General features: G+C 41.8%; 2 pseudogenes; both read right to left on the bottom strand.

Moving 5' to 3' along the window:
• Nucleotides 1–41,532: 41,532 nt before the first annotated feature.
• LOC117695131 (protein MEMO1 pseudogene) lies at nucleotides 41,533–59,383 on the bottom strand (annotated as a pseudogene).
• Nucleotides 59,384–68,193: 8,810 nt separating this feature from the next.
• On the bottom strand, nucleotides 68,194–68,315 carry LOC117695645 (small nucleolar RNA SNORA17; annotated as a pseudogene).
• Between the last annotated feature and the right edge of the window lie 3,774 nt (nucleotides 68,316–72,089).

The following is a 72,089-nucleotide window of genomic DNA, read 5'->3' as shown; positions in this document are numbered from 1 at the left end:
ACATAACCAGAGGAAGGTGTAGAAAGAGAGGAAAGACTAGAAAGGCAGCATGTCATTATAAACCTATGCCACACCTCGCTTTTTTTCTCTTTACTTTTTTTCCCATACAACGTCTTAGGTAGTTTGGCTAGTCTGGTACTCACTATAAAGCTCAAGCTGTTCTTAAACTCCACATGCATGCAGAGGTCACAGGGCAACTTGCACAAGTCTGGTCTTTCCTTCTATTATGTGGATTCCAGGGACTGAACTTGGACTTAGCACGGCAACCCCTTTACCTACTGAGCTATCTTGCCACGTCTGAATACACTTGAAAACTGTGTTGAAAACATATGCCTTCGCCCCGCCCCACCCCCATACACGCCTGGCTATGGGCACCTCACTTTGAAGGACTTTCAATCTCTTCAGTTCTTGGGAACATACCACATGACACTTCTTGTCATCCTTGACCTCCTCGGCCAGAGTTAGAGTCCAAAAGGAGGGGCCACTGCCCAAGTCAGAGGTCAGCCTTTTCCCTTAGCACATGAATGAGCAGCCCCAGGGGGCCTAAAGCAAAGCCTGCCAGCCAGGCAGCCAGCAGCCTGAGACAACACCTTCCTAATGTGCTTAGTATTAAAATGCCCATTTTGGCTTTGACTTTGAGTCAGGCCTCCAGGGAGCAGTGAAAGATGAGCCATTAACATGTGGCCCATGGAGATGCCTTATATGAAGAGATGACTACAACTCATTCAATTAATGTGCTTTCAGCACTTTCCCCACATTCCAGCAGTGTCCAGCAGAGTGTGTCTCCATCTCAGCTCCACCAGTGCAGTTACCCAGCAGTGCAGTTCAGCAAACTCTAGGTCTGTTTCTCCACCTACTAAAGAAACAGGAACTCTTGAAGGAGCAGTTCCCATTGTTTATTGTTTACTTACTTTTTGAGACATAATCTTGTGTATCCCAGGTGGGACTAGAATCCTATGTAGCAGGCGATGACCCTGACCTTCTAATCCTCCTGCCTGTCTCCGGAAGTTCTGTGCTGGGAATCGAACCTGGGGCTTTAAGTACACCCAACTAGGCCATATCTCCAGCCCAAGCACTTCTGAACCTTAATATCCTATGATATTCAAGCTTAGCCTAACTCTAACCAGTGCAAGGGGCATCTCTTTTTTGCAAGACAATGAGTGGAAGTAGTTTGAAAGATCTTTTTGTTCTTGGCTGAAATGGCATGAAATAAATTATACAATGATACCGGTTCCAAACCCTCTAAAGGAGAGCTGTGTCCTTGATGTTTTACAGGATAAGTTTGTATGTAGAAGTGTAGGGGTAACCTTTTCTCAGGCCGAACTGTGTTGATGGGGGACTGCAGTAAACCGGGGTGGGGGGGTGGGGGGGTGGGGGGTGGGACATACTGGATTGTCATTAACCAGATAATGAGCCCCATCTGCTTTTAATCAGCCCCTTCCTGTTCTCCCAGACCTCTAAACTTTTAATATTAATGGAAACAGATTTGAATTCTGGAAAGAGCTATTCTGGAAAATAATTGGATATTTACTAGGTGAAAAGTGAAATTCCACAGGCATTTCATAGGGTTTGGTATTTGACAGGTGCCATTTTTCTTTCCAGCATGTTGCATACCTCTGTTTTATAAACCAATGCGGATAGTGGCATAATAAATTACAGGTTTACATGGTGGCAAGGCCTGGGAATATGTTGGGGGAGGTTGGTAGACAGGAAGAAAGGACTTCAATAGGAAACACACCCGAAATGCTTGAATTGGTAGGGCAAAATTATTGAAAGGTGAGGAATATTTGTTGAAAGAAATATAGCCATGCTCATAAACAGGAGAGAGAGAGAGAGAGAGAGAGAGAGAGAGAGAGAGAGAGAGAGAGAGAGAGAGAGAGAGGCTTAGATATAGAAGTCTGACTCCATACAGGAAGCTAATGGTGCCCTTGGTTTCACAAAGGACTTTGTAGTTAGAGAAAGCAGGAAGACAGGGAGACTTCACAGAAACACAACACTGAGTTCTTCAGCATTAAGGGCAAGCATAGGAGGCTTCGAGTTGGTCCACTGCGACGCTGTCCCAGTGGGTTTACTTAGGGTTGTTGGTTTGCTTACCTTTAAGAGCTTTCATCAGAATCCCATGGGTTTCTCCCTAATTGCCTAGTCCTAGGGTGGACAGAACATATTTTCTGAGGATTACTCTCAATGTCACTGAAGCAGACTGAGCTTTTCTTTTTTTTTTCCTCTCTCTCTCTCTTTACACCAAAGAAAGTGCACAAATGAAATAATTTATGGAGAAATACAAGCAAGGAACACTTGTATTTCAAAGTAGGAATTTTCAGCTGCTGTCCTTTACTTGTAGTTCCAGAGATCTCATCCAGAGATCATCAACCCTGCAAGCATCTGGGTTGCTTTCTGGCTCCAGTAGTTCTCTATCTAGTTTCCTACCAATTCAGGGTGGACACATTGTCATCTTTTCATTTCTAGCCAAAGAATGGGAAAATTCAGCCTTGCAGTCCTCTTCTTCCCGCAGTGCTTCTAGTTTGACACAGAAGGATGATCCTGAGGACCACATTAGGTGGCAGGTTGGCTATATTAGGGTCACGTTGGTCACATGTAAAGCTGGGCAGTCAGGTCTGGACTGTTCAGAGCAAACTGGACCACTGCTGGGTCAACAAATGAGCCTTTCACTTTCTGATGAAAATGGTAGTCAGACAGAATTACCTTGCAAGACATTACACACACACACCACACCCCCCCTTTAGGGAAGAAGCAAAAGCACTATTAAGGGAATACAGTCATAGAAAATGCTTTCTTCATATGTGACATTCAGCCTTTCCATTGCTTTTTCTTTTGTACTAGAATATATTCATTGTACATGGTATTGTCTCACATAAAGGTATCTTTATGCAAATATAAATGGTAGGTGAAGCAAATTCCTTTATCCTCCTATCCCTTCTCTGTCTCCCTGCTTCTCTCATTAGTCCCATTTGTTTCCCTAGACAGTTTCATGCCCACGCACAGACTGTCTATATGCACGTGATTCTATGGATAAAGTCTAGGATCTTTAAGGAGTTCCTTGGAGGAACAAAATGAAATTAAATAGGCTAGCTAGGGCAAATCCATAAACATAGGCTACACTTAAGCTGAAAACCATGTCTTTCAGACCAACACTTCTGCAGGTGAAGAAACTGAGCCTAATGAGGGGGAGGGAGAAGAACTTGTGCAAATCGTATGGGTCACCAATGGAGTCAGCAAGTAGTCTCCAAACTGACTTAGTCCTAGGAAAAGAATGTTAAATCAGTAAAACTAAGCCATCTGCCTTACACAGTGGATAAAGGCAGGGCCAGGGCCATCCCAATATGGCGTTCTAATTCAACATTCTACTGATTCCCCAGAACAGAAACTCCAAACAAGGAGAGACCTCTCTGTGCTGATGGAGGTCAGATCAATCATCCAGTCTTCTTGGTTATAGCCAAAAGCTGGTTATTGGGCCAGGGAGGACTGTTACACCTTTCTCTCCCAATTATTGCTTCTACTCTACTAAACTTAAATCAGATATCACAGACATTCATTTCACAGAGCAAGCTCACAAAAGGTGTGTGCCTGGAGTGAATTAGGTAAAGGGAGAGAGGGAAAGGAAGGAGATAGGCTTCTTTAACTCCACGGTAAAAGCTAGACCCAATCATATGAAGTACCTGAGGCTAGACCTCCTGGCATGGCCCCATCCTCAGCACACTATCCAGAGAGACATGCTGTTAAGCAGATAACCAGTAAAGGCATGCCTCCCTGGCCCGTATCTTTCTTGCTGTATATAAAGCCACCTGAACAATCACTGATTATTTTGCAGTTTGAACAAATTGCAGTTTGAATAATGCCTTGACCCACAGACTAGGTATTCACTTTGTGAAAACTACAGAATGATTTGAGTTTGTTGAGGTTAATTAATGTATTACATAACAAACCACTGTAAAGTAAAAGCATTGCATTGGTTAACTTTTCTGCTGCAGTGATAAAATACTATGTCAAAAGAAAGGTAAGAAAGGGTTGGTTTTAGCTTATGGTTCCAGAGGGATAGAGTCCTTCATGTTGGAGAAAGTAAGGCTTGGCAAAAGGGACAGGAAGCTGACTGATCACATATTTCATCCACACACAGGAAGTGGGGCAAGGTTATGAACCATTAAAGTACCAAGCTTCCCAACCTGAGTTCAGTTCTGGGGAACCACACATTAGAGAGTGAGAACTCACAGTAAGTTGTTCTCTAACATGCTCCCATGTGCACGCGTGCGCGCACACACACACACACACACACACACACACACACACACATAAATAAATAAAAATAAAAACTTTAAAATTATAAGTAATGGAATGCTTAATGTGTAGCAGGCACTCTGCCACGTACAGGGGACACAAAGATGGCTAAAACATGACTTGTTCCCACCAAAGCTCACAGTCGAGTGGCCAGGTAAACACATAACTGCAGAGCAGTGCAATGAGAGAAAAATGGCTTCTGTTTCTTAAGCCCTGGCCAAGTGCCAGACACCAGACTAAGGACTATCGTACATTATCTCCTTTCATCCTTGTAACACCATTAAAAGTTAGATGTGATTATCCCATGCCCCCTTTATAAGCAGGAAAGTTTTGGCTTAAATGTCACAGTGGGCATCCCATAAACAAAGTGCAATAACAGTATAGTCAGTGATGCTAGTTGTACAGGTAGCAGAAAGAAGGACAGTTCAAGCTACATCTAAAAGGAATTGATGCATGTTGTGTCCCACAGAATCCCATTTGGTGGTATACTTTTTATCTGGGAGCTTTGCTCTGTCTTCTAATTTGGCTGTTTTGAAGCAAGTTCTCAAGTAGTTGGGAATGACCTTGAAATTCTTCTAATCCTTCTGCCTGCACCTCCCAAGTGCAGGGATTTCATGTGTGCACCACAATGCTCAGCCCTGGTTGGAATGGTTTTCAAAGATTTCACATGCTTTTACCCAGTAATTCCACATTCAGGACATTACTGAGAGGGAATACCCCCCAAACAGGAGGAAAAGTCTCTCTATAAATAGGTGGGGTTTTCTCTATTATTAAATAGCATTGGAAAATAACACATTTCACAAGAGAATAGTTTACTAGGAGCTCTCTGATCAGCAGACCATGCTATCAGAGAAAAATTTAAAGTGGTAATGAAGAAAATGATCTAATAGCATCAAAAATAATGGTAAGATGTCAATGTGATAGAAACAAGGTGGCTCTTGCATTTTCATTGTTAATGCAGTTAGGAATAACGTGAGTATGTATAGGTACGGCTGAAAGGGGAGTATCCATTCAAGATACTGGTTGGGATGGGGTGGCTCAAGAGATGGCCTAGCTGTTAAAGGCACTTGCCATCAAGGCTGATGAACTCAGCTCAATCCCCTAAATCCCACCGTGTGCCAGGAGAGAACGGATTCCCCTGCGTGTTGTTCTCTGACCACTACACCCCCACCATGACACTTATGCCTTCACATGAATGCCCACACACAGAGAGACACAAAAAATGAATAAATAAATGTAATTCTAAAAGTTAAAGTTATGGCCAGGTGTGCTGATGAACATGTTTAATCCAGCACTCAGGAGGCAGAAGCAGGTGGATTGCTTCGAGTTTGAAGCCATTGGGTGCTCAGGCCAGAAAGAGCTACAAATTGAGACTCTGCCTCAAACAAACAAACAAACAAACAAACAAAGTCTGGGATCTGGTGGAAATGTTTGTTGTTTTATGCAGTCTTTAATATTGAAGGGACAGGAATAAGGTAATTTCTGGTTTCGATAGGTAGGTAAGAGGCCCCTGGAAAATAAGAACCTTTACAAACTTGCAGAGCTGATTCTTGGTGAGCTGCAGGCAGGCAGAGGTTATAAGCTTGTCTCAGAAGAAGACATCTGCAAACTAGCAGAACTAAACTAGCTAGCCAAATGAACTCTGACTCAGCATTGAATCCAGAAGATGTGTATATATATATATATATATATATATATATATATATATATATATATGTATATATATATATCCCAGTACTGTAAATGGCAAATAACTTTTCTTCTTTCTAAGTTTAGCTCAGAAGTTGTGCATTTGGAGAAACCCTGACTTACCAAGACAATGGGGGACCTCCAGCCGTTCCTTTTCTCACTATTTGGTTCTATCATCTCCCCTTTCAAGGCTCTCAGTTGCATTTGAGAACCGCTTCATCAACCTGTGTGATCCCTATCTTCCACCCAACCAGAGTCCCCAAGCCCATTTAGTTCATCCAAAGAGAAGCCTCCGAACTCAAGGCCCACACGTAGTTCTCAAGCCCTCTCCTTTGTAGAGAGTTGTTTTCCCCACACAATAAAGCTTTGTCTGCTGCCCCACTATCTTTGCTCCTCAAGACTGTGAGACCTGGGAGTCACTGGCTCAGAGTAACTTGGGTGGTCATTGAGTTTCTGAAGCCCTGATTCTTCTCTGGGTTAAGGCCACCCAAGGTAAGGTTCAGTTGCACTCAAACCCCCCACAGTATTATTACAGGACAATAAAGGGAGATTTAAAAAAAAATACCTCAAGCATTTCCCTGATTTCAATGTGACTTTTATTCATTCCAAATAGTCATTTTCATTGGAAAAAATCTGAGAGATTCTTTTTTTTTTTTTTTTTTACAATGGATTGACTATGGAAAATAGTATGTGGTTCTTTCTGTCTTAGCCAACTCAGAATCAAGTCTCTCAGTAATTAAAGTAAGTTGAGAATTTGTTTTCTTTGTACATGTTTCAGTGGTCTCGATTTCACTGTGATACGCACCAGAAATCACATTTCTGTCAAATGCTTGCCTATGTTTATGGGGCTATGGATCTGTGCTAAGAGAACTAACAAGCCGCATCCATTCCATTTTCAAAAGGCCTTTCTCCTGGGACCAGATTTGGGTTTGGAGTGTATTCAAAAGATTTATGTGATGACATTAACAGAAATCCAAGCCTTGGGTTTGATAATGGGTTTCTGCTGATAGACCAGTGTGGCCAGAAGAGGGAGCAATGTTTTTCATGTCTTCATCATTTTTGTCTTTCATGGTATTTTGATTTGTTTTAGTGAGCCACTTGACATTCAGGCTGAGAACGGAACTCAGGTCCTAGAAGTCAGATGTCCTGCAAGAGCAGCAGGTACATTTCACCTAAGCTATGTCTTCAGCCCCCTGTTTTGTTTTAGTTTTAAATAGGCTCTCAATGAGTAATCTAGGTTGTTTCAGAACTCATGATTCTCTGGCTTCTGCTTCCTGAGAATCAGAATTACTGGCCTGTGCCACCACACCTGCCTTGCCTTCCTTCCACTGTTTGCATCCTACAGCTAACAAAGATACAAATATTAACATTGTTGCCTTGCTGTGGTACAGGTCAGTCTTCAATTGGGATTCCCTTTACCAGTGATTCAGTCTCAAATCTGTGATAAGCAATACAGAAGTCCTATTTCTGTTCAGTGTTATTGTTCATCCAACACATCGGGTAAACCATTATAATTCAGGGTGAAATAGTGGCCCAGAGTCATTTAAAGAGTCCTCTAGTCTTGGCATTCTCTTTTGCTATCTGTATGACATTGGCACAGTTATGTCATTATTTTGTTCCTTGAAGTCTTTTCATTTGTAAAAGAAAACACTGATGTTGTTTTGAGAATTATCTGCATTATTGCACACATTAATCTGACATACAAACAGCTTAATAAATAGCAAACCCAGGAACCAATGCACATAAGACAAACCTTGTAACTAACATGAGGTAGGTTATCATTTGTTTACTCGCAGGTTACCTGAAGACTGCAAAAGTGTGCAACTTTTTCCTCGTGTTGTCCTGGCCCTTATCATAATGTCTAAGACATAATATTTACTTAAGAAACATCAGTGGAATGACTTTAAGGAGTGCATAACCATTTTGGGAACTGTGAGAAACTATGAGATCTAGTCTCTGCTCTCCAGAAATTTAGGGACGTATTCCAAATGTATAGCTCCACAAATACTGGCAACTGCTTGTGGAGTGGGAGCAGATGCTCACAGTCAAATGGCAGGTGTGTAGGAACAGTCATTCAACCAACAAAAGGAAAACCCAGCCTCTCTCTACTATTTTGTTTGCTAGCTGATATACCTATGGCATATCAGTTATTGCCCCCCCTTTTGCCTCCCCATCCCCACAAATATATTTATATTAAGCAGTGGCCAGAGGAAAAGAATGAATTGTTGAACAGCAATTTCTTCCAAATTGAACTATTCCACCTTTAAGAATCAAGTAAACAGAACTTACAAAGCTCAGGACATAAACAACTCATATCATTTAGGAAATTCCCCAAACTTACAAGCTTTCTAAGGCCGCTCCAAAATTATAAAAGTGGGAACCACTCCTAGGGAAACTGCTAGCTAAACTGCCTGCCTAGAATTTTTGGGGGGAGTTTTTAAGTGATGCAGCTATCTACTGAGTCTTCCATACTCCTGTATGTAAATCTTGACAAACTCATTGGTTCTTCAAGGTGGACTTTGGTCTGCTGCATAGTTCTATTGAGCTTTCAGTAACTGTTCTGGCCTGGCATGATGGTGCATGTCCATAATGCCAGAACTTGGGAGGCAGAGGCAGGAGGATCACAACAAGTTCAAAGGCAGCCTGATCTGCAGTCCATGTTCCAGGCCAACTATAGCTACATTGAGAGACTTTGCCAAACAGACAAACAAACGAAGAAACAACCCCAGCTACCTTCCGCTGGGACAGTGGAAAGTTTGAATTATTAGCCAGAGTAATGTTGGAGCAAGGCCTTACTGTTTGTGAGCCTGCCACAATTTTTCCTCTAAAAACAGAGGAAACTTTTGTATTTCATGGGAGACTGTTCATAGAGCAATGGACACAGTGGATTTTTTCAAAAACAGTAACCAAGTAACTAAAAGGTATGTTTTACATTGTCTCTTCATTAGAAAAACAATCACTGGGTACCTAGGTAGATTTTCTGGCTGCTAGAACAGCAACTCTCAGGGCCCTCATTAAGACTGACTCCCAAGACAATGATTTTCATAGATATAATTAACAAATATGCTTGAGATCAAGTACAATTGTCTTCACTGGTCTAACTAGAGACTACTTGTAGCTTTTCTCTGTGTTATAAATGGACTCAGATTTAAAAAAATTATTAGTTCTTTTGATATGATTTGGTTAAAAAATATTGCTTTTCCTATATTTGGTTCTTCCATTCATCAGCCCATTTTAATTACCTTGGAGCCCCAAGTTCTGGTTGACATTGACACTGGAAGCCATTGTCTCCAGTTGACTTCCATCCTCCCAGTCCTGTGAGGGCTTCCAGCCTAGCAGTCAAGACCAAATCTTTGAAATGCTTGCAATTTCATATTATGTTGTTTCATTGGGTTTCATTTACTTTTTCCCCCAAAGATGTACTTATTTTATTTTTGTGTATCTGCAGGTGACCGTACACACGTATGAGCACCACATGTGTGCCTGCTAGTCATGAAGATCTGAAGAGGGTGTTATGGCATGAGAGTGGAGGCAGAGGTTAACCTGCTGGAGTTGCTTCTCTCCCTCCACCATGTGGGTTCCAGACATCAAATCCTAATGGTCAGACTCGCACACTGAGCACCATTTCCACTAACCCATGCCCCCAGTCTTCCCAGTATTTTTTTTATTTGTTTGTTTGTTTTGTTTATGTTATCAGAACAAGATAACTGGAGCTAGGTTCATTAGTTATTTCACATATTGCTAGGACAAAATGCCTGACCAAAGTTATCTAAGTAACTTAAGGAGTAATTTTGGCTTACAGTTTGGGGGGGAAGTTCATCATGGGAAAGGAAGGTACATGGCATGAGGCTGCTGATAAGATTTTTTTCCTCACCTAGGAAGCAGAAAGTGATAAATGCTAGCTAGTAATTCAGTTCAATTTCTCTGTTTTTATTCAATTCAGGACTCCAGACCATGGAATAATGCCACCCACAGCTAACATGGACTTTTTTTCCACATCAATTAACCTAATGTGGATAATTCTGCACAGGCATGGCCAGAAGCCCATCCCTAGGTGATTTAAATGATGCCAAGTTAACAATGAATGTGAAAAATGATACTAGATAACTTCAAGAAGAAAAAAAGTTTGTTTAAGTGGATCTGGTAATGCATATCTTTAATCCCAGCGTTTGAGAGTAAAAGGTAGACAGATTTCTGTGAGTTCAAGGCCAGACTAGTCTACACGAGGAAAAAAAAAAGACACCATCTTCAACAAATGGTGCTGGTCAAACTGGACAAATGCACATAGAAGAATGCAACTTAATCTATCCTTACCATCTTGCACAAAGCTCAAATCCAAGTGGATGAAAGACTTCAACATAAAACCAGATACACTGAAACTAATAGAAGAGAAAATGGGAAAGAGCCCTGACCTCACTGGCACAGGGGATAACTATCTGAACAGAACACCAATAGTTCAGGCACCAAAATCAAAAATTATAATTATAAATGGGATCTCACAAAGCTGAAAAGCTTCTGTAAGGCAAAGGACACTGTCGATATGACAAAATGGCAGCATAGTGAATTGGAAAAGACTTTCCCCAACTTATCATCAAATAGAAAACTAATATAACAAAAATACATAAAGAACTTTAAAAACCTAGATATTAATAAAACAAATAACCAAATTTACAAATGGGGGACAGATCTAAACAGAGAATTTGCAACAGCAGAATCCCAAATGGCTGAAAAAAACTGAAGAAATGTTCAACACCCTTAGTTATCAGGGAAATGCAAATCAAAACCCTGAGATTCCACCTCACACCAGTCAGAATGACTTAGATCAAACCTCTGGTGACAGCAGATGCTGGCGAGGATGTGGAAAAAGAGAAACACCCCTCCATTGCTGGTGGGATTTCAAGCTGGCACAAGCACTCTGGAAATCAATCTGGTTGGGAAGATGGGTATTACTCTACCTCAAGATCCCGCTATACCACTCTTGAGCAAATATAAAAAAGATGCTCCGCCTTCCGGTCTTGGCCAGAGCACTGAGCAGACCTTGGGTGGCAGCTCTGCCCCCAACCTCCAAGAACCCAGAGGAAGCAGGGATCCCAGGTGCTCGAACTCAGGCAGTATCTTAGGTAAGCAGACAGCAGGGCCTGCCCTCAACAGGGAGTAACTGGGAACCAAAAGGACCCAGGAAATCACTCCCTGCCTGGAACACTGGTTCCTTCCTGTCTGGGCCAGAGCACTGAGCAGATCTTGGGTGGCAGCTCTGCCCCCAACCTCCAAGAACCCAGAGGAAGCAGGGATCCCAGGTGCTCGAACTCAGGCAGTATCTTAGGTAAGCAGACAGCAGGGCCTGCCCTAAACAGGGAGTAACTGGGAACCAAAAGGACCCAGGAAATCATTCCCGGCCTGGAACACTGGTTCCTTCCTGTCTGGGCCAGAGCACTGAGCAGATCTTGGGTGGCAGCTCTGCCCCCAACCTCCAAGAACCCAGAGGAAGCAGGGATCCCAGGTACTCAAACTCAGGCAGTATCTTAGGTAAGCAGACAGCAGGGCCTGCCCTCAACAGGGAGTAACTGGGAACCAAAAGGACCCAGGAAGTCACTCCTGGCCTGGAACACTGGTTCCTTCCGGTCTGGGCCAGAGCACTGAGCAGATCTTGGGTGGCAGCTCTGTCCCCAACCTCCAAGAACCCAGAGGAAGCAGGGATCCCAGGCGCTCTAACTTGGACAGTGTCTTAGAAACTAGTTCTCAGATCTGAGGCCTAGATCAGACCTCTGCCAGGTCTGCTGTTGTGTGGACCCCGGATTCCACCTGAGACATACTGGAAGGTCCACTCAATCCAGATCCACAGAGGAACAAATGAACTCAGAGCTTCAGACAACGTTTCCTGAGATATTCTAGAGGAGACACTGCACCCAGAACAGCAGACACCTAGCTGGACTACTACCTTGGAGGCACCATATCCTGAGGCATCCTAGAGGTACCACTATAATCAGTGCAGCTGGAAAAGATCACAGAGACATCTGGACCCCTAGGAGATCAGACACAAGCTAGATAACTAGAAAGACAGGCTTCAGTCAGAGACAGCAAGTACAGGCAGCACTAGAGTTAACCAGATGGCAAAAGGCAAGAGCAAGAATGTAAGCAACAGAAACCAAAGTTACATGGCATCATCAGAACCCAGCTCCCCCATCAGAGCAAGCCCTGAACACCCCATCACACCAGAAAAGCAGGAATCAGAATTAAAATCACTTCTCATGATGATGATAGAGGGCTTTAAGAAAGACATAAATAACACTCTCAAAGAACTTAAGGAGAGCACTGGTAGACAGATAGAAACCCTTAAAGAGGAAACACAAAAATCCCTTAAGGAATTTCAAGAAAATGCAACCAAACGGGAAAAGGAATTAAACAGAACCATGCAGGATCTAAAAATGGAAGTAGAAACAATAAAGAAATCACAAAGGGACAATACCCTGGAGATAGAAAACCTAAAAAAACGATCAGGAGTCATAGACACAAGTATCACCAACAGAATACAAGAGATGGAAGAGAGAATCTCATGTGCAGAAGATACCATGGAAAACATTGACACAACTGTCAAAGAAAATGCAAAATACAAAAAGCTACTAACCCAAAATATACAAGAAATCCAAGACACAATGAGAAGGCCAAACCTAAGGATAATAGGTATAGATGAGGGGGAAGACTCCCAAATAAAAGGACCAGTAAATATCCTCAACAAAATTATAGAGGAAAACTTCCCTAACCTAAAGAAAGAGATGTCCATAAATATACAAGAAGCTTACAGAACTCCAAATAGTTTAGACCAGAAAAGAAATACTTCCCGCCATATAATAGTCAAAACATCAAATGTACAAAACAAAGAAAAAATACTAAAAGCAGTAAGGGAAAAAGGCAAAGTAACATATAAAGGCAGACCTATAAGAATTACACCAGACTTCTCACCAGAGACCATAAAAGCCAGAAGATCCTGGACCGATATCATACAGACCCTAAGAGAACACAAATGCCAGCCCAGACTACTATACCCAGCAAAACTCTCAATCATTATTGATGGAGAAACCAAAATATTCCATGACAAATCCAAATTTACACAGTATCTCAACACAAATCCAGCACTTCAAAGAATAATTGGTGGAAAACTCCAACACAAGGAGGGAAACTACAACCTAGAAAAAGCAAGAAAGTAATCTCCCAAAAACCCCAAAAGAAGATAGTTACACAAACATATCTCCACGGATGTTAGCCCAAAAGCTTGAATTAGCGAAGACTCAACCCACAGACCACATGAAGCTCATGAAGAAGGAAGACCAAGAGGGGATGCCTCAGTTCTACTTAGAACGAGAAATAAAAATGCTCAAGGGAGCAAATAGGGAAACAAAACATGGAACAGAAACTGAAGGAGGGGCCATCAGGAGACCTTTCCACCTGGGTATTCACCCCATGTACAGCCACCTAATCTAAACACTATTGTGGATGGCTGGAAGTGCATAATGTGAGGAACATGATATAGCTGTCTCCTTAGAGGTCAGCCAAAGACTAAAACACTCAGAGGAGTGTTCACAATTAACCACTGATATGATCAGGGGTTTCCCAATGGAGAACTTAGTGAGAGGACTGAAGGAGCAGAAAGGGTTATTGACCCCAGGTGGAAAGCAACAATACCAAACAACCAGAGCCCCCCAGGGTCTAAACCACCAGCCTGGGAACACATAGGGAGGGACCCAAGACTCCAGAGGTATATGTAGGGGAGGATGGCCCTGTCAGACATAAGTGGGAGAGGAGTTTCTTGGTCCCATAAAAAAAATGAATGAAAAATGAATGAATGAACACACAGTGGGGGGGATGTGAGGGCGGGGAGGGGATAGTGAGGGGGGTAGGTGTGGTCACTGCCACATAGAAGCATGAGGAGGGGGATGGGATAAGTTTCTGGGTGGTGGGAGGAAGTAGGCTAAGGGGATAAAATCTGAAACGTAAATAATACAACCAATTTTAAGAAGCGGGAAAAAAAAAGTCTTCAGAACCAACATCTTTAAAAAAAAATGTCAGCGCCCTGGGGGTGGAAATTTTTTTTTTTCTTGATACTAAAACTTGTTCTGAGAATTGTATATTGCAGAATACACAGCCTTGGTGTATCTACTCATCAAGCATACTGAGCAGACCTGCCCAAACCTCTGATGTCCTGGAATTCCATCTGGATTCAGTGAAGACACAGCATCAGAGGCTTATCAACTTACTCTCCCCCCCACCCCTCTTCTAAAATCTCAACGCCCTTAATCAGCTTGAAGAAGTTAAAGAAGAGTCAGCGCCCCTATTCCCTGAGCTTGGGGACTAATGTGGTTAATAATGGTCTGTCTTTCTAGGGACAAGTAGTGGTTTTGTTGGAACAGGGGGGATTAGCTAGGACTTACTGCATAGCCATAACCTACTGGTAGAAATCTGTATACTTATTATCAAGATGAAGTTATAAATTCTTAAATGGTACAAAATTTACTTTGATCTCAAATTTAAGGTTTTCATTGGTACGAGCCTCTTATTAATATAAAAATGAGATGAATATTGATACACTCATGGGCATTGTGCCTGTATAACACATTTAGGAATACAATGCCTAGACCCAGCCCTTTTTTAACTTTTTTAAACTGATTTGGGATGGTTAACCTATGAGTTAAGGGACTATAGCGAATTCATATTTTTGAGTTTATTGTTAGGGTGCTTTCCATATTTTACTTAGAAATAGCTGAGAGGAGTTAACAGAAAACAGTCCAGGTTACCTTACATGGATAGTTGGTTTTCAAAACATCAGAAGTCCATAGAACTGATGCTACAAATATTTATATATTAATGTTCATATTGATTAGAGACCTGTCTGCTCCTGACAGCTTCCTGTCGTGGATTCTAAGAAGAAATTGAGCATCCTTGGAGTTACTCCAGTTGTGTGGTAACAGCCACTAGGAAAGAGTTGCCTCTCTCCATCTACAGACAAATTACTGTCCAGAAAAGGACACACATGCAGAATAGTCAACTGATTATATCTGCCTAGACAGAGTAATCAGTCCTTAATAATCCTGCATCACCAAGGTCTGTCAGATGATTCTGGGCCAGAAGGCTGAAGATTTGATGCTCCAACGTTCGGTATTATAGGGGCTTTTCAGGTGTTCAGAGGTCTCTATAAATTGGCTAAGTTTTAGAAGCTATGCTTTGTGCTTCTCACAATTATAGTTAACTCAGTCATTCTGGATTTCTGACGGGGTTGAAAACTTATAGCTATTTACCGTAAGAGAAAAGATTTGAGTGGATGGTAGTCAGCTGACATTCATCCTAAAGCCAGGTTCAGAACTAAATGTTTTAGTTAGGATAGATGGCAGAGGTGCTGGTTAGTCAACAAAATGATGGACTGGGTAGTAGGACTATCTTGTACCTCACTGGTACAAATTGGCATAATTATGCTCTAATTGTATTTTGAGAGAAAAGTTTCATTTTAACAGGAAGGGTGATGTGTAGGAGGAGCTAAGGTAGGAGGAGTACTGAGAGCAAGAAAAGGAGTAAGAAGAGGAGGAGAAGAAGGATAGGAGAAGCTAGGTGATGAAAGAGAGAAAGAGGGGGGAGACAGGGAGGCAGATATTCATGTATCTCCACCAGTCAAAGATAGTTGTTATATCTAGGTCGGTCAGTGGGTTACACCTCTGATTGAACAATTCCAAACTTATAACGCTTATGATTAACATTATTAAAAAAAAATGTATAAATGCAAAAAGGAAAAGGGGACATGTGATAGGGGTTTTCTAAGGGGGGTGGGGGGAATGGGGAAAGGGGATGGCATCTAAAGTGTAAATAAAATATCTAATAAAAAAAAAAGAAAAAAAAAGATGCTCCATCCTATCACAAGGACACTTGCTCAACTATGTTCATTGCAGCTTTATTCATAATAGCCAGAAACTGTAAAAAAATGAAAACCAAACAAAACCGTAGATGTCCCTTAACAGATGAACAGATAAAGGAAATGTGGCCCTTTCTATAAGTTGGAAACTATACCCAACATTGCTTGGGTGTTCAAGAACTTGAAATTAGATAGTCCAAGGAGCTGGGGTAAAACCAAATGCTACTGTTGTAAAACAAAACAAAACAAATAAAAACAAACAAACAACACAGCAGTAAATGAGTTTTAATTTGACTCTGAACCCCATCGGAAGAGGAGGCAGAGTCTTAAGAGTCAGAGAGGATGGGGGGACATCAAGAAAACAAGTCCCTCTAAATCAACATGATTGACACACATATGAATTCAGACTGAGGCAGCATGCAGAGGGCCTGCATGGGTCTGCACCAAATAGGGTCCTAGAGCGGAAAGGAGAAGTGGACACACACTCCATCCCTAACACAGAAGCTATCTGCAGTTGATAGTCACTTGTGTATATATTATGACTTCTAGTTTAGTGTTTTTATGGGATTCCTGGTTGTACGAATGAGTGAGTTTCTGTTTCTTGTGCTTTTTCTTGAGCTCTTTTCCTTCTACTTGTTTATTTTTTCCTATTCTGATGTGTTAACTTTTGTTCTATCTTATTATATTCTTATTTTATTATTATGTCTTAGAAGCTAGTTTGTTTTCTAATGAGATACAGGAAAGCATGGCAAAGAGGAGAGGAATGGGGAAGAGTAAAGGAAGGGAAACAGTAACTAGGATATATTGCATGAAAAAAAATCGATTTTTAATAAAAGAAAAAATTCATACCCTCAATATTGTGTGTATCTCCACTCTTAGCAAAGTGAGAGCAAACTTTGTAACACAGAGACAAGATTATCAGTGAACTCAGTAAGAACATATTGTTTGTTTCACTCTCTACTCTAGTTTGTTATGCTGTTCGCTGTAGTTAAAGGGGGTAAATTGGGTTTTAGAAAAGCAACAACAACAACAAAAACAACAGCAAAAATCCTATTTTAATCCATCCCAGGTGCAATTCCTCCAGTGACCTCCTGGAGGCTCCACCTCTCCAAGTGCCAAGCACCACTGCTTAGCCACAGCCAAGAACAAGTGTGAACACTTGGGAAACAAACTACACTCAAATCAAAGATAAAACTGTGAGTTAAATGTGTATGTGTGTGTGTGTGTGTGTGTGTGTGTGTGTGTGTGTGTGTGTGTGTGAATGTGTGCGCATACATGCACAACTGTGTGTAAGGACAGCTGAGAGAAACCTTTTTACAGTAGGTGCTGCTTCCTTGGCACCTTCTTGATTTCTACTCTCATCTCCCACCTTCAAGCCATTATACCTAGAATGTTCTACTTTCTACCATCTATATCCACCTCCATATTGAAAGCCCTATGCAGCCCTCAAAGCAAGCTTAGTTTAGTTTCTACACACTGCACCTAGTATTCTTTAGCCCTCTTGTGCACATACTGTAAATGTCTTCTGACCTTGTATTTCTATAGTCCAGATTTCTTCCTGCTAGCAAGACTGCCATATACAGTTGTATTGCTAGTGCCTTAAATTAAGGTGTTTGGCCAGGAGGGGCAATAGGACCTCCAACTTGTCCTGCAAACCTATGCTTGGAGAAAGCACCTTTTCATTTCTTTTTCTTTTTTTATTGGATATTATATTTACATTTCAGGTTTTGTCCCCTTACCCCATTCCCCCTCCTGCCCAGGAACCCCTTATCCCATCCCCCTCCTCCTGCTTCTATGAGAATGTGCCCCCACCCACCTTCCCACTCCCACCTCCTCACCCTCAAATTCCCCCACACTCGGTGTCCCGCCTTCACTGGACCAAGGACTTCCTTTCCCACCTATGCTGACAAGGCCATCCTCCCCTACATGTACAGCTGGAGCCATGGATCCCTCCCTATGTGTTCCCAGGCTGGTGGTTTAGACCCTGGGAGCTCTGCTTGGTTGGTATTGTTGCTCTCCTCATGGAGCCACAAACCCTTTCAGCTCCTTCAGTCTTTTCTCTCACTCCTCCATTGGGAACCCCTGATCAGATCAGTGGTTAGCTGTGAGCTTCTGCCTCTGAATATGTCAGACTCGGGCAGACCTCTAAGGAGACAGCTATATCAGGCTCCTGTCAGGATGAGAGCACCTTTTCTAATTTGCATGAATGAGCAATGCAGGTGGTTGGTTCCGCTATGTAGCTGAGCATGACTTGGAACTTTACCCATTGCTACTTCCATTTACTGAGGACTAGGATTATACATGTGCACCACCAACGGATTAGTTACCTTTGTCATCACCATGGCAAAATACCCGACAAAAACAACTTAAGGGTTTACTTTGCCCGGTAGTCCTGGGTGATGGAGACTTTCTTTTCTCCAAAGGCTTTATCTCTTTATCTTTAGTCCCTGTCTGGAATTCCTTCCAGTCAGCTCCTGCCTTTAACCGAATGACTCCTAGTCATTTTTCAGTTTTTAGATTGGGTATCACATTCTCTCCTATTCTAAAGGACCTCCAAGTTCAGACTAGATACACACACACACACACACACATACATACACACACACACACACACACACACACACACACACACACACACACACTGTCTCTTCACAGACTACTGTGGCAGGAAGCATATCTATTTTACTCATGGTTCTCTCTCTCTCTCTCTCTCTCTCTCTCTCTCTCTCTCTCTCTCTCTCTCTCTCTCCCTCCCTCCCTCCCTCCCTCCCTCCCTCTCTCCTTCTACCAGCACCTGATCCAAGTAGCCCATTAGCTGTTAGAAATGTTTAACATGGAGACTCAGTTAGTACCAGGGCTCAATTATTTAACAAACAAACAAACAAACAAACAAACAAACAAACCGGAAGCCAGGCCCAGAGTTAGATGCCTGTAATCTCAGCACTTGGGAGGCAGAGGCAGGAGGATCAGCACTTTGAGGCCATTCTCAGGCACACAGTGACCTGAAGACCAGCCTGAGTTACAGGAGACCCTGCCTTAAAAATAACAATAGTAAATGAATGAGTCAATCAGTATTCAAGGAGCATAATCGATGGATTAATTCTGACATGCAGACAGAAAGGGAGAGTGGATATATAAGGAAGAAAAAAATCCATGCCTTGTTTGAATGTAGGCAAGGCATCTAGGAAGTTCCCCCTCCTGTTTCAACATTTCTTCAACTGTTGTTTACTTACTGGCTATGGTTTTCTTCTTGATTTAGTGGTTACTGTTTGTTCCCCATGGTTTAAAATGTCTTCAGCCAAAGCAGCATTTGTGAAGCCCCCAAACAGATGTGCTGTAATCTGAGCTCACCCTCAATGCCAGTACTTCTCATCTTGCTTCCTGCTGTCAGAAAGCTGAAGTTCTGCATCTGCCTGAGGGTGACGGCTCCTATGAAATTTCTTCTTTTCCTACTTCGTCAGCGCCCTGAGGGCAGGAACTGTCTTCTTTCATTTTTTGCAGCCCAAGTCCCTGGCAAAATGTTAACCATCGCATAATAACCAGGGTATACTTTTTGAATGAATGGGTGTGATTAAAGAAAGGTTCCATCTTGAGAGCCGAAACTCTGGTTTGTGGCTCAGGAACAGGCCAAGACTAAACAACATTTAATGCGATATAGATGATACAAATGCTAGGCTTTTGTTCCCTGTCCCTACTGTATTCTTTCCCTTTTAATGTGTTCCATTTCCAAAATTTATTTAATTAGAATCTGAACTGTATAGAAAGCCATCAGTATAGATACAAAGGACTTGACAAGTCTTCATTTTGTAAAGGACACAGTCAAGAAATGGACAGGGCAGTTCACAGGATGGAAGAAAAGGCCTGCAAGCCATAAATTTGATAAGGACCCAGCATCTGGCTTATGTAAAGAACACTTACAATGCAACCACAAAAGGCAAAGAACCCAATTAATACAGGGCAAGGCATCTGATTGGATCTCCCTGACTCACAAAAGTTCTGCCATTCCAAATCCAACACTGGTAAGCGTGCTGGGCAGAGGGAGATAGACGCTGGCATCTAAGGGGGTAGTAGGGAATAGATACCCCCACCTAAACGAAAGGGAAATTTTAAAAAGAGCTCAGTGGGGTGTCACATGCCTGTAATGCCAACCCTGAGACAGGTAGGGGCAGTAGAAGCAAGAGCTTGAGGCCAGTCTAACCCACGTGAGACAAAACAAAAAATTAAACAAAAACCCCAAGTTGTCTTGATTGTTAAGAACACTAGTTGCTCCTGCGGAGGATCTGGATTCCGTCCCTAGCACCTGCATAGCCGCTCACAAACATCGGTAACTCTAGTTCCAGGATAGCTGATGCCCTCTTGTGGCCTTGATGGGCATTGCACAGATAGGGTGACAGATGTAGAAGCAGGTAAAACACCCATACACACGAAAAATAAAAGTAGACGAAAGTTAAAAATACAAAACAAAGCCCCGGGTGGGGAGATAGCTGCTCAACAGTTAAGAATGTTAGTTGTTCTTCCAGAGGATCTGGATACAGTTCTCAGCACTCAGAAGTCCAGTTCCTAAGCATCTTCTGCCCTCTTCTGGCACCTTTGGAAACGGCATGCATGTGATGCCCAGACATACATGCACGCCAAACACTCATACACACAAAATAAAAATAAAGGTTGAAAAAGAAGAAGAAAAAACCCAACCAAACGACAGTGTACTTTTAATTTTTCTCTGCTCTAATTTCTGTTTCTTAGTAGCAGAAATTCCATTTATTTTATTGGATTTTTAAATTTACATTTCAAACCCTTTCTTGGTTCTCCCACTCTGAAACCCCCTATCCAAATATACTTTCAGTGATCATTTCTATAGTTCATTATTAGAGAAATTCTATTTTCTATAGGACAGCTTATTGTATGTATTCCTGAAGTTATCTATCTCCTTTGGCTACTTTTATTTTGATATTTGGATATTGATTGCACGTTTTTTTTGCATTCTAAATTCATCTGATAGTGCAATCTCTCTACGCATGTTTTTGCATTTAGTTTTTATGCTGCAATTTTTAAACTATTTCTTCTCTTTTATATCACTGTAATATATTAAAATGTGATATGCCAGACCTAGTGATGCAGACCTATGACGCCAGCTCATGGGAGTACCTGGGTAATTTAGTGAGACGTATCTCAAAATAACACGTAAAAAGATGGCTGGAAATAGTAAGTCTTCAAATTGTATGGAATTTGCTGCACTATAAACTTCAAGTTATAGGTCTCTATTTATTTTACTCTCAATGTAATGCAATAATTAAGGCAATGTTTTCTTTTTCCCAATATTCTGTTTTCTCTGTTTTACTGTACATTTGGTTATTACATAGTCAAAACGTTTCTGGATCACAAGCATGTTTAGTGAAAGGTAAAAAGATTTATACTACCTGCACATTCCTCAGCATTTAAAACACAAATATCAGTTCCATGAGATGACTCAGCAGGTAAAGGTACCTACTGCCAGTCTGATCGCTTGAGTTCTAGCCTCTCTCACCTGGTGAGAGAGAACTGACTCTCTTGAGTTTTCCTCTGACTCCACATATGTACACACACATACATACACATGTGTATGCACACATGCCTACATGTACATACACACATACATATATATGCACACATGTCCATACACACACATATGTACACACATGCATACACAAATGTACTCATAAATACATACACATATGTGCACACATACATACAATGGCATATTTTAGAAACAAATATCATACAGATTTGGTAACTTTTCCTTATATTTGGCTTAACATACATTGTTTACTTTCAGAAGAATTTTCCTAAAACCTTGTCAAATCTTGTACAACTTTTCTCAGTGGCTTTCACTTGTGCTCCATTAAATTTATATGCAAACCCAGGTGTCTTTATAACAGCTCCTCCATCCAGCATTACTTCTTCCTGGTAAATAGCATCATTTATTCATGTCTTTCTTTACTTGTCCCACTGTTGCTTCACAATTTTCTTTCAATATATCTCGATTCTCTCAAATTAAGTGAATAACCACATACTTACTATTTTGTCACGATCGTGAACCCCTCTTTTCATTATATTGTCTAGCATTGTGTCACTCTTACTGGGAATTCAACAGACTTTTGTCATTTTATCTTATATTATGCTACTTTGCCAAACATATTTATTATTTTTAATGAATTTTGTGTTGATGTTTTAGACATCTTCCTTATATAATCCTGTCACATCAGAATGTTATTTTTATTTCTTCCCTTCACATATTTATAACTCATTTCTTTTTATTCAATCTCATTTTATTGCAAAGTTAATTAAGACTGATGGAAGCGACAGCCTTGTCATATTTATGTTTTCAATAGAGCATCCCTTGTGCTTCTGATTCCGGATCTTAGGCATGTATAATGCTCCTGTTAAGGAAGAAAACCTCTTGTGGTTGTTTCCTTTTGTTTCATCAATGGAAGTTGGAAATTTTAAGAAGTGTCTCCTCAGCAACTTTTGAAATATCAAACGTCAGCATAAATGTTCCCAGAGAGAAGTTCCATGGTAACCTTATCTAATGAAACGCTCGCCTCCACTCCCACTCTACCATATGATACTGTATTATTTTCTTTACGGTGCTTGCTGCCATGTGTAATGATCCTAGTTAGTTATGGGGCCAGCTTGCTTCTCTTTCTCGTCAAGATGGAAGCTCCAAGAGTAGTCTCTTTGTATTGCTCAAAGCTGCATTGCTGCATGGCTCAAGGCTGCCCTATGTCCTCAGTGTAAATTTCTTGAAGGCATAAATGGGTATGGCTTTTGTACTTTTCCCGTGAACATAGTAGCTTCTGCTTTTAGTGTGTTCCTGTGAGCGCACATGCGCACAGGTATATGCTTGCACTCTTGCATGGGAAGGTGACAGTGTACCACAGCATGCTTGTAGAGGTCAGAGGACAGTCTCAGGAGTCAACCCTCAAGTCCCCCCTTGTTAGAGTCAGACTTCCATAGTTGTTTGCTACTGAGCATGCCATGCCACCTGGCCTGCAAGCTTCTGGGAATTGTCTTGTCTCCTTGTCTTGTGCTAGGAGCACTCGGATTATTTACACTTGCTGCAGTGTCCAGCTTTATGTGACTTCTGAGGATCCCAAACTCAGGTGCTTGCTTGGCAAGTGCTTTATCCTCAGAGCCATCTCCCCATCCCCCTAACATAATATCTGATATTAAGCTGTGCTGTGGTCATAGCATTCTTAGATCTGTAGGAAAGCTTTCTGACAGCAGTTTGTATTATTTACAAATATTTGGTTGTTTGTTGTTTAAAATGGAGGGGTGATGTGTCTCACTATGTAGCCCGGGCAGGCCTCAACCTTGCAGCAATCCTCTGCTTCCGGAATCCTGGGATTGTATAACAGAGTACACCATTATACCCAGCTTTGCCTATATTCCTGTTTCTAAATTGCACACACACACACACACACACACACACACACACACTCACACACTTATTTAATGTGTGTGCAGGGGTACAGGGGAGCTTGGTCTCAGGCCTCATCGTACATATGTGCAGGTCAGAAAAAAAAATTTTCAGGAGTCAGTTCTTTCTTTCCGTTGTGTGGGTACTAGCGTTGAACACCAGGTTTGGCAGCCAGCCATATTGCTTAGCCATATTGCCAGCCCTGTATCCTTTGAGTTACAGTATGTTTTCTTACAATTTCTGTGTTTATATTTGCACAAGTCTGTGTATTCTATATTGCTTCCTTATATTTAAGTTAAAACCACATTTGCCTTGAAACAAAGATATCGTTACCCTTTTGCTGTGTTTTCAAACAGATTGTTAAAGGATTGTTTCTTGGAAAATACCTTCCATGACTAGATCTAATTTTAATGACTAGATTTCATTTTTCTGTGGTTTACTCTTTTAGTCATCCTCCCCCCCCACCCCGATCTCCCATTGTTATAATTGCTATTGTATCTCTCTGTGTGTAGGCTTCCATTCATTTTATAGTTTCTGACTCATCACTTTCTTTTATTGTGGGGGAAGAGGTAACAGGAAATTGAAGTAAGCGAGGGTAGGCAAGCAGGAGTTAGACCACGGAGCTATATCCTCCACCTTTCACTGTCACTACTAGCATGTTACTGAGAATAAATCACTCAATTCAGTCAACAAATAATTATTGACCCATTCCCCCTAGATGCTGGTAGCACAAAATTAAATAAGACAGGATTGATTTGTGTTCTTCTGGACTCCCATTTCTGACTGTTGAGTGGACTTGTTCATCTTTGCCTTCTCCTTAGCCTCATTCTCAGTCCTACTCTGTGTCTTGCAAGACTGGCATCCGTGGACACCAGGCCAAGGACTTGCCTGTCTAATGGCTCCAGGCAGAGTCCCATCTTTTGGAAGAACAACAGGAAACGAGCGATGTGTCGGTACATGATGTTGGCATGCTTCTTCTCTACCTTCTAGCTTCCAGGCTTTGTATCGGGTAGTAATGTCACACTTCTACCTCTGCCCTGAGCTCTGATCAGTAAACCCTTCTTTCCTAGCTTCAGTTCTGGCTAGGTTACTCTGACTCATTCTTGCTCTTTGCCCCTTTAGAGTCAGGCAGGATTGCCTTGCTGCTCCTATGCTAGCAGTCTTTGTTGATCCCCTCAACTCTGGAGACCGACCATTGCAAATAGTCCCTTTATCAAGCCCTCTTCCATAAAGCCTTTCTGGGTGTACCATCTGTTTCCTGCTGGAAGAATGGCTAATACAAGGATACAGACAAATAAATACATAATTAAAAGATAACACAATAAATGTTTTAATACAGAAAGACAGAGGGTGCTACAGAAACAGAGACAGGCAAAATAGCTTCAAGTGTTTTGGGTTTCTCTCTTCTCATTGTTAAAATCTTTTGTCACTAATTTATTGTGCCGTGTGTTGCTTCCTTTTTGTAAATCATTTGGCAGGGGATGTTAGAGCTGCATTTTTTTTCAAAGAGACAATATTGGTTTGTTAACCAAATGGGTTTTTTAATATATACTTTCCAGCTTGCTTATATTTATTTGATAGTTCTATTTCTATAGTTTAGGGGAGCTTTATTCTCTTTTAAAGGTAATGATTTGGTTTGTTGTGTTTCACTCTCTACTTGTCAATGCAACCATATATGGAGATGAGTTCTCTTTCAAGAGCAGTATAATACAGCATTCCATGTATTATACAATGCTATATTTGTATTTCATTTTTAAAATATTCCATCAGGACTAGGATATACTTCAATCATTAAAGTGCTTGCTTAGAAAGCATGAGGCCTTGGGTTTGATACTCACATATAAACCCCAGCACTTGAGAAGCAGAGGTACAAGGATCAAAGTGTAAGATCATCCTTATCTACATGATGAGTTGGAGGCCAGTCTGGGATACAGAAAAGCCTGTCTCCAAATCAATAAAATAACTTCATCACTTTGTTCTCTATTTCTTCCTTGACCTGAGAGTAACCTATGAAAGATTTTAAAGTTTTACATAATTTTTTATTAATTAATCCATTTGCATATGTAATCTATGTAGATAGATAGATGTGTGTGTGTGCATGTATGTATATTTTACAGTACTTGAAATTGCACTTTAGACCTGCGCAGGCTAGGCAAATACTCTACCACTGATAAACATTTCCAGCCCTGTACGTGTCCACTTGGGCCCTTGGGAAACATGTCTAGCATTCTTTCATTATAGTTTGAAAACATGCTATGCAGACTTCTCTGTATTTACAAGTGTATTTTTACATTTTTTTGTGTGCTGCCAATTTCTGTGGAACTTAACAAAATAAAACAAAACGCCCAACATGTCTTGCATTGACCGAACAGGAAGTTTTCTCCAGTAGTCATGCGGTCTAGCCCCACGAGGCTCCTTTACAAAGTCATTTCAGCCTCGGCTTCTTTAACAGGCGCCACCACTTGAAGGGAGTTCCTGGAAACATAACTTTCTTTCTAAACCAATACCAGAACTTATCTGACTCAAACTTCACACCTCATTTTGCTCTTTTTGAGGGGTTACCACAATCTAGAGTGTTGCTTGTTTATTTTCCCATGCTGAGGCACCACATTTGCTGTATCTTTTCTGTGATGCCTTTGAATGACTCTTTGGAGTTCTTGTTTTGAGATAGGGTCTCATGTAGCCCAGGTTGCCTTGAACTCCCTGTGTAGTTAAGAATGTACTTGACTTCCTGCTCCTCTTGCCTCCATCTCCCTGGTGATGGTATTATAGGCAAAAGTAGGTTTGTCTGGTTTATGGGATGCTGGGGATGGAAGCAAGGCTTTGCACATGCTAGGCAATCTACGTTACCAACTGACCCATGTCTCAAGTCTTCCAACTGATTCCACCTTTTGAAATAAATGAGTGAATCCTTCCTATTCCAGATAACTTTACTTATTCTTTTCACTCTGTCTCAGCTAATGTATGTTTTTAGTTAAATCTGCCCCTGGCCTTTTGCACTTACAAACACTGCTGTATTTTATTTATGGTTGGTTTTATTTGATATTTGCCCCTCTGTGGCTAATGGAGCAGTCTGGCTACTCAAAAAGAACTCTTCATCTTGCACAGTGTGACACTGGGGCAGGCTGCTGAACCAGACACTTAATTTCCTAGTCCTCTTAAAATCAAGAGATCAGAGGCTATTTAAGCCACATCTAGGCTAGATGCTTTAAGAAGTAGCAAGGGTTTCTCTGATTTTCCTTCCCCCTTCTGATGGTCAGCAGGAGAGAACTTGGGTATTGTGAGAATGGTGGGAACCCAGAATGGAAAGAATGTGACTCGTAATCATTCCAGGGGAGCAAGCTACTTACCAGCCAGGAGTGCTCACTATGAAGTTGGTGATAAATTAACACCACTGAAATTTTGTTGTTTTTGTTGTTGTTGTTGTTCTTCTTCTTCTTTTTCTTCTTGTGATAGTAGCTAACTCTGCTTTATCCATATCCTATTTGAACTATCCAAGCTCAAATATTAAGATATCTGATTAAATTTGATTTGGCTCTTCCAGTACTTGTATCACTTTCACTTTTAAATGTATGTGATTACTTTACAGATTGGATCACACTTACTTGTATTACTGGGTTTTGGTAACTTACTATGCTTTCAGGCCTGCCTCATCTATTATTTTTGATTAGGAGTACTTTCCCCCTTTCATTTGTAAAGAGAATAATAGGGCCTAAGCCAGGTTTTAACTTTTACTTTAAATCAGCTTGTCCTTTTAAAACAAAATCACTTGTGGTTAATACAGTGTTGTATTATTTAAAAAAAATGTTTGTTTTTTATTCACATAAGTATTTGTTTGCCTGCAACTCTGTGTACCCAGTAAATGTCTGGCATCTGTTGAAGCCAGAAGAGGAGATCGGATTCCCCTGGAATTGGAGTTATAGATAGTTGTGAACTACCATTTGAGTGCTGGGAATAGAATCGGGATCTCTGGAAGAGCAGCCAGTGCTTTTGACTGCTGAGCCATCTCTCCAGTCCACAATGTATTTTTTAGCAGCCATGTCACTTTATTTCTTTTAGGAGACAATTTAACATGTACACACACACACACACACACACACACACACACACACACACACACACACACATATATATATATATATATATATATATATATATATATATATATATATATATACTGTCCAAACCACAACTGTGTTTCTATCTTCTTTTTACTTTTCTGGTTTTGGCTAGGTCTCATATGGGCCATGCTGGTCTTGAACTCAGTATGTAACAGAAAATGACTATGAACTTCTGATTCTCTGATTCTGCGTCTACCTCTTAAATATGATTGTAAGCAATCACCATCATGCCCAGCCTTTCTGCCTTCCTTTATTTTTCTCTACCCCCCTCTCCCTCCTTTCCTTCCGCCATTGTTCGACTGTTTTTATTTGTTTTTGAACAAGATCTCACTATGTAGCCCAGCCTGGGCTCAAAAATCACAATTCTTTTGCTTCAGCCTCCTGAGTATTGAGATTATAGGTATGCCTTACCATGCTTGACACTTATACCTCAGTTTTATTACCTAGTAAGTTTGCACAGAATATTACAAGATTACCAAGAGAGTAAAATGAAATTAAAATGTGACACTTTGTTGACAATTTGCTTCAGTTTTGCTAGAACCTAAAATATATTGCTTTCAAAAAGACACCTCAATTTGATTGGCTCCATGTGGCAATAGTTCCAAATGACTTCTCTAGCACATGAAAGGAAAGCTTTGGAAGCATCCTTTAAAATTTTTAAAATATTTTGCTTGGATCCCTCAATAATGCCCTTCCTTTTCAATTGCATTTATGAGGTAGGGAACAGAATTTGGAATGAGTTTGTCTGGCTGTTAAACCCTATACACTTTTTAGTGGATGTGGACCAATAGCAGAAGGTGAGGTGATCACATCCTCCTCAGCGTTTGCCTGCTGTGATCACTCATGAAGCTGTCCCACAAAGGGCCATTTATAGAACTTGAAAACTCATGAAAGGTGTGGCAGGTAGGTTAGGGATGTTAAGGTTTTATTGAATTCCAAGATTTCCCCCTTCAATTAACTTGGTAATCCCCAAATATAATAGCATCCAGAATGATTAAGAGATTTGGAAACGGTGACATGATGCAAGTCACAAGAGAGACAACGTTATAATGGTGCTGAGCCCTCACAGAATTGCCCTAAGCCCGAATGCAGCTGGTACAATGAACAACAATGCTTTGTTGTTCTCAGAGACTCGGAGATCGGCTCTGGCAGAACATCTTTCACTTCTCGGAGAAAATACAGCTTTCCACCAGCAATGCAATTGCGGGCTTAGGCAGAATGTTTTGCTGGGGACAAAGGATGAGTATTCAGTGTTGTGGCTTCACAGTTAGAGCCGGAATTGTGTGTTTCCAAGAGGAGAGTTTCAAGGAGGCCCTCTCAGAGGGAAGTGTCAGCCCCTCTCTGAAACTCAAGCTGCAGCATAGGAGCCCCAAATGGATGCATAAAATGGGCGGGGCCAGGACTGCTATTCTAGGAGAACAATTGCTTGGCAGGTATACTCTTTGAAAGACTCCAGAAATCCAGAAATCCCTCCAACACACATATTTCCCCCACTCACTATTGATGGCAGCCATGATTTCACCTGAGCATCCTTGTACAAAGTGCTATTAGACTGTACCACAACACTGGCTCTTACAAAGCTGCCAGTTCTCCCAGATGAATGGATTTCTCAGTTCCTTTTCCTTTTCCTTGTCTTTCTTGTCTGGCCGCAGAAACCTTGGGTTGTTTTGGAAAGAAGGGGAGGCTGGGAATGCAGAGAGAGTTGGTGTCTGCTCTGTTCACATTTCTCCAACCATTTGGGAGCCATTTCCCTTGCTGTTGACAGCAAGCTTTGTTCCTTCAAGCAACAAATGCTCCACTTAAGATTTTACAGGGTGATGGAGCCTTGGCTCTCCACAGGAGCTCCAGAGACCTTTACAGGATTATTCTTGGTGGCAAAATTAAACTGAGGCCCCCAGTAGACCCCGAGTCCAGGAGTATCTGCCGCCATGATGCTGGCTGGTGGCCCTCTGGTTGGGACCAAGATCTATAACTACTTCTTGTGAAATTAGATAGCCTACTTATGCCCCTCCCCCATCAGTGCTGCCTTTCCACCATCTGTTTTTCCTCCCAAGAGGGTAATGAGAGGCCCATTTGGCCTCCATGATCAGGCTTTCTGAGGACAGGAATGACCCAGCAAGTAAAGGTACATGTTCCAACTTCAAGAGGAAGGATAGAGCTCAGAAGAGTAAAACCAGTGACTTAAGCACATTGTGTCATGGAGTTGAGGAAAAAGAGATACCTGCCTTATAGCTGCCGGGAGGGAGAAGAGAAATGAGGACACCTCTGGGAAAAGATTGACACTCCCCAGTCCTAACTCCTGAGTAACAAAGGCAGCTGGCCTATGTGTTCCTTGTAGTTCATAAGGCTGAAGACTTCTCAGACGGCCTCTAACTCTAGCAGGGAGGATCCAAGGCCAAAGCATGAAACAGGCCAAGTTGAAGTTTCTCCTCCTTACCTCTAACTTTAGTTCCCATTGTCAGACCCCATGTCTTCTTTCCCGTCCCTTCTTTTTAATATCCTGAGTTAGGTCTCTCCTCTACGGTGTGAGAGACCTAGGCTTTCTTCAAACTTTAAGAGTGGAATGAAGTGACTAGAGAGATAACTTAGTCAATAAAATGGTTGCCATGTAAGTGTGAGTACCTGAATTTGGCTCCCAGAACACACAGATAAGTATGATGCTGGAGGACAGGGAGCCAGGCAACACAGCTAAATTGCTGAGATCTGGGCCAGTGAGAGACTCTGTCTCAAGACAAGGTGGATGGCACCTGAGGAATAACAGCGAATAACACTGTGCTTTATCTCTGGCTACACACACACACATTATACATACATACACATTACACATTGCACATTACACATGAACATGAACATACACAAGCATGCATACATTCAAGACAGACTGACAAACAGGCACACGCACATGCACACACACACACAATTTACTGGGTGCTTCAAGTGGCATCATATCCAGAAGAATTACCTGAGAGGATGGTAGAGGCAAAGGAGAGTGCCTCAGCCCCAGGCCCAGGTCTCTAAAGGAGGACTCTGGGACAGGAGAGATGGGTTTCTGTGTCTCTGGAGGATCTCTGGAAGGCTGATGTTGGGAACCTCAAAGAATAACCCAAGAATTGCTATCTCTAGAAAAAGAAAACTCAAAATCCGCTCTACGACTATGTGCCCTGGACTCTCTGCCACCTCCCCCCACCCCATAATGCAATGCTCCAGCCTTTTGGCAAGAACAGCCACCCTTTCTTTCTGTCTATTCCCTTCAAGTGTGTACTTCAGGTTGTGTTTGAATGAACTCCAAACAGTCTGTCCTGCCTTAGATCAGAATTCAGACAAGCAGGAAAACTCTTAAAGCCTCACCTGTTTGTGGTTACTTTCCACCAATCACAGCTCAGTACCATAAATACAATTACAGAGAATTAGAGGATCTAAATGAAGGGGGTTGGGGAGAATCTCCTAATCCCACTTTCCCAGGCCCCCAGATCCAACAGCGCTGAGCAAAGGATAGAGCTTTTAATGGAGACCATGAGGCTCCCAAACAAATGTCAAGTTTAACATTAATATATTTAGAAAACTCACTCAAGATTATTCTTTTTATGTCTATTTCCAAACTACCAACTAGTGAGCCTCCCAGGATCATTTTCCGTCTGTCAGATCTCACCATGAAAACTGTCCCTCATAGACCTCAGGCAGGCGCAAACATCCTCCTATTGGTTGTATTTGAATACATAGCTTAATGTATTCAAAGGCCAATTAAAATCAGGAGTCCGCCTGAAAAAACATGTGGCTTGAAGTTGATCATTTCATCCTCTACCAGGGACCGCCCCCCTTTTCAGGGACTTCCCTTCTCCTGCTGCAGTCCCAAACCAGAATTCTCTGGTCCAGTTTTCAGACACTGATGTGACTCAATTGCCTTCCTGTTTAATGAAGAGAATAAGCCATTATTTACAGTTGTCTTTCAGGAGCTCCCTGAAGAAGCAAAAAATCATTGTATTTCTCAGAAATGGAATTAAATTGGGCTTCTGAGATGTCCTGTAGCTGGAACAGAACAGAAAAGTGAGGAAGTATTTTGTTCCAACATGTGTTTAAATTGGAAATGCTTACATGTGTCAGCCAAACAAAGGAAGGCATGTTTCAAATACACTCCTAAAGCCTGCTGGGGGTACAGAGTCTTTCTTGGATGTAGGGAATCTTGTCAGATTTGTGTCCCCAGAGCTGACTAGAACAGGGAAGCCTGCTCCACATGAACTACTTACCAAGTTTTTTTTTTTTTTTTTTTTTTTTTTTTTTTTTTTTTTTTTTTTTTTTTTTTTTTTTTGTCTTTTAGGGGACTAGCTTTGGAATGAGTGTCTCTGATTTTTGTGGATACAGAAGGCTTTAAAATTGGGGTCTCTGCCGAGATCTGTGCTGTGAAGAGACATCAGTGTGAGGTAGGGAGAGGGCTCAGGGGACAGAAATAGAAAGAGTGAGGTGTGAGAAACACATGAGCTTGGAAGGGAAACCCTCAGACCAGAGCTGTTTCTCTCCAAATCCATAACAAGAAATTGTTTGTACATTTTCTTTTCTTTCTGTCTATAACTTCTTAATTAGAAATGTGAACCTAAATCCCTTTGCTGTGGACTGAGAGCTAGAGAACCCTCCTACATCAGGATAGCGAGAACACTTTCGCTCCCATCTTAGCATTTGTCTTTCATTTGAGCAAAACAGGAATGGAATTCCTCTTAGCCTGACTCCTCTGTGTGTGTGTGTGTGTGTGTGTGTGTGTGTGTGTGTGTGTGTGTGTGGTGGGGTGGGGGGGTGTAGATAAAGGAGCTTGGTACTCAAGAAACGTTTCACAGCCTGCCCGTTCCTTCTGATTATGTGACCTTAAGTCAGCCACGTCACATCTTAATTTTTTGTTGGAACATTTACCACGTAAGATCTAGCTATAAAAGTGATACTGTCAAAGCAGGCTGAGAAAGAACAATGAAACATATAGACAAATCCAAACTTTTGAACATCAGTAAGATATGAGTTGCAAGGATAAGGTGAATTCAATCACTAAAGGGATTTACAGGTCATTGTTACTGTTTTAAAGATTTATTTTGTGTGTGAGTGTATGCCTGTGTCTTTATCCATGAGTGTATGTCACATGTGTGGGGGTGCCCATGAATGTCAGAAGGGGTCAGATACCCTGGAACTGGAGTTATAGGCAATTGTAAACAGCCTGATGTGTTCCCTAGAAGCAGGAAGTACTCCTAACTGCTGAACCATCTCTCCAGTCCCTCGGGTTGCTATTTATCACTAGATTTAAAATCAAAGAAGAATTTCAAGAGAAAGGGACAGATCTTCCTTTTTCAAGTAAAAGACCTTTAAGTAAAAAGGCCAGTTGCAAGTAGCCTGACATACCTTGTAATGGGAGTCTGAAATAAACTCTCATCCTGCCAGACAAAATAGGTTTCTTCAATTAACAATTTTCAAGGTGGCAAGCATTCTGTATTTTGAGAACATGGGCTTAATATGTCACCTGTATTATTTGGATATGACTTAGACTGTGAGCTAAGAGTCAGAGAGGTGCTGGACAGGGGAGTGGTGATGATTCCTATGTGACTACAGTCGCACCGCCTTGGACCCTGATGTCACGGTGGATGGACAGGTTGATATATATGATCACTCTAAGTGTAATCTTCCTCATTTGAGACAAAGGTGGTGGCAAAATTCTCACAGAGTGGTGGTAATCATTGAATAAATAAGCTATAAATAAGTTTCCTAATAGTTCTTCTCAATTTTGCTATTCCCTGGCTAATATCAACCACCTCTGTTTGCTGTGGTATGTGGTTAGAAGCATCTGCTTCATCTACATTGTCAAGCAGTTACTGACGGATTCTGAGCCTCACTTGCTCCTCACCCTGTCCCTACCCTCTTCTTCTCCCTACATTTTCCTCTTCCTCATCGTTGTGTGATCTTTGTGTTTTCTCCCTTTCTCCTTGTTCTGCCCTGTACTTCCCTATTCATCATTCTCGAGCTGTCACACAAACACCCTTTGGACCTGTTTTGATAGGCTTACTAGTTTTCTCTGAGAACACGACTTTGAGGTGACAAACAGTAATAGAAGCCCATGCATGGTGTTTTGCATATTTAAATCTCCCAACTCTAAAAGGTGGCTACTACCATTAACAGTATCCCCATTTTATGGATGAAAATGTGAAATACAAATGTGGATCGTTTTCAGCTGAGTATAATATAGGCATTACCACCCTAATCAAAGCAGTTGTCACTAAACAAGACCCTCAACAAGATTAGGACCATTGACATTCCCTCATAGAAGAAAAAGGTTTGTGTGTGGGGGGGGAGGTGGTCATTAAACTTCCACGTGACATTCCTATACTTTCCCCTTAGCAGTATGAACTTCTGTCCTGGCTTCACATGGTCTCTTGTAGGAAGCCACTGTTAGCAGTGGTATAATCCGCCATTCCAAGATGGCTCGGACATCGTGTCCTCCACTAGTAAACAATTAACTGCGCAGGTGCAAAAAGGCAAAAGCGCGCCAAAAGTCACTGCCCATCCCGGGGCGTAATATGGGGTGATGAGTGAACAGCCAATCAGAAGTGAACATGTCACTCTAGGGTGTATTTAAGCTGTGCCTCTTCCTGTCTTTGGCCCTTCCGCGTTCTTCACTTCTGCTGATACAAGATTAAACCCTTGCTGTGGTAACCACCCGAATTCTGTCTCACATGTCTCTCTTCCATGGGCGGAGAGGACATGGGAGGCATGCGGAACAGTCTCTGATGGTGCTAAATTAGCTAAGGGTGGAAAGCTACTGAAGGGAGAAGATTCCATCTTGAGGCTATAAAGGAGTCATCACCCACACTGGGGTGGGACTATAGTGAAGCAACAATTTGGGGGCCACCCACATTCTTGTAACTAACCCCTTGGTTCCTGAAGCTAAACTCATGCAGAATTGTTCTTTTGATCTCTCCATACCCTATCTGAGGCAAATAGATACTTCTTTATAAAGAGCAAGCACCAGTTAACTAGCTCACTCAAGGTTAAAAAGCTAGAATCAAGTAGAAATGGGGTTGGAATTCACAGAATTTAGGTAAAGGAGCTGAGTTCCTAGGATCTTGGGTCTTAGGAGATATTGGACATTGCCTCTTGAGACTCCCAAATATCCACAAATGATCTAAAGATTACACAGGATAATTGAGTAGAGTTTGATACCTGTGGTTTCAGAAGTCACACTGCACTGAATTGAGCCTTTGATCTTGAGGCCATAATAGTGGGAAGAAGAGGTCAAGGCAGAGAAATATGGTATGTAGTGGGTTGTAGGTAATGGTCCCAATGACCATGAAGACATTACGTCATTTCTAAGCCTCCCCAGGGTGCTGAGAACTTACCTGCAGGCTTCTATTTCCCAGGCCATCTCTGCTGTTACATTCTAGATATATCTGGCTTGTCTTTTCTGCCGCTGCTGAGGTTGTTCTTGCTGAGATAGCTGAATATTCTCTTCCAAGCAGGACAAACAGCTATTTTAGTAGGTCTCTGAACTAAACATTAAGCTTTCTATTTCTGTAAACAGGATGTCTCATAAGCCCTTTGGAAAACAGCAATTTGTAGATAGGGTAGATAAGCACATTGGTATTAGCTACTTTTCTTATTCTTGTGACAACACACCCTACAAGAAGCAACCTCAAATGGGAAGAAGTTGTCATTGTTGTTTGTTTACTTGTTTGTTTGTTTTGCAGTTTTAGGAGATCTGGTCTATCATGGTGGGGAAGACAGGGCCCTAGAAGCATGCTGTGCTTATACTCAGGAAGCAAAGAGCTGCCAAGAAGTATAAGCAGATTGTAAAATGTCAACATCCACCCTGAGTGAATGTCTTCTTCCCGGAAAGCTTGACCTCCACAAAGTTCTACAACCTTCAGAATCATACCACCACCTAATCATACTCCTGGATCAACAGGCAAAAAGATCACCCATGTCCTTTAGATATTTTAACTGGTCCATTCTGTCCCACTCCTGATACTGTTATTGTCACAATCCATTGTGTAAATAAGGTAGTCCTGTTAGCTAGCTGAAGAATGGATTATCCATCCTATGATAGTCATCATGAGAATACCTCCCATAGGTACATCTAGTTGTATACTTAGTCTCCAGGCGATGAACTGTTTGGAAGGATTAGGAGGTGTGTCCTTTTGGAGGAGGTGTGTCCTTTTGGAGGAGGTGTGTCCTTGTTAAATGAGCTATATCACTGGAAGTTGGCTTTGAGTTTTCAAAAGTCCACACCAGGTCCAGTCTATGTCTCTGTCTCTGTCTGTCTCTGTCTGTCTCTGTCTCTCTGTGTGTCTCTGTTTCTGTCTTTCTGTCTCTGTCTCTATCTCTGTCTCTCTCTTTTCCTGCTTGCCTGCTACATGTGGATTAGCATGTAAAGCTCTCAACTACTGCTCCAGCACCATACCTGCCCATATGTTGCCATGATAAACTTGGACTAACTCTTTGAAACTGTAAGCAAGCCGCTAAATAAATGCCTTGTTTTAAAGAGTTGCCCTGGTTTTGGTATCTCTTCATGTCAATAGAACAGTGACTAGAACACATCCTTTGGGCCCATAACTTTTTCCACTTACACTAGCTCCTGTGGCTGGGAATGGCCTTTGGCCTTTCTTATTTGAGACCTTAAGTCAAGTGTTTGTGGCTACCTCCTTAGGTAAGATGTGACTTTGTATAAGTCATTTTCCCTTAATGAGCTTTTATTCCACCTGTAGGGAAGGACCCCTCAGAATCTAGAACACATCTAGACACCAAATTCTAATCACAAAGATTATATCTCACAAAGATAAATATCTCGGGGATATTTATTACCCGAGAAGGGCAAGTGAAGGGAAGGGAAAGGGGACGCTGCCTCTGGATTGGACAAAGATAGACAAGAGCAGGTGTCTCTGAAGATGTGGTTTTTAAGGGGAACGTCTGTGCTAGTCGGTAAGTCCTGACTAAACAAACAGGTTAGCTATGTAGCCAAATAATGAATTTTGTTTTCAAAAGTCCACACCAGGCCCAGTCTCTGTTTCTGTTTCTGTCTCTCTCTGTCTCTCTGTCTGTCTCTGTCTCTGTCTCTGTCTCTGTCTCTCTCTCTCTCTCTCTCTCTCTCTCTCTCTCTCTCTCTCTCTCTCACTCTCTCTTCCTGCTTGACCTTGGGATTTAGTCTCAGGAATGAGTGAGTAGCCAAATAAGGGAATAGGCCTTGGGGCCTAGCTTTAGGAATGTTTAGCAAGGGAGAGGAAAGGGCAAAGGGCAAAACTTGTCTGCAATGCTTGGGCCTGCTAGGGAGCATTTTGCCTTCTGTATCAGATGAGAGGGTTGGACTTAGCGCATGCCTAATAACTTAGGGTCCCTGTTGTATAACTTACCAGTGGAGAATATAACTCAACCATCCAATGTCTATGCTGAAGGGTCTGTTCTGGGAAAATTATGCACGTCTTCAAATGTTAGTTGCTGCAGCAGCTTGAGAGAGATTTAGTGATTGTTTAGTATTTTTAGATTCCACTGAAGTCCATCAGCTTTATTGAGTGGACTATTTCTTAGAACATAACTCTAATTTATTTGATGATGGAACTTACCTCATCCAAATTCCTAAAATAGAGCTAGGAATTAGAATTGGTAGTCAAAGTTAACCTTGCTTTGATAGTACTGCTTGCCTTTCAGTTAACTGCCATAGTCCAGTAATAAAGAGGTCAAGATCTCTGAGGAGTGACTGGGACTTCCTCTCTAGGCAATGAGATGTCTCTAGAGGAAGAGTCCATTGCAGGAGCACCACTCTCCCGGGGCTCAACATCTTTCAACACCCATCTTTTCATTCTACATCTGGGATCATCAAACTATGGCCCAGGAGTCAAATGTGGTCCATCTGTTTGTACCATTGTTTTGCAAACTAAGAATGCTTTGCACTTTTTATGCGCAAGTGGCCTCCAAGAAATGAATTCATGGCCTTGTACTTATTAGGCAAGTGTTCCATCACTGAGTCATATCTATGGCCTCTCTAACTTTTTCTTAATCTTGAGATAGAGTCACATTAAGCTGGTCTTTTATTCACTATGGTAGCCAAACAGGCTTGGATTTCCCAATCCTCTACCAAGTCGCTAAGGAAACAGACATGTACCACTAGGTCCAGATTGATGTTTATATTCTTAAACAATTGAAAAAAAATCCCAAAATAGTATTCTGTGATACCTAACAGGTAAAAATATAACTTTGATGTCTACAGCCATAGACAGTATCTGTGATGGTTTGTATATGCTCAGCCCAGGGAGTGGCACTGTTAGAAGGTGTGGCCTTGTTGGAGTAGATGTGTCACTGTGGTTATGGGCTATAAGATCCTTATCCTAGCTGCCTGGAGGCCAGTATCCTGCTAGCAGCCTTCAGATAAAGATGGAGAACTTTCAGCTCCTCCTGTACCATGCCTACCTGGATGCTGCCATGTTCCTACCTTGATGATACTGGACTGAACCTCTGAACCTGTAAGGTAGCCTCAATTAAATGTTGTCTTTATAAGATTTGCCTTGCTCATGGTGTCTTTTCACAGCAGTAAAACTCTGACACATACCACAGTGGAGGTGACTGGTTGTGAAGGAACTTGTATGGCCCCCATACTGAAATATTTAGTAGTTGTCCCTTTCTAGAAGTTTGTCAGTTTCTAAGCTAGACTACTAACCCTAGTTTTAGAGACTTTGAGGAGTTTTATGAAAACCAGATGCAGAAACCTGGGCAAAAGAAGCCTGTTGGGGGCCTAATAATTCCCACTTCTAGCCACCCCACCCTGCCTTACTCTAAGTCATAGAGATTCCAGAACCCAAACACATACAAAACAAAAAAACAATAAATCTACCTGTTATATATCCAGGCACTGACTGCTATTTTGAAATGTTCCACTCCGAGGACTGGAGGCAGATGGGAAGAAGTGTGGTCTGTGGAGGAGTTCCTGTGTCTGGGCTTCCAGGGGGAAAAGAGCCATGGAGCCTGCTGCTTTAAGTGTAGCCTTCTGTGCACAAACAGGGACATCTCAAGGAAAAGCTCAGAGTCTTTCTGTCAATCTTCAAATGATCAAAGGACCTCCAGATGGAGATGGCCAATTTGCTGCTGCTTTCCACCTTCCAGAACTCATATCTAAACCTCATGTCTGCCAGTTTGAGATAGAAGCATGGAACACAGGCCAGTGCTTTTCAATCTAGTTGATTGGATCTTTTAAAAATATTTATTTTTACATATTGACCATTTCATACATGTATATAGTACATTTTGAACAATTACTCCCATTCCCCTCTCATATCCTCCACCATTGCTGATAAACTCCTTCTCAACAATACCCCTTACACTTCCATGCCTTTTTCTGTTGCATAAGCATAGGTGGAGGGTCTTTAATAAAGCATGAACAACTTGGTACTAGGTACACCACCCATAACTCTGGCTTTTTGGAGTGGGAGTATTCTGGACAAGGTATCTCTATGTAACAGCCCTGGCTGCCCTGGAACAACTTCTGTAGATCAGGCTGCCTTCAAACTCAAAGAAATGCCTGCCTGCTCCTATCTCCCAAGTGCTGGGATTAAAGGTGTGAGTCACCACCATGTCCAGCTGACTTTGTGGCTTTTTAACTTATACTGTTCAAAAGACATAATTTGCAACAAAGATGGAAGACAAGTTTTAAAATTAGATCAAGTTCAATGCTCGGAAGATGGAGCTTGGAGGATCAGTAGTTCAATACCAGTCTCGGCTACCTACAGAGTTCAAGGCCAATCTAGGCTACATGATAGGGACAGTGATCTCTTTGAATGACTGTTTCAGAAGGGAAGTATGAAGATGCTGCCATTTATACTATGTCATTTATAATAGGTATTAACTCTTCAATAAACCACTGGATTTTCTCTCCTCCAGCTCAAAGCTATGGAGCAGTCTCTCAGGTACTAAGGTTAGGCCAGTGAACCATTCACTGTAGACACTGGCATTTGCCTCTGGAGCACTCTTTAAGGAGGCTACTAGAACCTCACATTTTAACACAATATTTTCAAAACACTAAGTAAATACTAAACAACCATGAGAAACAAAATCTCAAACTTTTCATTACAGGATCTCACAATACCATGCCAAGCCATATTGAAGCCTGCAGCAAAAGGAAAATGTGTGCCTAGATACATGTTTTTATGGATATCTCAAGAGCCAACTTTTTTTTTCTAGAAGTAGCTTTTGAAAATATTATTGATGTGTTTGCTTCCATTAAATCCAGGAAAGCAAAATGATAATAAATTCTGTTTAGGGTATAAATAAAATATTTAAACCTCAAATATTATTGTGAGTTTTAATATACTGAGTTTTAAATTATTCAGTATGTTTTCCAACTACTTTAGCTTTGACTGTGTGAAATAACTGCCCTGTTCAGCCTGTCTGTCTTGACAAATCTGCCCAGCAATCCAGCTAGTGTGGATAAATGACTGTCCATCCAGCACAGGGCTAGATTCTTAGATACAAGAGTAGAATAGAGTCTCTGCCTTTTGAGGATGGGAGGCTGCCCAGACAGATATGACAAGAGACTCATGGAATAGAAATGAGAATCATAGAATGGGAGACAGAATGAGACCATGCCACAGAAGACATTTAGAGCATCAGAAGGAGGAGGAGCTATAGCAGCCCCCCAAGCTTTTTGGCTTTGTTTGGAGAAAAGTTTCCTGTTGAAATCAGGGTATACCCTGCCCTAAGTTACTCTACATTGTATAAAATGGTGGTTTTTCATACTGGGACTTGATCTGAGATACTCCATTTTATACGTAGCTTTGTGCTCTAGTTTGAGGATATAGGGACCTCGAAACTGTGCACCTGGGTGGACATGGAAGTGACAGCATCTGGCCTGCACCACCCACAAGATACAGGCTGATAATTTACTACTCATAGCAGTAAGGTAGTGCCCTGTGGGCATGTCTGAGGACATTGGGACCATATGAGGACAGTTTTTTGTTGTTGTTGTTTTGTTTTTGAGACAAGGTCTCATATAAAGAGCCTGGCCTTGAATTTGTTGTACAGCCAGCATGAGCTCCGTCTCCAAGTGCTGGGGATATCAGTGTATGCCACCATGCTGAGTTTGTTTTGTTCTGGAGATCAGACTGCTGGCTTTATAGGCAAGCAGTTTACTAACTGACCTGCATGTATCACAGCCTCAGCTAGCTCTGTGATGTATTTTCTTTCTTTCACAAAGCCTCATGTAGCCAAACCTTGTCTCATATTCACTATTTAGCTAAGTCTGATCTTGAACTTCTGATGTTCTGCTTCTACCTCCCATGTGCTGGGATTACAGCTGTGCGCTGCCATGCCTAGCTCAAGCTGGGATCTTTTTTTATCGGATATTTTATTTATTTACATATCAAATGTTATCCCCATTCCTGGTTTCCCCTCTGCAAACCCCCTATCCCATCCCCCTCCCCCTGCTTCTATGAGGGTGCTCCCCCACCCACCCACTCCCACCTCACCATCTTGGCATTCCCCTATACTGGGGCATTGAACCTTCACAGGACCAAGGGCCTCTCCTCCCATTGATGCTCGACAAGGCCATCCTCTGCAGCTGGAGGCATGGGTCCCTCCATGTGTACTCCTTGGTTGGGGGTTTAGTCCCTGGGAGCTCTAGGAGGTTAATTAGTTGCATCTATTGCCTCCCATTTACTATGAGCTTTACATGGCCTGGCCAAAGAGAAGCACTAGTAAGAGACCTGGAATCAAGGGAAGATCAGGATATTTGTTCATCTAGCTTCTTGCTGTCTCAGCTGAGAACTGGTGGCATTCTTGTCCCCTCAGCTATCTATAGCTTCTTTTAGGCACATCCCTAGCATAATTTTTAAGGACAACCTTCAATAGCTTCCTGTCTGGACTTTTTCTTTTGTTGTTTGTGTGCTAGGAGGCCAGGTTGTCACAGGAGCCTTCAATGTCTCTCGTTTTCAGTTACGAGTGTGCAATCATCGAGATCACTACAAAAGAAGCTTCCATGCTATAGCAGCCTGCAGCAGCATGGATCACAGACATCAATATGGTCTCCAGTGGCAGCCTGGATCAGGAACATCAACATGGTTTCTTGTGGTAGCTCAGGTCATATACTTCAGCATCGCTGACAGCAGAGCAGCACAGATCATGAGCATCGACGTGGCCTCTGGCTGCAGCACCGACCACAAAAGCCTTTCAGGCAAACTGAATCCAGAAAAGGAACCATTCTTTATCACAGATAGTCTGTTGTTACTCAGAGTGATGGTGTAGTGTGTCAGGGACAGGGCACTCATGAGGCCCTCTAACTCTCCTCCCCCAGGCGAGTGAGCAATATGGGTAATATCAGAAGCAGTAGCTCCATGATCCTAGTCAGTCCTGGGCTAGGCAGAACCTGTGGTAGTCCAAGCTTCCCAGTGGCTCAAGCTTCTGCTTCTCTCTGCTTAGCCCACCACTCCATTCTGCCATATCCTCCCCCCTCTCTCTTGCAGGTTCACCTATTAAAATGTTGTTGCAATCTACTGTGTGTCACACACTTCTCCCAAACAACTTTACATGCAGATACTTATTGCAGTGAGTCATTCATTGGTCTGGCTCAAGGTTTCTGAAGCATCATCATAAATACCGAAATATCTCTGACTCATCTTGTATATCCTGTTGTTGCTCAGAGTCAGAGTGAGGTATGCAGCTGAGAGGTATGTCTGGGTCAGGACATACTTCCAGGCCACTGCAAACTGCCCTGCCCTCAATGCCAGTACCCCTGTCGCAATCATAGCAATGACATAGTTCCACTGCTCTCTGCACTGTTCAGCCATCTTTTTTCCAATTCCATGAAACCACTTTTAGAAAGCATCTTCCCATAACACTTGCCTTTTCTAGTTGTTCCAAAGTTACCAAATCCTCTATTCATCTTCTGAGTTTTGCCTTGAAGCCTCCATGGGCCTTTCCTCTCAGAAGTCTCCATAGGCCTCAAGGGTTCTGGTGGCTACTGCCATCTTGAATACGGCAGGTTTTCTTGATTCTGTACTCTGCTCGTATGTTGTATTCCTAACTCTAACCAGGTAACTTGTCATTGTGAGCCAACTGTTGTGAGAACCTTGGAGATTTTGATGAACCCTACACATAAAATTATCTTTCTGTTAGTAATAGTGTATAAGAAATTTTACTTAGATGGTAACACCAAGTGTTCCATATTAGGTCTCCTTGCTCCCTGAGACTATCATGTTAAAAACAAGTTGCGTGGTGTGACAGTGGAACTGGATATCCTTTGAAGCCTGTGATAGTCCCTCCCCAAAGGTCCATATCTAATGGCTTAATCCCCAAGGTGGCTGTATTAGTTAGGATTTTATTGCTGTGAACAGACACCATGACCAAGACAACTCTTATAAGGACAACATTTAATTGGGGCTGGATTACAGGTTCAGAGGTTCAGTCCATTGTTATCAAGGCAGAAACATGACAGCATCCAGGCAGGCATGGTGCAGGAGGAGCTGAGAGTTCTACAACTTCATCTGAAGGCTGCTGGCAGAATACTGGCCTCCAGGCAGCTAGGATGAGGGTCTTATAGCCCACACTCACAGTGACACACCTACTCCAACAAGGTCACACCTTCTAATAGTGCCACTCCCTGGGCCCAGCATATACAAACCATCACAGTGGCTGTAGTGGGATCTACAATGTAGTGACATTGCTACTGTGCCCAAACCAGTCACAGGTACAAAATGTAATATCTCAAAGCTGAGTCCAACTGACACAGGTCAGTAACTGAAAAGACTTTCAATGGCCTTAAATGACCACATCCAGTGGAATGGTCTCTTTCTAGTCAGAGAGCCTGTATCTACTCTTCACTGAGAGGAAATTCAAGCAGTACCAGCTCCAACTAGCAGGTGATACAAAACATATTGAGTCTGAAAGCAAAACTTGCTTTCTTAAATTGAAAGAACACTGTACTACCAATAACAAACTGCCCCTAATGAGTTTTAGAAGAAGACGCAGCAACACTGATTAATAAAGTTCCATGGGCTCTTGCAGGCTGGTAATGTGGCAATCTCTCCTTGCTTAAGCTCACTGAAGCTTTGTCAGACAACAAGGGAGAGAAAATAAGAAAGATGTGAACTTGGGGTTATTGAGCTGGCTCAGCAGTTAAAGGTGGCTGCCAACAAGCCTGCCAAACTAAGGAGTTTGATCTCCAGGACTCACACTGTAGTAAAAGAGAACCTATTCCTGTAAGTTGTCCTCTAACATGCACACAGTAGCATGTGTTTGTGCATCACGCACACACACACACACACACACACACACACACACACACACACACAAGTAAATATTTTTTTAAATAATGTGAACCCCTGAAAGAAAGCAAAGCTGATCCAGCACCAGTACTTTGTGGTATACATGTGAAGAATTCAGGTAGATAAAGCCAATAAAAAGTCCTGTCTCACAGATGAATGAGAGTCAGGTTCACTTAGAACTGAACTAAAACAAGTAAGGGTCGTTTCTAACCATGTCTTCTAGTCTCGGCTGAGTGAAAAAAAAAAATAGCATCAAGAAGCCTACTCCAAGAGGGACTAGATGGCCCTGTAACAATATCTACTAATTAAATTCAACTTGGTGAGCTTTTGCTCCCATGTGACTTAATTTGTGTTGTCTCAGTATTGATTTGTGGCCAGAGTTAAGCATAGCTCTCTTAAAAGCAAGCACATTTTGAAGTGCCACCCACAAGTAGGAAAACATGCAAATGTAATGTCTTCTAAAGTGTTGTGGTCCCGCAGTGGAATGGTCTATGGCTATTAGAGATGACAAGAATGTAGTCTGTGTTGATCTACGTAAATGTGCATGTACAATTATGCTAAGTGAAGCCATGTGTACATATTGATTGACGCCCTGCAGGAACCTAGCTTGTACATCAGCTGAGATCATAAGTGAACCTGAAGTAACACAAATAGAAATGAATGGGCATTAGGTTGTGAGTTATTCTCTTTCTTCCAGAAAGGTTGGTTTACAATGAAAATAAATGAAAGCGAATACAGCAAACAAACAAACAAACAAACATTGCTGTGTGCACGGACCAGTGTAGCAAAGAAGCACATATTGAAATATGAGTCTATCAACTCCAGAAAGGGAACAAACAATAATAGCAGGATGACAGTGACAGGAACAGATCTGCCTTGAAAGACAATATTGAGGTGGTGACTGGCCCAGGTGAAGTTTTCATGATACTGTAGGTTGACTGGTGGCTTTCAGGCAGTATACATTCTATCTGTAGCCTCCCGTTCAGAGGAGTCTACTGCCTTTTCATAAATAAGCCTGTACATTAGACATCAGTTTTGCAAAGGGATCTGAAGAAGAATCACAGCTGTTTGAGAAATGTTAAGTCACTATCCCAGAACCTTGTCTTTGTCTCTGGAGAGGGGAATGGAGGTACTCCTGGGGTGCTGAGGTAACTGTAAGATCCAGAAGTCCAGAGACTTGGAGAGGCTGCAACAAAGCAGACCATTTACCTGGACTTCCCCATATGCAAGCTGTAGGAATAGCAGGCAAGCTGAGGCACTTCTTCTGTCTTCATTCCAAATAGCGTGGGACAGCTAACTGGCTGTATGTGTGCAAAGGCATGCAGCACTTGCTTGCATCTCTTGCTACTGCTTTATCCACCTCTGGGCCATTTTCTTCTGAATTTTTAGCAGCAGAAGAAGATGGAGGCCATTGGACTTCCCATGGCTGGATTGTAGCTTCCTCACTTGGGCTGTCAGGCAGTGACAGCACTCTGGGGGACCCTGGGCAATTCACCTCTGTCAGGCTAGCAATAAATAAGGTCTATGTGGTTTTCCCAAGGCAGGGTTTGCCAGATCCTTTATGCATTTTATCCGAAGGTTGGACTTTGCTAATTAAATGAAAAAGTTATGCTAGTATGGGAGGAAGTCCATGTCAAATCTGCACGCCCTTTCCCTTGTTTGTGGCTTAGATTGTCTACTGGCATTAGACTCTTCCCCTTCCTCTACTTCCTAATACTGAGGACTGCTGTGCTCTGCTGGAATGAGAATCTGCTCAAGCACACATACCACTCATAAATGATTCTCAGGACCAATGTGTCATAGGTGTGATAGATTGACACTTCATCAACAACTGTGAAGTCATCTGGAGGAACTGTAGTCTTCTTAGAAGAATGTTTCTGACCTCTGCAGATATACAAGAATAGAGCTACTGTCCTTGGAACACCATCTTCAGGAATGATGCCAGCAGCGAAGGAAGAGAGAGCAGAATGGGATCTACAGCTTGGTGTGAAGGAGACCAATGTAATGTCTGCCAAGCTGCAGCTGTTTTCCTTATGAAACAGTAGTCATAGAAACGAAATGCCTCTCCACTGAAGGACTGCTGTGACTCACAAATAAAGGAGGCTCAAGAGTATCACTGCACTGTGCCACAGCTGAGATCCTGATGCTGCGGCACTCTCATTTATCTGGTCAGATGTGAAATGGGAGCCAAGAGGTGGGAACTTCAGCCAAGGGCTTGCTTTTATAGATGTAAATTCAGGAAGTGGCTGACCAGTGCTAGTCCAAAGATAGCAACAAGAAATGAAATGACACTGAATAGACACTTGTATTGTGTGTTTGTGCACAGCTCATTGGAGCCTCTGAAAAGGATGACAAAGAGAAGGACATTCCAAGGTGACAATGGCTGGAAAATCTGCCCAAAACAATCACCTGGCTAGTACCACTGAGCCAGCCTCTTAAGAAAGCTCATACTGACATTTACCCTGGCATGATTGTTGACTTTGGAGTGAGAACCTTGTATTCTACTTTGCTGGCAGCTAGGCAAACTCCAAAATGACCTTGAACCCAGCCATCTAGAAGGAGACCACCAAGTAGATGTCACCACAAAGGCATCCAAACCTAAGCCTGGGGACCCCCAAACCTCACCTATCTCTCTTCTACCCAGCTATAGGCTGTAGGCATCTTTAATCACCAATCAGGGATAACTTGGGGACAAGGTTACACAGCATCATGTGGGTCTACATGTAGATTCTCACGTCCCTGGGAGCAACCAGGCCTTGGGAACCACTATTTAGCATTACAATACATAGCAAAAGACCACCTCAATACCACCTCTTCTAATCATTGTAGTTACAGTGTGTACCACCATCACCAGCTTTTAAGTGGGTATTGGGAATCCAAACTTATCTTGATTTTTATGCTTGCATGGCAGGCACTTTATTGACTGATCTTCCAAGCTAAGAGGAAGGGTTATTATTATTATTGTTGCTCTTGGTGTTACTATTATTTTTTTAACTGAGCATTTACTATGTGCCAACCTGGCAAAAATGAGATAATATGTTCAAAAATAGCAAGTTGAGGGGGGGCTCTTCATGAAATACGTACTTTAAAAATAATAGGACAAGGTCAAATTAACCAACTCTTGCTAATCCTTGGCTGAGGGATCAGGAAAACAGAGACTTGGGCTGAATTGTAGCTCTTCACAGTTGATGACTTCTGGCCAGGGGTGAAGTGGGGTGACAGGGAAGGACTTAATTTTCTTTGACAGGCTGGCCACTAGAGGGTTGATCATGTTCTAATGAGTATATGGGCACCACAAATTGGACTTGGTGGGGGGCATAGCAGTGAGAGTATGGACCTAGAAGGAATGGGAAGTGAATGTGATAGAGCGCAAAATATGAAATCCCCAAATAATTAATAATAATATTATGTTGGCAGGAAAAAAGAAAACTTGCCTCCAATAAAACAAAGTCCATGGACTGTCTCTTTATAAAGTATTAGAGGCTCACATGGTGGAAAGAGAGAACTGACTCATGCAAGTTTCCTCTGACTTCTACATGTGCACCATGCCCCACCTTTCCAATAAATAAACATGCAAAAAGTATAAAGTATATTCAAAGCAGAGAAACTTACTAGTTACTGCTTACAAACCATCCTTATTACTAGGAAAACTATTTCTGTATATTTTGTACTGATAACAGAATGCAATAAAATGGAACTAGTATGGTGGGTCATCCAGGAAACAGGCTATTGCAAGTCTGAAAGGACAGCAGCCAGCATAGTAATTCATTGTAATATTCAAAAAGATGTTTAGCATATAGAGAACTGCTATACTAACAAGGTTTTATCCTCTTTCACTGATTCACATATTATTTTATTTAATATTTATTATTTATTTACCAAATATATACTAAGCATAGTATTGTGCTTGGAATAGCACTGACTGGTAGAAGGATAAATGAGACAACGTTCTTTCTTCTTTTAATGTATGTTTATTTTTTATTTTTAAAATTTTATTTAATCTTTTTTTACAATCTAGACTTTATCCCCCTCGTGGTCCACACTTTGACTCTTCCACATCCCATACCTCCCCACCCTCCACCCCCAGTCTCAATGAGGATGTCCCCACCCATTACCCCACCAGACCTCTCCACTCCCTGGGGCTCCAATGTCTCTTGAGGGTTAGGTGCATCTTCTCTGACTGAACCCAGACACAGCAGTCCTCTGCTGTATATGTGTTGGAGGCCTCATATCAGCTGGTGTATGCTGTATGCTGCCTGGTTGGTGGCTCAGTGTCTGAGACATCTCAGGGGTCCAGGTTAGTTGAGACTGATGGTCTTCCTACAGGGTCACCCTCCTCCTCATCTTCTTCCAGCTTTCCCCTAATTCAACCATAGGAGCCAGTAGCTTCTGTTCATTGGTTGGGTGCAAATATCTGCATCTGACTCTTTCAGCTGCTTGTTGGGTCTTCCAGGGCAGTCATGATAGGTCCCTTTTTGTGAGCATTCCATAGCCTCAGTAATAATGTCATGCCTTGCCCCCCTCCAGCTGGATCTCACTTCGGGCCTGTCACTGGACTTCCTTTCCCTCAGTCTCTTCTCCATTTTTGTCCACGCAGTTCTTTTACACAGGAACAATTATGGGTCAGACATTTGACTGTGGGATGGCAATCCCATCCCTCCACTTGATTCCCTGTCTTTCTGCTGGAGGTGGACTCTACAAGTTCCCTCTCCCCACTGTCAGGCATTTCATCTAAGGTCCCTCTCTTTGAGTCCTGAGAGTCTCTCACCTCCCAGGTCTCTGGTACATTCTGGAGGGTCCCCCACCTTCATTTACACAATGGAATACTATTCAGCTATTGAGAATGAGAGCATCCTGAGTTTTTCACGCAAATGGATGGAACTAGAAAATATCATCATGAGTGAGGTAACGCAGACCCAAAAAGATATGCATAGTAGGTACTCACTAATAAATGGATATTAGACATAAAATACAGAATTTCCAGGATACAATCCACAGAACTCAAGATGGTTAACAAGCTGAAGGGCCTAAGTGAGGAAGCCTCAACCCCACTTGGAAGGGAGAAGAAAGCAATCACAGGAGGCGGGAGGGAGAGAACTGGGTGGGAAAGGGGACAGGAAGGGGAAGAGGGGGAGATGATCAGGTATTGGGTGGGGGAACAGGACTGAAGCCCTGAGGGCCAACAGAAAGAATGGAAACAGGCATTCTCGAGAGGTAAGAGAAAGCTTTCTTTCCTTCTTTCTCTTTCCTGACTTTAAAAATTTTTATTGTTTGAGAATTTCATACATGTATATAATGTGTATAGATTAAGTCTACCCTTTATTTCCTTCCCTCAGATCCTCTCTCCCCCCACTGTCCCTTCCCAGTCTCATGTGTTTAATTTCTTTCTTTTTTTTTTTTTTTTTGTTAAATCTATAGAATCTACTTAGTGCTGCCAATCTGTGTAATATGAGTGTAGATGCTAAGCACGGTAGCCTCTCAGGGGGGCTTCTGTATGTAGCTCAGACTGACCTAGAACTCACTGTGTACCTCCAGCTGGCCTCACGGTGATCCACTTACCTCTGCTTCCCAAGTGCTGGAATTACAGGTGTGAGCCACCCTACTCAGATTAGGACAGCTTTCTTTCTTTCTTTCTTTCTTTCTTTCTTTCTTTCTTTCTTTCTTTCTTTCTTTCTTCCTTCCTTCCTTCCTTCCTTCCTTCCTTCCTTCCTTCCTTCCTTTATTTGACAAGGTCTTGTTATACCACCCGGGCTTGCCTCCAAATCCCAATTCCCCTGTGGCTCCCCAAGTTCAGGCATTATAGGTGTGTGCCACTACATCAAGCTAGGCGGTTTTTAGTTTAGAGGCCCTCCTGTATAATTTAATAGTACCAGTCACAATAATTATAATGAATTTGCTGACTATTTTATTATAGTACTGTAGTATGATGAACACTGAAACCTGAACATATACATGTACTGGGGGATCACAGATCAAGTGATGAATTCAATCATAAGGTAAGTTACAGGGAGACTGTCACAGGCTTGGCATCAAGGATTAAGCAGAGTTCACAAAATAACTTGTAAAGATTCTATCACATTATTGAGATCAGACAAGTGCTAATTTTGAGGCAAAAAGAGAAGAAAATGTTCCTCATACATATAAAATAGGTTTCTGTTTTTTCTCACTTCATTCGTGTTTCCATTTAATTACTCTTTGTTCAATGTGTTATCTGCTGTGCATACTATTCAAGGCACTGAGAATATAGCTCTATGAAAACAGACAAGACTCCCTTATCCTTCTAGTTTACTTTCTATAGGTAAGGAGGTAGGCAAGAAACCAATGAGCAAAATCTGTAGCATCAGATTGTGTACTAAGTTCTTTAGACTGGATGCTGGGAAGCGATATAGAGGATTGTGATGCCCATACTCAAATGAGGTGATAAGGTAAAGCACTGATGGGAATGTTTCGTGGAAGCCAAGAAGAAAGTCATGAAACTAGGAGGGGAAGGTGGTTTAGGTACATCAGTCTAATATGGCTAGATCTTCGAAAAATGGTGGCAAAAAAATAAGATCCAAAAGGAGACATGAGTTCAAATAATGGGAGAACATTATAAAATTTACTGAAGTATCTTACTTTTATTCTGAGACGTGAAATCATTGGAAGTCATAAAATTATAGTTGGTGGTTGTAAATTTCACTCTCAAACATTGGAAAACTCCTAAAATAAAATAAGCATTTCTGTGTTCCAATGTCAACAATAAAATGTGGCTTTAAAAGCTTTTTTATTACAATAAAGTGAGATAAAATACATTATAAAACTTCTGAGTTTTAAAAACTACTTAAGAGATTTTTTTTATTAAAGTTATCATTTTAGAATATTTTTCTCTGTCACTCAGTGTTCCCCTCTAGCAGAGGGTCATGTTGATGTCCCTGGTCTGTATTGCCACCAGATACCAAGCTGAGGTCCATGGCATGTGCAGACACTGAAGATCATGTGGATATCAGTGGTCTGTGCTGTCTCTAGAAACCATGTGTAATTCTGTGCTTTTGCTGACTGTGAAGGGCAAGGAAGCTACTTTTGACATGGTATTGATGACTACAGACTCACAGTTGACAAAGACATAGAAGGCATAGAAGGCTTCTGTGACAACACCTACCCCAACACCATGCCCTCCCACCAAAAGGATAACAGCTTAGACAGAAAGCCTTCAAGGAGAACTCCCAAAAATTGTGATAAGGATTCTGAAGTGTAGCTTTCCACAATTGATGGCTTCCAGTGGCAGTATGTGTTAGGAAGGACTCAGGTTTTATTTAAGGAGCTGTCCACCAGAAGTTTTTGTGAGTATATGGGCAACACGAATTGGACTTTTCTTCTTCCTCCTCTTCCTCCTCCTCTTCCTCCTCCTCTTGCTCCTCTTCCTCTCTTCTCCACCACCACCTCCTCCTCTCTTCCCCCTCCTTCTTGTTATAGGGAGGAGTTTGGATGGCAGAGGTGACAGGTGGATCCGGGAGGACTGAGAAGTGAGTGTGATCAGGGTTCATGATATGACATTTCTAAATAATAAATAAAAATAGTATATAAAAAGACTTGTATCTTATTTGAAGGGTTGCTTTCCCCACAGGGTAAGGAACTGGAGTATAAGTAGAGATAGGCTGATAAGAGAATGCCAAACACATCACATAAAGTTATTCAAGAAAGAGATTGAGGAGCACTCGAGTTGGAGGAGAATAGGGTATGTGTTTAGAGAATCTTTTCTTTGTTTTACAATACTTATTTTATTTTAAAATTGTGTGTGTGTGTGTGTGTGTGTGTGTGTGTGTGTGTGTGTGTGTGTGCCTTGACTGCCCATAGACCTTCAGGAAAAAGTGGAGCCTTTTGATCCCTTCAGCTTGTTCACCTGCTTTTAGAGAAAATGTTTCACACTACAGCTCAGATTGGCCCAGAAATCCTGCTTTCAAGACAGGCTAGCTTTAAACTTGGAGCAATGCCTGGGCCACTATCTCCTTTTAAAGGGGACCTTGAGAGAGAAAATACAGAAGAACCCTCCAAACTCTTTGCAGACCTTTGGGAGATATTCACCATGAGGATTTTAAATAAATGGAACAATGAAGAGGATGGTTCCAAAGGTCTGGCCTTAAACAATGTTGCTGCTTAAATTTCAGTAGCATAGCGTACTTGGATTTCAGTATGCTTACAGCCAAGAAGAGTGGGAAAGGCTTTGTATCTGGCCATTTCTAAAACAGAAGATAGTCGATCAAAGCAGCAGGCTCTCTTCTGGATATTTCTCCAAATGGCCACTGAGTGGCAGTCCAGGTAAGATTATAACAAAACACAACCTTGCTGAATATGTATTCTATTTATTAAATGGAGGGTACATAGTGTTAAGTGTGACAGCATTTTCATCTCACTGACTCATGCCACATACCCACTGGAGACTAAGAAAGTAATTTTCGAGTGGCTTGCTATGAGCAAACGCTATATACCATTTGCTCTCTCTAGGATCTGTGTGCTGTGTTTGTAGAAAAGAGTTGACTATATACATGAGTGTGTGTGCCTCTGCCTCCTAAGTACTGACATTAAAGTGTGAGTCATCATACAAGGCATGTATACGTATATGTACATATATATGTGTGTGTGTGTATGTATATATTATATTACATATTACATATGTATGAATATATATCTAACCTATTTATATATCTAATATATATTAGATATATCTTTATGTATATATCTATATATAAAAGTATAAATACAGATATGGATTTAAAAAATTGTCACATACCACAGGCTGGCATTGAACTTGCTATATTGTTAAGGATGACCTTGAGCTTCTGGTCCTCCTACTTTGAGTTCCTGAGTGTTGGGATTACAGATACACACCACCATACTCCATTTTTCTATTGTTGGGGATGAAATATGGGGCAAGCACTCTATTTCTTGAGCCTGATACTCATATGCATTTATGTGCAACTCATAAACATTAATGCTTGCACTTTGCAAGCTTCTGGTCTAGCTGCACAATGTAGTCTAGCTTCCAGGAAGCTAGGATGAGGGTCTTAAAGCTCACACCCACCTACTCCAACAAGGCTACACCTCCTAATAGTGCCAATCCCTGGGTCAAGCATATTCAAACCATCACAATGGTCAAGCATGAACTTTTGATTTTACAACCCCTATCTTCTGAGTGCTCCGCTTACAAGCCATGCCTTGCACCAGTCCAGTCTTTTGTAAACATTTGGTACTTACAGCCTCAGTAGTTGTGATTCCAATATTTAGAAGAAACCCAAGTTGTCCATGCCTTGTGGTGAGTTGCAATTTTGCAAAGGCATGCATTTGATCTTTGTTTCTTATCAGGCTGATATGTAGAAAAGACATCCATGGACCTAGGCTTGTTGAACCTTGTTAATCCAATGGCTTTTATAGCTCAGAGCAAGAACTCTTGTGAAATCAGAACTTTCTTTCCTGTACCCAGGTGTTTTATTTTTTTAATTAACTGAAAAGAAAAGCAACTGCTGACAATGGAAGTGAACAGAAATGGTAGGATGTTAAGAAGGTAATGAATGAGTCTTTTGCATACCACAAGCTTCATAAAGGAAGTCACACACCACAGCGATCTTTGGCAATGTCAAGAACCTGTTTAACAGCTTTAAAGAAGAAACCCCACGTTTACATCTTGTTCCCCAAATGCTTTTGCTCTGGAGTGGCAAGCGTGTGCTGCTTGCAAAGTATAGCGACAAACATTTGCTTCATGTAAGAAAAATCAGAGGCACCAAGTTCGCCTCTTCTCTACATCTTGGAATAGTAGCTGTTCCTTTATGGAGATGAGGGTGAAACTAGCAATTTTTCTGTCTTGTCAAGATTTTTAAAATAAGAATTTTCTTGTAAAGGAGTGTGGAGTGGGGTGAAAGTTCTAAAAGGCCAAAGAAAAATTTAGATCAGGTGGACATGAATTTTAATTATCAGCTATACATATCTCCAGCCTTTTGTGAAATCCCCAGGCTGCCAGCCCCAGGTTACCACTGTATTATTGGAATGAGAGAGAGAGAGAGGCTGTCTTCCCTGAGAAATTAGAATCAGAAGTGTCACTTATCTTAAACTTCTATCCTAAAAGACAAGATCCTGGCATAAAGCCAAGAAGAACTATCTGTTTAGACTATTTTTGGAGTGCTTGAACAAGGACACATGCTGTGTTGTAAGTTTAATGTTCAGGGTTCTCTTAAGACAGTATTTTTAAAAGGAGGATAAATAATAGATACTTGACTTTATTTGAATGGTATCCTTGTGTAAATCTCTGAGATTCTGTTCTTTTACATAGAAAACAATCTACCTTGGTTTATGTTTTTTCTTCTCATTTTAAAATTCTTTAACATTTAATTCTTTATTTAAATGCTGTGCTGGTTTGAATAGGAATGGCCCATGACTGGTTCATAGAAAGTGGTCCTATTAGGAGGTGTGGCCCTGTTGGAGTAGGTGTGGTCTTTTTGGAGGAAGTGTGTCACTAGGGTAGATTTTGATGTCTCGTGTACTCAGGCCAGGTACAGTGTGACAATGTCTCTTCTTGCTGCCTGCCAATCCAGATGTGTAACTCTCAGCTACATCTCTAGTACCATGTCTCCCTGCACATCACCCTGATTCCTACCATGATGATAATGGACTAAACCTCTAAATTGTAAGCTAGCTCCAATTAAATGTTTTTCCTTTATAAGAGTTGCCATGGTCATGACGTCTCTTCACAGCAATAGATGCCCTAACTAAGATAGAAATTGGTTCCAGGGGTCAGGTATTGATGCAATAGACCAGTCCATGTTTTTGTTTGGAGGAATGTGAACTTTGGAACTTTGGGTTAGGAAAGCAGTGGAATGCATTAAGAGCTGCTTAATGGGTGGCATTTGGGCAGAGAACACTTTTGACCCTGGCAGTATGGCTCATGAGTTTTCAAAGGGGAACAGGGACTCTATCTAGAACTGGGCTGGGGGACATTTGTGTGATATTCTGGCCAGGAGTGTCATTTCATTCTGCCCATGTCCTGAGAATTTGAGTGAAGCTGAACATAAAAGCCAGTACTGTAGTAACTTTTGTTATTAACATACTTTCTAGGAGATTTAAAAGAGAAACACAGAAATGACTATAAATCTAAGTTAATGTTACATAATGTATAGTTATAATTTGTTTGTTTCAACACAAAACACATGGAAGGGGAGAGAGATATAGAAGTAGAGTTTTATATGCGATTTTGCTTAAGTGGATATAAGTAAAAATCAATTTTTATGTTGTTTGAATATTATATATTATTCTATAGTAGTTCCTCTAATAACCACAGAGAACATGTAAAGAATATTCTCAAAATATGGGTGCATAAAAATTAGGTAAACACAAAAGAAAGAAGTGACGAGGGACAAAACATTGTGTTTTTATATTCCAAAAACTTAAAAACATTTTTATATCTGAAGAAGAATTAAGAATATAATTTCATTTGCTATAGCTAAAAAAACCAAACATATTCCCTAAAAGCTGCAAAACAGCAACAAAAGGCAGGCATTAAAGATGAAAATAAATAGGAGGGTACTGTGAAAAGCAATCAAGGAGGGCTCCCAGTGTCAACTTTGGGCCTCCATATGCACACATAGCATACATATATACATGCACCTGAACAAACACTAGCATGCATCTATACATAAGTGCATAGCGCACACACACATCACATAAGAAAAAATAATAAAAGTTAATAAGATAAATTGGAAGCCTGGGGCAATGAATGGTACATGCTTGTAGCCCCAGTACTCAGGGGACTGAGATGGGTATTTCAAATTTGAGAACAGCCGGGTTTACACAAGATCCTGTCTCAAATATATATATCAACATATACATAATGGAATATTATTCAATTGTAAAAAGAATGCAATCTTGTCATTTGTAACATGATTGTGACTGGAGATTATTATGTTAGATGACATAAGCAAGGCACAGAAGGACAAATAGCACACGGTCACATTTATATGTGACATGTAATGAAGCTGATGTTGTGGAAGTTCAGAGTAGACAGACTGGGGTAACAGCTCCCTTGGTAAAGTGCTGCCTGGAGTAAAGAACGCCTGGGCTCTATCCACAGCATCTCCACAAAGTGGTGTGGTAGCACAATTCTTTAATAGCAGCACTCTGGAAGTGGAGGCAGGAGAATCCGAAATTGAAGGGAATTTTTGGCTACATAGCTAGTCTGAGGCCGGCCTGGAATACATGTCATTTTTTTCTAGACAAGAAAGATGACTTCGAAAATGTTGAGAGTAGAATATTGTTTACCAGAGATGAGGGGAGTATGGAGGAGTTGGAACACGGAGAGCTCAAGTGCTGGGTGCTTCATTGTAGTTAGAATAAAAGGTCTGCTGTTCCACTGCAAAGAAGAGACACCACAGGTACCGATTATGTGCTTTATATTTCAAAAACCCAGAAAAAAGCCTTCTACATGTCAACTTTCACTGCAAAAAATAAATGTTTGAGGATAAAGGTACATTTTTTAAAAATCTTTAAATTGTTTTCAGCTTTCCTAGTTAGTGTCTCACTATACAGACCAAGATGGCCTTGAATTTGCACAAAACCTCCTTTTCTACTCTCCCAAGTGCTAGGGATTATATTCCTTCTAATTTCAGCCATGCTCAGCAGAAAGCTATAAGTACATTGATTTATATATCACCCAGTGTATCCATGTATGTTATCACCCACAGTATTCTATTAACTTGTGTCAATTTTATTTTATGTATTACCATATGTGCTGGTTAGTTTTTGTCAATTTACAGTCCCTTGGAAAGAGGAAAGATGAGAAAAAGCCTCAATCAGACCGGCCTGTGTGCAAGCCTGTGGGACATTTTCTTGATTGGTGCTTGATGAAGAAGCGTTCATGTTGCTGTGGGTGTTACCAATCCTGGGCAAATGAGCAAGCCCCAGGGAGCAAGCCAATAAGCAGCATTCCTTTATAATCTCTGCTTCAATGCCTGCCTCCAGGTTCCTGCCCTGCTTGAGTTCCTGATCTGACTTCTCATCGTGGATTATAAACTGTAAGCTGAAATAAACCCTTTCCTCCCTAAAGGTGCTTTGGCTCATAGGGATTATCACAGCAAAAGAAAAGCAAACTAAGACAGCTAGAAACATGAATTTAAGAGAAAAAATACCAAAAGTTTCAATGGTTTTTAAAAAATAAATAGAAAAATTTATCCAACACCTAATTTGGAATTTTAAGGAACTCCAAATAGCCAAAATAGCCTTGAAAAAATAACGGAATTGGAGGACTCAATTTTCAAAAAACCTCCTTAGCATTTACTGAGTGTGTGTGCGTGTGCATGTGGGTGTTCTCTCCTTCCACCATCTGAGGTTCGGGAGTTGAATTCAGGTTTTCAGGCTGGTTGTAAGCATCTTTACCTATCAAGCCAACTTATTGGCCTCGTTTGGTTTTTCAATGTCAAAACCTACTATAGAACTAATGAAAGCAAAATGTGTGTTACTGGTATGAAAAATAGACACAGATCAGTGGGGTGGAATCAAGTGCTCAGAAAGAGACATTTATATACCTGTTGAGGTTATTTTTTTTTTTTGACAGTGGTACTAAAAACACTTAGTGGGAAAAAGATAAATGGTGCTGAGAAAGCAGAGTCTCCTCATGTTTAAAAAATGCAATTGGACCCATCCCTTACAACTTGTTCTTATTTGAATCTGAAATACTGGCTCATTTTTTGTTGTTTATTTGTTTTTAAAAAACACCTGCTCCTGGTTGTATTGCTTTGGTAGGCTCTGGGTAGTCTAGGAGGCCAGACCTAGCAGGAGGAAGTTGAGGATGGGCCCTTGGAGGTATATTATCTCAGCTGATTCTTGTCTCTCTTTACCTCCTAGTCCACTTCCAGGTGAACAAGATGCTGCCACAATGCTCCCACTTCCACAGAGTCACTATATTTTGCCTTTGCTGCTATGATCAACTGTGATCCTCAGGAAAAGTAAGCCAAAACAAGTCTTTCCTCTCTTAAGTTGCTTCTGTTGGGTCGTTTGTCATAGTGAGGTGAAATATAACTAATATGCACTATATATAATGAAAATGGTTCAAAGACCTAAATGTAAGAGCTATGATCACTGCTTGCTGCAGATACAATTCATCTCCTCAACAAAGCTACTGCCCTCTTTCTCTAGAATGGCTATGTAGAAGCTGCAAAATCAAACTGTAAGTTGGCAGGCATGCAAGATAGGCCAATGATTCCCAACTGCCAACTCAGATAGCCAATCCCGGCTATTTACTTTGAGAGAAAAGATCTGAGAGGATGGTTTTCAGCTGACGTTCATTCTAAAGCCAAGAAAAAAGCCAGGTTCAGAATTAAGTGTTTTAGTTAGGAGAGATGACAGAGGTTCTGGTTAGTCAACAAAATGATGGACTGGGTATTAGGACTATCTTGTACCTCACTGGTACAAATTGGCACAATTATCCTCTAATTGTATTTTGAGAGAAAAGTTTGATTTTTAACAGGAAGGGTGATATGTAGGAGGAGCTTAGGTGGGAGGAGTATGGAGAGGAAGAGGATGAGAAGGAGAGGAGGAGCTAGGAGACAAGAGAGGGGGAACATGGAGGTAGATGTACATGTGTCTCCACCAGTCAAAGATAGTTGATATATCTAGGTTGGGTATTGGGTTACACTTCTGATTGTGTGGGCATCTTGTTATTGAGCATTATCAAACTTATGAAGCCCTTGATTAACATTAAAAAAAATTGTATAAAAGCAAAAAGCAGGAAGAGGTATGGGATAGGGGTTTTCTAGGGAGGGGAAATGGGGAAAGGGGATGGCATCTGAAATGTAAATAAACTATCCAATAAAAATAAAGAAAAAAACAAAAACAAAAAGGAAAAGCTCATATTAATTCCATTCTTCTGAAGCTCTGTGATAGCATTTAATAACACCCTGATGGGATGTCTTCCACATATAGTATTATGATATTTCTTCAAATAATTGCTAAAAGATACAGGATCTAATTGTTCTATAATACTCATACCCATTTTATCTAGATGTTCAATGGATCTATAAATCTCCCCTTGGGATTCATCATAGTAACTGTAATGGAACCTCTGACCCCAATGGCAGAAATCAGAAGAAACCACAAAGAGATTACTAGGATCTGCTAGATATTTACTGAAGAGTTTTCTGAATTCCTGTTCCTTTGACTCACTCAGAGCTCCAACCAGTACAGGAATAATGGTAAACTCATCTTTATGGCTTTCCATGGCTTTAGCTGTATAAGGCAAATGCATTTCAATACTGTGATCATCTTCATCTGTCTGCAGCCACATGTGTTCAAGCATTCCTGTCTTCCAAAGCTCTCCGTAAATCTTTTGGCCAATACGAAGATCATACAGAGGAGTCCTATATATATCCACACTAGAGAGTGCACATCAAGACAGGGACACATGATGGGAAGGCCCAAGGATGAAAATTCTCCGGGTAATAGATGGATCCACTTGTTTGTAAGCATGGGCAGCACAAGACCCACAGTACGTGTATCCCGCATGGGGTGCAATAATGGCTCTAGCAGGTCTTTTTGTAGGCTGGACTTGTGAAAGCCAACCTTCTAGCTGGGCATTCAGCTGAGTTCCTGAGGTGATGTACCAGCTCCCAGTGTGGCTGGCTTCCCGACAGACCACTTGGTTGGACATCTTCATGTCTGTGCTGCCTATGGTGCACGAGGATGAATGAGGAGGCCGTGATACACATTTATTATGGAGAAATTCCATAAAGCACTATTTTTATAAGATCTCTAAATTTTATAATCTTTACATTGTATATAAAAATGTTGTCCCCTTATTTTAATAAAATATTTTGATGTAATATGAAAGTATGCCAAATTTAATTACATTATGCATTAAGTTCTATATTTTGTATTTGATGGTCTAAAGATCAAACTCAAAATAATTTAGAAAGCCAAAATAAACATGTTTAACGAATTATGAGCAAATTCGTTATAACAAGTAGATTTCCTAAGCGTGCAAATTTTTAGTGTAATTCTGTACAAGGGGTCACAAAATCTGGATTTAATGCAAATAACTGCAGAAGTGTGACTTTGGAAAGCCTATGTAATGCATATCTTTCTGCACTAAAATTTGTGCACTAGTGCATGGGCAAGAACCCTGTGAAGTTAAAATAGGAATTGAATACAGCACTGTATATAAAATCATATAACAAATCTCCAGAATAAACCTATCAAATGCATGCTTCTAAAAGAGCACTTGGAAGTGATGGGGCAGACTGATCCCAAATGCTCGCTCTTTCTTTCTTTCTCTCTTTCTCTCTCTCTCTCTTTCTCTCTCTCTCTCTCTCTCTCTCTCTCTCTCTCTCTCTCTCTCTTTCTTTCTTTCTTTCTTTTTTTCTTTCTTTCTTTTACTATGATAAAACATTTTACCCAGACCTGAAGTAGGGTAAGGCAAGTGAAATGTTCAATCCATAAGCCCATGATTCTGACAGTTAATGTCTCCTTCTTCACTTTTGTCCTCAGAGTCTTATCCAGCTATCATACTATTATCTTGAAGAGTGCGTTGCTCAGGCTATAAATGTTCCATCTCTCCTTGATGGCTCGTCAGCAGATCATGAATCTGCAGCCAAAGCCTCCAGAAGTCAAATGAGTTTCATGTAGGATCCCCAAGGTAATGATGGTCTGTTTTCTTAGAGATAAATCTATAAAATGGACAACTTCAAGTGTCATTTGCCAGACACCTTCCACTTCTGTTTGAGACAGAGTTTCTCATTGGCTTAGAACTTTGCCAAATAGGCTAGATTAACTGATCAGGCAGCTTCCAGAGATCTGTATGTCTCTGCCTCCCAACTCACCACAACTGAAAAAGTAATTTTCAGAAAGCTACTGGACAAGTCTAATGTTCATGATTCACTGGGAATGAGGCTTTAGGGAGCTACAGATCCCTTATTCCTTCCCACTAGCTGTTTGTTTTGTCTGGGTTTCATGGCTACTATGGACCAGAGGGCATTGGCATTGAGCTGGTTAAAACCCCAATAAAGGTGAAGGGGTCAGTAAACCCCTTCTCAATATGAACACATTGAATACATCTCTGCTTTTCACTATCTTGTCTCTCTTTAATTAGCATATAGAGAATAGGCAGCCAAGCCTAGCTGTTAGGAATGCTGGGGCCCAGTAACACCAATGATCATTAACTCTTCTTAAACCCAAAGCGAGCAATGGGATGGTTCTTCTACACTGGAAAACAAGATTCTTCCAGCTGATGGCTCTGCCAGCCTTACATCACTCCAGGCCTGCAACCTTTTGAGTTCAGTAGTTCAATTCTTCAGGCCATCTCCACGATGGGTCATAGTACACTATCAAAATTCACTTGAAAAAGTTGATATAGAAGGAGGTGTTAGCACCAAGTTCTCACTTAGGTATAGTAGGAAAATATTCTTTGTGAGTTTCTCTCTCTCTCTCTCTCTCTCTCTCTCTCTCTCTCTCTCTCTCTCTCTCTCTCTCCCTCCCTCCCTCCCTCCCTCCCCCCCCTCTGTCATATGTGTTTGTGTGGTGTGTGTGTGTGTGTGTGCTTGTTATCCCAGGATTATTTATGGAAGAAAATTAAGTGGCCATGTAGTCTGAGTTGGTGTTCACAGTTGGGACTAAGAGGCAAAGTCCAAACTTAAACTGGGGAAAGGAGATCAACAGAGGGGCACTTGAAATGTCTCAGTATATTCTTGAGACATAGAATTCCACTCATTGACTCAGCACTATGTGGAAGCCTACAGAGGATCCCAGATAGCTCAGTCTTTTGTCTCTGGCTGAACATGAGTCAGAATTGTAAACTATGTATCCAAGCACTGAAGTAATCGCCCAGAACACAGTAAAACATTTGCTAGCCTGGGAGCTTTACTAGTTGAGGGTATTAAGCATTAGCTGACGGTGAAGCTAAGCAAGCAGAAACTTGAATGGCCTCACACAATGAAGAATACAGACTTACCAGAATTCATTTTGGCAAAGCCTTTAAACAAACAAGCAGCAGCAACAATAAGTAAGAAAAAAAAAGCAAGAATAATTAACCCCATAGGAGGACTGGATTTCCAGTATTGTCATATGTCAATATTTAAAGCATTCAGTTTTCAATACAAGGTTAGGATGTATACAAAGAAACAGAAAAATATGGTCCTTTCCTATAAAAAAGGACTATTAAGTGAAACCACCAGTTTTCTAGGAAATGAAATCCCCAGGGGGGGTGGAGAGAGAGAGAGAGAGAGAGAGAGAGAGAGAGAGAGAGAGAGAGAGAGAGAGAGAGAGAGAGTGTTCTGGGGCTAGAGGGAGATGAGGGAGATGTCTCAGTAGTTAAAAACATGTACTGCTCTCCCAGAGGCCCCAAATTCAGTTTCTAGTACTCACAAGGAGTGGCTCACAATGGCCTATAGACTAATAATTCCAGACCCAGGGAATCTGACACCTTCTTCTGGCGATCATGGGCAATTGAACTCACATGAGCATACCCCCAAATAGACACACACACTCACACACACAAATAATAATTAGAAAAAAACAGACCATAAATTTAAGGGAGGATGGGGATGTGACATGAAAAGGTTTGATGAGAGGGGTAATTAATATAATTAAATATTAATTAAAATGAAAATATCTTACATTTTAAATAAAAATTAATACTTATAGTGGCGTTAAAAGAATAAAATACATAAAAATAAACTCAACAAATGAGCTTGAAACTTTTATACTGAAAAATTTTAAGACATTGTTGCATGAAATTAAAGAAGCCCCTAATGAAATTTAACATAGCCTGTGTTCATGTATTGGAATACTTAATATTGCTATGGTAGCAATACCCAGAAAATGAGTCTATAGAATTGGTATATTGAAGGTTCATTAGCTTTATTCTTAAATTAACAAATTGATCATAACAGTCATGTGAAAATGCAAAAGACAGACTGGCTGAAGGCTGGGAAAAATGTAAATTAATGCAGCCACTATAGAAATCAGTCCAGATGTTTCTCAAAGAGATAGAACTGCCATGTGCTATTCCACTCCTGGGACTATATAAAATGTCCAAGAAACTGAACTACCTTTAATGTCCATCAATGGGTGGGCAGATAAAGTAATTGTGCTATTCATACTAGAGTATCATTCAGCCATTAAAAAGAATGAAATGATGTCATTTTAGAAACATGGATGGAAATAGAAATCACCACTTAAAGCAAAATAATATAGATTTGAGAAGGGCAAGAATGCTTTCTCTTACATGCAGAATAACAGGTTCACGTTTTACCTTAGCCACTTGATGGCCACCTCTCCTGTCTGTCTCTCACCTAGGCACTGTGGCAGGGTATCATCAGTCTCCCTGATGTGGATTTTCCTGATTTTTAGGTCCATATAGTAGCTTAGTTTCAAACAGTTGGCATGTGGCTATTGCACTCTAAGATATAGGAAAGGATAAATAGAAAAAAGAAAGAAAGAAAGAAAAAGTTATTGTTATTTTTATTTTTTGAGATAGGGTCTCATATAGCCCAGACTGGCCTTAAACTTGATATGTAACTAAGGATGACTTTGAGCTACTGATCCTTCTCCCTCCGTCTTTCAAGGGCAGCACCATATCTCGTTTATGTGGTTTTGAAATCAAGTTCTATGCATGCTAGGTAAGAACTCTGCCGACTCAAGCTATATTCCCTAACCCCTATATGGATTTCTTTGCCAGTGTGGCTTGCCATATAAGAGTCATACCAAATCCTCCTACTTGATTTAAGGCCAGTGAGAACTGCATGTTAGTCCGGTAGCTAGGACTGCCGGTTGGGTGCCATCAAACCTACTTGCCTTGCCTTGTGTTTGAGATTTCTGCCTCCCACCTCCAAGCTAGAATTGAAACCATAGATTATTTCCTAGTTTTCTCTACATGGCCTTTTAAAGAAACTTTTTTTATTGGTTCTTTGTGAATTTTACATCATGCACCCCAATCCCACTCCTCTCCCCCTCCCCGTGTACTCACCTTCCACCTTTGCAACCTTCCACACCAACAGAGAAAAAAATCTCATTGTAGAAGCTGTAGTGTGTCATAGTGTACCCACAGTATACTCTTTTGTCGACACTTCTTTGCTCATTACAGTGACTACAGGCCTCCAGCTTCTGCTGCACAATCAATACTGGAACCTTACTGTGACTCATCTCAGATATCCTGTTGCTGCCCGGTGTCATGGAGATCCTGTAGTTTGGATCTGTAAGACCAGTCCCTTCATGCACTCCAGCAGTTCATCAATGGGGTAGACCTTGGGGTGGGCCAATTCAATCCTTGGATCTGGGTCTGAGAGGTATGTGAACTGGTCAACATACCAGTTCTCTCACTCTCATGGCCTTGGGACTGGGTCACCTACAACCCGCACAACCAGGTGCAGCTCTACCCTGACCCTCTTTCCCAAGTGTTACAGCCAATTCAGGACATAGCCAGTTCTCCCAGTCTCAACACCCCAGGGCCAGCTTTCCTGCCTGCCATAGGTAGCAAGACATGAGGGAGGAGAGGAGGGTATTTTTCTGTCATCAGAGCTACCACACAGCAGACAGAGGCAGGGCCAGCTCTCCCGTGCTGCCCAGGTAAGATGCAGGGCTCACTCTCCCAAGTGCTGCAGCAGCTGAGGGGCAGGGACAGCTTTCCGACTCTCATGATCCCAGGGCCAGCTCTCGGGCATGCCATAGGTGGCAAGGGGAGAGGGCGGGGAAGGGCATCTCTCCCTTTCCCTACTTCCAAATAGCAGACAAGTGGAAGGGCCAGCTCTCTCACCTTTGGGGCTGGCTCACCCACACCCCTGCCATAAGGGTTAGCTCTGCTGTGATGCCCAGGCGAGGTACAGGGCATGCTCTCCTGCTCTCATGATCCCTTTTTAGGGCCAGCTCTCCTGCCTGCTACAAGTGGCTAAGGCAAAAAGGAGAAGAGGAGATCTCTCCCTCAACTGAACCACCACACAGCAGATTCGAGGCTGTGCCGGCTCTCCTATACTTATACCCTCAGGGCCAACTCACCAGCAAATCTCATATCCAGGGCTAACTCTGTGGTTCTGTGCTTCACCCCAACACCTGTGTGTGGGAACTAACTGGGCAGGCAAAATGCAGAGATGCTAGACTGTATTTACTCTGCTTTACCATTGGACTCCGGGCTTGAAGAAAGTGTCAACACATCACTCAGGGGGTGGGAAAACACAGCCTAAGATATGGGAGGCTAAAGCTATGGTTCTCTGACTCCAGGGTGTCCAGTTGCCTCTGGAAACAGCAGAAGAGTTGGCAATGGAGGGTCAGGGGTCCACAGGCCTATGATGAGGTCAGAGCAGGGGGTTTCTCAGACTCCTGGACATCCAAGTACCATTGGAAGTTTCAGAAGAGCCGAGAATAAAGGAGGCCTATGTGGGCTTATGAAAAGCCAGGGGCTCGGGGATGGGACCCCTGGCTTAGCTCAGTGGTGGCAGGTCTTGGAGAATAGAGGGGCCTTCTGAGGGAGACTGTAGTTAGTGGAGTGACTGTAGATGAGGACTTTCTCTATGCTTCTCATGTTGGTTCTTGATGAAAGAAACAGTCCTTGGTTCCCAACTGTTTATTGATTATTCATTGTGGAAAATGGGTACATACCACTTCCTCAAGGTAGACCAGAGATTAAATACCTTTTGCAGAAGGTAATGTACAGGAAGGGAAGCTTATTGGCTAAATCCTCAGGACCTCTAGATACCTCATTAGCATGGAAAACTCTGTTCTGATCTATGTGACCATAGGTCACATTCCTATGTAGGGAGTGTGGTCACATGACAGGGTCCTGGTTAGATGCAGGTAAAACTCAGGGTTCATGGGCTGCCAACCACTTGACCTTAGCAAGTTTCCTGGCATAGTCCACTGTCTCACAAGCTCTACTGTGCTGCCCAGGTGAATTGCAGGGCTGGAACTCCTGAGTGCTGCAGTAGGTAAAGGTCAGGGATAGCCCTCTTGCTCTGATGACATTGGGACCAGCTTTTCTGCCTGCTGTAGGTGGCAAGAGGGTAGAGGGAGGTCATATCTTCCTCCCCCATGTCACCAAAAAGCAGACCAGTGGCAGGGCCAGCTCTCCCACTCTCCCACCCTCATGCCCCTGGAGCCTGGCTGAGCCATCAGGGTCAGCTCTCCTTCTTCCTTCTTCTCCTTCTCCTTCTCCTTCTCCTTCTCCTTCTCCTTCTCCTTCTCCTTCTCCTTCTCCTTCTCCTTCTCCTTCTCCTTCTCCTTCTCCTTCTCCTTCTCCTTCTCCTTCTTCTCCTCCTCCTCCTTCTCTTCCTCCTCCTCCTTCTCTTCCTCTTCCTTCTCTTCCTCCTCCTCCTCCTCTTCTTCCTCTTCTTCTCCTTCTCCTCCTCCTCCTTTTCTTCCTCCTCCTCCTCCTCTTCCTCTTCCTCTTCCTTCTCTTCTCCTCCTCCTCTCTTCCTCCTCTTCTCCTCCTCCTCCTTTTCTTCTTCCTCCTTCTCCTCCTCCTTCTCTTCCTCTTCCTCTTCTTTCTCTTCTTCCTCCTCCTCCTCGTCTTCTTCCTTCTCCTCTTCCTCCTCTTCCTCTTCCTCCTCCTCCTCCACCTTCTTTTCGGTTTTTTTGAGACAGGGTTTCCCATGTAGCCCTGGCTGTCTTGAAACTCACTCTGTAGACCAGGCTGGCCTTGAACTCATAAATCTGCCTGCCTCTGCCTCCCAAGTGCTGGGATTAAAGGTGTGCACTACCACTGCCTGGCTGGGTCAGCTCTTCTATGCTGTCCCAGGGGATGTACAAGGCCCACTCTCCTGAGTGCTGCAGCTGGTGAGAGGCAGAGTCAGCTCTCCTGCCATCATGAATGATCCCAAGGCCAGGTCCTCACCACCTGTTGCAGTTGGTGAGGAACAAGATGGGGAGGAGGTTATCTCTCCCTTGTCTATGCCACCACACAGGAAACAAGTGACAGGACCCAGCTTTCCTATGCTTATACCCTTGGGGCCAGCTCACCTGCAACTCCCACAATGTGCAGCTGCTCTCCCAAAACTGCAGCTGGCTAGGGGTGGGGTCAGCTCTTCTGCTCTCACACCCTAGGGCCAGCTCTCCCCGGATGCCCAAGTGAGGGATGGGTGTGAGGCAAGTGGACCTAGACTGTGACACCAGACAGAAGAACTGGTAAGGTTGAGCAGGCTCAAACCCTATGGAACCTCAGAATTGAGAACTGTAGGCATAGAGCCAGCTCTGTGTCAAACTACCTGATTTGGAACAGGTCACTATGACACCCCACTGAGAGCACCATGACAATCAGTCATATAACATAAAAACCTGGAGTTCTCCACACTAATGAGGTATCTAGATAGGCCCTGAGTGTTCATCCAATGAGCTTCCCTTTGGGCATTCCTTCCCACAAAGGGTATTTAATTCCTGGATCACCCTGAATAAGGTGTATGCATTTACATCTGCCATCAAATGAAACACTTTGGATAACCAAGGACATCTCCTTCATCAAATATTGCCTGGGGTGAGGGTGGGGTGGGGGGATGAGGGTGAGGGGGCTGGGCCTTCATCTTAAAGAGCCTTCGAATAAATCTCCTGAAGAAGGCCTTCCCTTTTCCAGCCCCTCCATACTCTCAGCAGTCACTCAGAACCAAAGCAGACTCTACCCTGTTCTGGGCTCAGCCATCCCCTTCCTGCTTGATGCTTAGATGCCATGAGGGGAAGTGCAGACCTGTGGACCCCTGTTCTGACTGGGACCCCTATTGGAGACTGTGTTTTGCTTCCCCTGAGCTTCTCCTGGTGGCACTGAGGCACCCCAGTGGTGAGACAGACATGCAGCTGGACAGGTGGGGTCAGTTCTGTAGAGCCCTCAGATACCAACATGTCCCTGGGCAGTAGCCCAGACTAGGACATTCACCTGGCCTTTGGTAGTAACAGATCCCTGCTGTGCAGGACCATGGACCCAGGGGTGGTCCCTAGTGGAAGCATAGGCCAGGATCCTACCAACATCTTCAGGTAGCATCACTGGCTACACATATCATGCTGTCCCTCATTACCCTTGAGTCTTTAGTTTTGCCTTTCTTCATTGTGCCCACACCCTTCTGTTTCTCTTTCCTTTTGATTCGTCAAAAGGAAAAGAAACTTGCTCCTCTCAGTGGTGCCCTGTGTCCTAAGTGTCTGGGTTCATCTCAGGAGTGGTATCAGGAATGCTATCCCCCACTTGTGCATTATGGAGCTAGGCAGGGGTCATCTCAGGTGCATAATCTGTGTCCCCACCTAGGCCTGTGCAGTGCTGGACTGGTGGTCATCTCAAGGATGCTCCCTGTCCGGGCCCCATGATGCCAGTCGGGTGGTCCTCTCAGGTCCACTCCTTGCTTGGGCCTGCCGGAGTGACTCCATGTGAGGATCATCTGTTTTGAACTTACTCCTTCATGGGGCCCGAGGTTTTAGGTGGAGTTCTAGTCTCTGGCTTGCCCCTCACCCTAGGAGCCCGCCAGACTGGTGATCATCTCAGGTTCACGTTTTTCAGGGAATGTTAGGCTACCTACTAACCATTCAGATGTTCACAGGCACTGTGAGAAGACATATAAAGGCTCTCTCGTCCCTGCTGCCCACTGACACACATCCTCACCTGCAGTGCCTCTAGGGGAAGTTCTACGTGGCCTTTTGACTTCTGTGTACTTTTAGCTGTTCTATCAGCCCTTTATTGGTTCTCCATACTTGCTCTCTCCTCAGAATCCATGATCAGCTTTGATGGCAGCTGCTTCTCGTTCATAAGGTTGCATGGAAGAAACGTCTACTCCACCATTTTATCTCTAACCCAAGAAATTGTCTTGATGTCTGTATTCAAGGGTGGAATCCAAGACATATTGCCAGGTGTGGTGGCACATACCTACAATCCTAGCACTCACAAGACTGGGCAGGAGAATTGCTGTGAGTTCAAGGCCAGTGTGGAATAGATAACTGTAATCTTGTCTCAAAACAACCCAAAAGTGGTAACGTTTCATTGGAGAATTCAAGACGTTATTGAAGTGATGTAAAATTTAAGGTATATTTGGATCTCTGAGCATAGCAGTGCATACCTGCAATCACAGTATAGTGGAGATATGGGGAAAGGGGATCACGAGTTCAAGATCAGTCTTGGCTATGTGAAACCCAGTTTAAAAAGAAAACCCCCAAGACAAACAGCACAACAAAACCAAACAAACCAGGAGATGTCTTAGTAAAGTACAAGTACCTGGATTTGATCCCCTAAACCATAATAAAAGTGCTAGAGATGGTGCACACTTACAATCTCACTGCTGAAACAAGTTGAAACAAGTGGATCGTGGGACTCCCTGTCTAGCCAACCTAGCCTATTTGTCAAGATTAAGGCTAGTGAGAATCTCTGTCTCAAAGGAGGTAGACAACATTACTGAGATGACAGTGAGCTTGTTCTCTGGCCTTCACATAGCCTCACACATGTGCATGTACACTCTCACACATGCATTAAAACAACCATAAAAATTGATATAGCATAAGAGGAATGAATATGTAAATGAAAAGGATGAATTATTCTTTATTATGGTTAAAACATCCTACTCTTCAAAAGATGTCCTGAAAAGTAATTCATAAATATATATATATATATATATATATATATATATATATATATATATATGGAAATAATGAAAACATATTTGAAGAGGCTTCATCTATTTTTCAAATAAAAATATATAATATATTTGGAAATAATGAAAGCATATTGGCGATTTGAAGAGGATTCATCCGTTTTTCAATTAAAAACCTAGAATCAAATGCTTATATAGTTTATTTAAAGAAGAAAAGAGAGAGACTGAAAATATTAAATAGATTTTGAATTTTCAAAATGGCTTCTTATAAGCCACTCATATCTGAATGTGTTGTGAAAGACTGAGTGGGAGACCATTGTGTTGCTTTTATTGTCTTTTTAAAGAATTGAACTGAACAAAAGCAAACATTTGAACAACTTTAACCAAATTTGTGCCGGACCAGAATGGAAGTGGGGCAGAACTAGAGCTGGTAAAGCAAGTAATGCAGGAGCAGGGCAGACACTGTCCTTAGTTAACTTTCTTAGTAGGAAGACAACAGATTTAATTGTTATTGTACAGAGAGAGCTGGACAATAACAAGATTGTCTGCCTTGACATTACACTCACTGTGGACTTTTGGCATTAATTTTGATTTCTTACCAGCATTGTCTTCAAATGGTACTTGTCTTAATTTCTGAGGTTTCTAGTGCCCTAACAGATTTTGTACCTAAGCCGAATGCCTCATTTGCCCATTTTAATTTTGACCCTGTTAAGACTGTCCAAGTTCATTTACCTCCTGTTTAATGCTATAGTATGTTTAGCTTTTAAAATCCTGTGTCTTACAAAGCATTGGCTAACCTCAAACTCCTTGATGTAGCCAAGGATGACCTGGAACTTCTCATGCTTCTGTCTCTATATACTGATGCTGTGATTACAAGCACAAAAACCCATTTGGTGCTAGGAATCAAAGTTGGGTTTCAGGAATGCTAGGTGAATACTCTACCAACTGAACTACATCCCCCTTGAGCTCTAATTCTAAACCCATTTTATTGCATTATGCTCTCAAAAAAAGAAAGAAAAAAGGAAAGGAAGACAGAAAGAAAGAAAGAAAGAAGTACCAGGAAACAGGAATGGTGGCAGTAGCAAATTTCTTTGCACCTGCAGAATCCAGCCATAGGATTAAGTGACATCTGAATATCATCTTCTGTGGAGTCATTATTTCCAGTACTCATGGATAGAGGAGATTGCAATAAAGTGAGCAGACCCAATACTCATATCTATCCTCTAGTAATGTCAGTAGTCATTGCTTTGCATTTTCAAAAGTTGTTTCTTTCTTTCTTTCTTTCTTTCTTTCTTTCTTTTTTTTTTTGCCTTTAGGATGGTTATATACATTGTCATTGAGAGCCAGAGATCTTCCAGAAACTACTTTCAGCAACTCATTCTATAGGCAGAAAATCTGAAGCCTTAAATGGAATTGGTGGCCATTCTATTGTGATCCAAAGCTGGAGCAACAACTGAGGTCTCTGAACTTCCTAAGTTCAGCATCTAAGTTGCACTGCCTCTGTTTTTTTTTTTTTTTTTTTGCTCTTTGTACAACCAGTTTCAATACTGTTTAGTACAAGAAAGCTTGATAACAATCACCAAAGTTCCATTTCTGTTTGCTTTTGATATTTGGAAAGCAGGATATTGAAGGATATCAAGTTCCTCAGTCCTTGTCTCTGGCATCATTGTCTTTTGTCTCTGCACTTCTGATCCTAGTTTAAATTCCTGCCTCAAGTTCTTTGATAATGGACTAAGTCATGGGACTTGGTCATGGTGTTTTATCACAGCAATAAATGGCCTAACTAAGACACCTGCTGAGAAAATACAAAGATGCAAGGCTGACCCCATGGCTAGGAGTATTAAGAGATCTGAAAACAGCATGAGCAGCATAGATGCAGATCATGCCTCAAATCTATCTTTGCCACCAACAGGAAGGGGATGCTATAAACTACATTCTAGGGGCTGTCATTGAATGTATAAATGTGTGTGAAACTGTTAACAGTTTTGGAGGCAGAGCTTGATTTGTTTTTGTTTATTCAAATCTGCAAGTGCTATGCCAAAATATGGGAAATCCACTCTGCAGACGGCTCTTATATAATTCGTTTTCATTAAAATTTCTTGCTTTATGTGATTCTTTAATTTCTCAGTATTTGTGCCCATGGAAATCTGGTAAAGCAAAAGTGCTGATGGCCCACTTCTTGCTCATATTTAATATCCTTGATTTGGTGTCACTAATTCTTGAAGAAAGAGACACTAGCAAACTTTTCCTACATTTTTATTTAACCTTAAATAGATTTACTGTGTGTGTGGGGGGGGTGTGTTCACAGTGCACACGTGGAAGAGGTTAAAGGATAACTTATGGAATCATTCCATCTTTATATGGGTCCTGAGGAGTGAACTCAGGCTGCTAGCCTTGCATGGCAAGTGTCTTTCCCCACTGAGCCATGTTCTTAATAATATTTTGTAAATTCTATGAGATTTTTATACAATGTATTTTGATCATATTTACTCCTCCTCCTCACAGATCCACCTCCACATCCACCCAACTTTATGTTCTCTCTTTTAAAAATATTTTACAATGTTAATTGAAATATAATTACATCATCTCCTTCCCATTGATTCCAATTTGAGCTGCTCAAATACTTTCGGGTGTGAAGCATGCCCTAGAGCATGGTTGACCTACCAGGGGTCACATGTTAGGTAAACCTAACTTTCCCACTCGAAGCAGCTATCAATTGCCAATAGCTCATCCATTACCAGTATGATTTCTTGCCCTACTATGGTAGGATTTTGTCTGGCTTGAGCTTCTGCAGGAGTTACGCATGCTGTCTTAATA

This window comes from Arvicanthis niloticus, chromosome X, assembly GCF_011762505.2.
Source record: "Arvicanthis niloticus isolate mArvNil1 chromosome X, mArvNil1.pat.X, whole genome shotgun sequence".
In the NCBI taxonomy this organism is placed as follows: Eukaryota; Metazoa; Chordata; class Mammalia; order Rodentia; family Muridae; genus Arvicanthis; species Arvicanthis niloticus.
Note: the sequence above shows the minus strand (reverse complement) of the source record. Positions and strands in the feature narration are given on the sequence as shown.